The sequence below is a fragment of the Haliotis cracherodii genome, unplaced genomic scaffold, assembly GCF_022045235.1.
Source record: "Haliotis cracherodii isolate W230 unplaced genomic scaffold, xgHalCrac1.p SCAF_14, whole genome shotgun sequence".
Lineage (NCBI taxonomy): Eukaryota > Metazoa > Mollusca > Gastropoda > Lepetellida > Haliotidae > Haliotis > Haliotis cracherodii.
The window spans coordinates 21,068,260-21,140,348 of NW_027266269.1; the positions used below are offsets into that span (position 1 = coordinate 21,068,260).

General features: G+C 39.9%; 1 protein-coding gene across 2 annotated transcripts; it reads left to right on the forward strand.

Annotated features, from left to right (window-relative positions):
• The first annotated feature begins 224 nt into the window (after positions 1-224).
• Positions 225-38,503, forward strand: LOC139461079 (uncharacterized). Of its 2 annotated transcripts, XM_071242595.1 has the most exons (18): positions 225-371; positions 12,213-12,394; positions 12,970-13,105; positions 14,789-14,949; positions 16,437-16,590; positions 18,223-18,320; positions 19,266-19,388; positions 21,100-21,211; positions 22,508-22,668; positions 27,932-28,012; positions 28,814-29,167; positions 30,188-30,317; positions 31,706-31,815; positions 33,710-33,782; positions 34,518-34,630; positions 36,208-36,292; positions 37,276-37,374; positions 38,326-38,503. In XM_071242595.1, the coding sequence occupies exons 2-18, from the start codon at positions 12,224-12,226 to the stop codon at positions 38,439-38,441; spliced, it is 2,277 nt and encodes a 758-aa protein (XP_071098696.1). In that variant the 5' UTR covers positions 225-371; positions 12,213-12,223; the 3' UTR covers positions 38,442-38,503. The 2 variants fall into 2 exon arrangements, with proteins under 2 accessions (XP_071098696.1, XP_071098697.1); XM_071242596.1 differs by lacking the exon at positions 37,276-37,374.
• The last annotated feature ends 33,586 nt before the right edge of the window (positions 38,504-72,089 follow it).

Below are 72,089 nucleotides of genomic sequence, written 5' to 3' on the forward strand. Positions count from 1 at the left end.
TCAGTACAACCAGTCATTATGTAATCACTTTCTTTCAATTGTCATCACCCTAGTTACTTTAAAAATCTTCACAAATGTATAATTCCATGTTCAATAGCTTTCCTGTGTGTAGAAACAGTTCCTGTCAGGTTTGTAATACAGGGCCCGTCAATCACAAAGTCAGCCAAGCATGCACCTCATATGTCTCGAGCCCCGCCATGTCTTCAGCGACACGCTCCACTGACCTGACACAATAATACGCTAGGTAAGAGGACCCATTTGCTCGCACCCATTTACGACTACAGGTGTCGACTACAGGTGACGCTGGCGTGGAATCTACCAGAGCAGCTACCCTTTACACAGCAACCATCATCTTTGTGGGAGAAGACGAGGTACGTAGATATTAGGAAATGGTGTCACTCAACAAATATCTAACTAGTCATTCAGTGAGGCCGGTGTTGTGGCATGGTGTTGTAGCTTCTGAGTATGTGGGCAATCAGGACGTTGACTGTTGTTCAAGTGTTGTTTACTGTTGTTCAAGTGTTGTTGACTGTTGTTCAAGTGTTGTTGACTGTTGTTCAAGTGTTGTTGACTGTTGTTCAAGTGTTGTTGACCGTGGTGTTCATCTGTTGTTCCTATGCCAAGGCTGTTGTGCCTTCAAGGATATTTCTGATCAGTTTGTGTTTTCTTTGTCTAGATTGTGTTTTAAGCTTGTGTTAGTTCAGATTTATACTGAAAGGTGTAGGGGATTCATTTTGAAATTAAGTATGTCGATCACAGGATGTCTGACTTCAGTGTTTCATGTTCTTAGTTTCTGGGTGGGGTGGGGGGCCTTGTTTCAACTAGACCAGTATGGGGGATTGGGTACTGAGGACTCTACCTTTATGCTGGTTATTTCAATGTACATGTGTATTTCAAAAACACAAAGGTTATATACTTTTGTTCCTATCCCTCTGATCCTCTTTGAAAGGGGATTCCATGAAGACGCCACCGCACTCTGCATCCACAGACACGACTGTTTAGAAATCAGTTTTATTCATGCACCATGCTCAGGTCATCTTACTCTGTGTGCCTAGATCAGAAGCTATAAACGGAATATTTGTGTCATTCTTTTCAAACACTTGGTGTGTAACAACTCTAGTCTTGCATGGTGTATAGCTAATGGTAACATCAGTCACTACTATGAACAGATTAATGTAGCTTTTGTTTTCCACAGGAGGTGCTTCCCTCCCACTGCTTTCCACCCTTTGAAGCTTAAAGTCAGGTTATATGCTGAACAAAACAATTAGGGATCTTGAATATTTTGGGGGATATTATTTTTGTTGTGAACTCTGCGCCTCCCCAAATGTTTATGAATCCAGACTTGTTTGGTCATGTTGTTCAGTATGTAAACAACATAACTGAATCATTTGGTGATGTGTGTCACCAAAAATAACAAATATTTGAGTTCTAGTATATGTTTCATTGCTCAAACCATTTCAAGAAGCAGTGCACACCCCCACACCCTTAACACACACACACACACACACACACACACACACACACACACACCTCAAAACAACATCCATTCTACTGCTCGAGAATTGGAAATGGGTTTCATTTACTGGACCTATGTGGAGTATCGAAGCGACCCCCCAATCCTTGGATAATAATTCAATATATTGGAGTTCTAGCATATTCTAGTGCCTCAAATAATTTCAAGAAGCTGTCCACCCCACCCCCCTGTCTCTCTCATTCATAAAACTTGTATCAATGACCAGAAGCGCATATATTTATATGAACAGCATTGACTATCCAATGCCAATATGGACGTATCAAGTGCGAATATACACGTATCCAGTGCCAATATGGACGTATCCAGTGCCAATATACACGTATCCAGTGCCAATATACACGTATCCAGTGCCATTATACACGTATCCAGTGCCAATATACACGTATCCAGTGCCAATATACACGTATCCAGTGCCAATATGGACGTATCCAGTGCCAATATACACGTATCCAGTGCCAATATACACGTATCCAGTGCCAATATGGACGTATCCAGTGCCAATATACACGTATCCAGTGCCAATATACACGTATCCAGTGCCAATATACACGTATCCAGTGTCAATATGGACGTATCCAGTGCCAATATACACGTATCCAGTGCCAATATACACATATCCAGTGCCAATATACACGTATCCAGTGCCAATATACACGTATCCAGTGCCAATATACACATATCCAGTGCCAATATACACGTATCCAGTGCCAATATGGACATGTGTGATGTAGGCAAGTGGCACAAGTGTACACCATGGTTGTGCACACATCAAACATAATTGCCACGCTCAAGGCATTATTTTTTATAAACCGTATATGACCGCAGATAAGCCGACCCGGTAGATAAGCCGAGGTGTTAACTTGACCATTGAAATACGAAAGATATGACCCGCAGATAAGTTGAACTAGGAAGTGAAAGGAAAAAAACACTACGAAGTCGGAGTGCAAGACATGTGTTGGTACTCGCAGATATTCAAAAATATAAGATGAAAAACGTTGTAATTATATTGAAAAAGTCATAATTATTTCTAATAACGATTTAAGAAACCAGTCATCCACTTTCAAAATGTAGGAAGCTGTTTCTCTTGTTTTTTTGTAATCTCATAATGATCGTTATATGTTGCCATCAACAACGAAGCGCCATTTTGTAAATCGGTGTATATAGAATTATTCACCCGTAGCGTGAGATGATCAGGGTCTAAAAAGCCAGAAATTCAACTACCCCTGAGGATAACTTTAAACAATTTCTTCACAGAGCTGGAATTGGAGTTGAGAATTTGCATGAATGTAATCTCGTTTCAACATCTTTCACCCCACCTACAGACACAGGATATAATTGGTCTGAAGCAACCCATGCTTGTCGTAAGAGGCGACCAACAGAATGAGATGATCAGGCTTGGTGACTTGGTTGAGGCATATCATTATGTCCCAATTGTGTAGATTGATGCTCATGATATCACCTGACTCGATTATTTATAGACCTCTGTCATATACCTGGAATATTGCTATAGTTCACTGTGAAACAACAAAGTCGCAAGTTAGAAATTAACCAGAAATGTTTATTGGCCTAAATAGTGATAACGTATCACACCCTTTAAATGCTACCAACTTTTTTTTAAAGGCCAGAAGTTCTACCCCATCAAGAATTTTACTATCCCTAAGGTTTGTCAAATTGACATTGGCTAGCAACATGGTGCAGAGTACTATGTTTGTTAGCAGTGCTGAGAAATCAAATTCCTCTGTGTGCCCACAAGGTTTTCATTTACCTTTAATCATGGATCCCCTACAATCCCCATGGGGATTCCTGGTTAGAATGGGTCCCCAGCAACCTATGCTGATCAATACAAGGTGACTGAATAGATCGGGTCCGCAAACTTGGTTGGTTAGTAGCAAGCACTGGATTGTCTGGTCCAGACTCGCTTACTTACAGACCGCTGTCATATAGCTGGAATATTGCTTAGCGGGCTGTTAAACAACAAACAACAAGCAGCAAACAAACAACATGGTGTGGGAATAGGCAGTATCTTCAGCTGGCCCTGGCGTCTTCGCCAGCAATGCTGTCACTACTAGAGCAGCTTATGTCTCCCACAGAAAGCCCAGGGTCTCATAAACAACAAACACACAATAAAACTTGGTGTTTAACTGAATATTTGACAAAATTTCAGATTTGTGAACTTGTCATGCCTGCATGGGCAGTTTGATGATGGAACAGGTGTCTTGACGAGGCAGGTGGCAGGTGAAGCAATCGTACCTGTGTTATTAGTTATAATAATTACCCAATTAATCATCTTAATCATCCATGATGAAATGCTGACAGACGTCTGAATGCTCAGTGGATTTGAAATATTTACCTAATAGAATATTACATTTTGTAAATTATTTTTTGGCTATCACGGATGTATACTAAGAATTATTTAGTTATTAAACTAAAGGCCCAAAACATTAGTATAATGTTTCTGGGTCCTGTTCCACAAAGTGATCATAGTGCTACAATGGTCTAAGTCTTCGTTGGGGGCACGGGTGGCCCAGTCGTCTAAGGCGCCGCGATTCGGCCAAAAAGGATGATATGATGAAGGTTTTTTGGCTGTTTTTTTGTGCATTTTTTTTTTTAAGACAAGTTCATTTGCACGACATTAAGAAACTTCATATTCTGAAGGAAAGGCAGTGTTGTCTCAGTTATTAAAATTCCCTATTCGCAACAATTCATAACCGCTCAGTCGAGTGATGTCCAAACTGCACTCAAGAAACCCCAAAGGCCTTATCATCCTCCACACACACACAGAACCTGCAGACATGAGAGAAGTTGTACATCATGTACAGTTTGTAGGTTCGTTATGGGGAAAGCAGGTTAGTGTTAATTAACTGCCCTTGCTAAAAAGTCTGCGTGTGGAGTCCAGAACCATAATACTTTTTTTTCCCTCAGTAATGTTACACCCCTCTCCACTCCTCTCCACTCAAATCCACTCCACTCAAATCCACTCCACTCAAATCCACTCCACTCCACTCCACTCCACTCCACTCCACTCCACTCCACCCGCTCCACTCCACTCCACTCCACTCCACTCCACTCCACTCCTGTCAGGCTCCCAGTGTGACGGTTACAGGTTCATCGTCCCAGACTCTGATATGACCCTGTGTCAAGAACTGGAACATGAGACATTCAAAAGATCTTGAGTCACAGCTGCTGACCTCCAAGACAATGAAATCTTCATGATGTAAGTTTATACACAGGTGCAAAATCTGGAATGTGTGTTGGAATTAGCTCCCTATAAGTTACAAGATCAGGTATCTTAGCTTTTTAATTATATTTGAACTTCAGTTTTTGTGTTTTGTTTGATTGTTTTTAAAACAAGTCATGGATGATGTATTAAATGTTCTGCTCCTCTGTGCACGTATAGTGAGAGATAAAAAAAGAATGTCAGGTCGGTATCCCTGGATCGTAAATGGGAGGCAGTGTTAGGAAGAAGGGCCATACTTTGACATCTCATATATTTGCAATGTTCCCAGTCTGGAAAGAACTTCGGGCTTTCTGTCCACATTAAGCAGACATGCCGTAATATACCGTATTCGACGTCATAAGCGCCCGGGGCGCTCTCAAAATTAGAAATATGGGGCTCTTATTAGAATATTATTTTGGTGGAAAAAAACATAGTTGAAAGATAAATTTCTTGTTTATGCTGACAGCCTGAAATGTTTATGTACGACAGATATGTTTTTCCAGATTTTAATTGCCCATAAATAAGGGTGCATATAACACATGTGTGTGTATTATACCGAATAAATAAGTCTTGTGTACATTGATCAATCGGAAGGGATGCAAATTGGGCTTGTTCACTAGCAAATATATCAGCAAATATTGCCGTGGGCGCATATTACGTCGAATACGGTAACCGGAATACTGTTAAAAACGGCATTAAACCCAACTCACTCACTCATTTTAGAAAGAGCTATTAATGTACCGGGTATTGGTTTAAATCGATGATCACTAGATGAGTAAGTGAGTGAGTTGGGTTTAACGTCACTTTTAACAGTATTCCAGTTATATCAAGGCATGTCAGCTTAATGTGGGAGGAAAGCCCAAAGTGATGCAGGTCTCAGACGTTTACCACTTCAGTGAAACCCACGAGCACGGTATGGTGCTGACAAACCTAGAAACATAATCGGGGCAAACCGGAATTCGAACCCACAATCATAGTTTTCTGGTGTGCCCAAGGGACGCAACACTGCACAGCGAATCGTGGCACCTTAGACGACTGGGCCACCCGTGCACCCCGTGCCCCCTGTTCACTACGTGATACCACTCAACATTGGATAGGGATACTGGGATATGAGAGGACAACAACTTGTTGAATTGTGTTTTATTAACTTGCAATAAAGATAACTTGGCCCCAAGCAACCTATGCTGGTCGTAAGAGGCGACCAAATGTATCGGGTGGGTGGTCAGACTCGGTGACTTGGTTGATTGAGTGTCATTGTAGCCCGACGTGGATTGTTGCTTTCAATATCAATCACTGGATTGTCCAGTCCAGATTCATTTATATCAGGCCATGGGCATGTAGCTGGAATATTGAGTGTGTCTCAATTAACAGCAAACAAACATTACAATCCTCACATAGACATTGGGAATATCCCTGTCAAAAGTTGAACAGTATATTGCAACACTGGCAATGCCCCATTTTAGGTGAGACATTATCACGAGACATTATCACGAGGCATTTAAACATCCCCCCAGGTGGGTATTTGGTAATTCTATGAGCTCAGCCGGTTATTTGGACTGTCCCTATTCAGTCAGGGGTTGAGCAGGTGACATGGGAGAATGGGTAGAGTTTCACATCTCTTTCTGACTCAACAAAAATTCACAAAGGGATCAACAATTTCATTGTCTGTGGGGAGCCTGGAATATTTCTTATAGACAGTATTATTTACAATCCTGGCTTCATATCCATGATTACCCAGTGTATTAGATCACCATACTATTATGAGAAATACCTGGCTTCACTACCACAGCTACATTTCTGTAGTACCGTTGCCACCCACTCTCCCCCCCCCCCAGAGTTCCTTGCGATCAGCCTGGTACCTCTGCCACAGGCCAGAGAGATTTGATGATTGTGATTTAAGTAATCAAGTAATTTTCAAATTCATGGTCAAATCAATTTTTGATAGGAATAATCAGACATGTCATTCTATTTAAATATTCACTTGACAAAGACCCCACTTTAGTACATCCTTTGTATCTCCAGGTGAACCTCTGTATCCATTTCTGTGATTCTAGTCATCTCATTAAAATCAGATCTTTGTTCTCGCTTCCGCTAAACAAAGATCTGAGGACATCCCATTATGGCTCACATCAGGCGGACATTGCGCGAACTTTGACCGACCAATGGAATGACCAATCAGAAGGCAGCTTCCTCACGCTTTTCAAATTGGCGGCTTCGCTTCGAAACATATTTTGACAAATTCTCAATTACAAATTTGAAACGTGAACAAAAAAACATTCTGGAATGGTCTAGATTGTAAGGATTCAGTCGTTAAACCCGTAACTATCGTTTGGAATACACCATGTTAAAGTTTTCGAGATTGCATGACTAGAAATTACATTCCGACTGTCACTTTCAAAATCTGGTAAGCGACGCACTGATTGGTTGGATGAAAGGTCATTCTGACGTGACCCCTAATGGGATGTCTTCAGATCTTTGTTTAGCGGTAGCGAGAACTAAGGTCTGATTTTAATGAGATTGGTGATTCTAGCAATCTCAAATTACCTGCCCTTGATTTCCATTAGCCAATTTGATTTGCTACATTGCTCAGATTAACGGACCAATCAGAATGCGAGTTACAAACCAGTCTCAATATCAACAACATGGCAGCCAATCCCATTGATTACGATGGAGATTGCAAGAAATTCAACAATGAAAAACTGACTGACACACTAAAGGGAGCCCTTCGAAAACCTTTTTGATAGAAATGATGTCTTCATGTCCATTTAATCTCGCAGTGGCTTTGGTCTCCAGGCAATAGGAGTTACCTCCCTTACCCATTTCGTTTTTCCTCATCTCCACGTTTGGTAGGTTAGTAAAATGTTAATGGAAGTCATGGGAATGGATCCAGTAGTAAGTGTAGGTTTACCGCCCTGTTTGTTGTTTTACGCCGCACTCAGCAATATTCCAGCTATATGACGGCAATCTGTCAATAATCGACTCTCACCAGACAATCCAGTGATTGATGTCATGAGCATTGATCCACGCAATTGGGATCGATGACAAGCATCAATCAAGTCAGCAAGCTTGACCACCCGATCCTGTTAGTTGCCTCTTACGACAAGCATAGTCGCCTCTTATGACAAGCATAGTCTCCTCTTACGACAAGCATATTCGCCCTTTTACGACAAGCATAGTCGCCGTACCGAAATGTAACCCCAGAAGTTTGAGAAGATGCTTTTGATTGTGATATTCCTATCTCTCTGTGATACATCAAACTGATTCTCATAATATGTCCAGTGTATATTTGTATAGAATGACATTTCAATTTATCCCTATCAAAGTTGAGGAATATATTATGTCAAGTGTATATTTGTATAGAATGACATTTCCATTTATCCCTATCAAAAGTTGAGGAGTATATTATGAGAATCTTTTTTGAATGTCATGGAGAAATAAATACCCTATCAATAGTGGATTAAAGTACTCATGGAAATGAAAAAAAAAATGTTTTGCTGGATTTAATAATCGACACAAAGCATTACGTAGATGTAAATACGAAATAACAAAACAACTAGAAAAATACTAGTCTGGATTTGCTAGTTTTATCTCAGTGCTCAATACAAAATGTACTTTACAGGAGGTAATTTGTATGCACTTTTCAACATTCAAAAATAAAACTAAGTCCAAATTGACATGACAGAAACAGGCTATAGGCATTATGCAAATTAGCCCGGAAAAAAAGTTATCCTAACAACAATAAAAATAACAGCTATGTTTATGTACATAATAATAATGACATGTAAGTTGTTGTTTGAGAAGGGAATGTGTTACTTTTATGTTCTGATATTTTGACGATGATTCACTATCCCACAATGCCACTCACAAATCACTAACCACTGACAAATCACATGCACGTGGGTTTCAAGCACCTGTTTTCACCTGTCTTCAAGGTGTCATAGTCATGGACATTCACCTTGATCTACTAACACCTGGTTATGCTCAGTTTCACAATAGTCTGTTTTGTTCATATTTTTACACACTTTTACGTGTAAAAAGACAAAAAAAACTTTGATACACTGTATTTGTGCCAAGGCCCTATTAGTACTAATTGAATTGTTTGAATATTTATATATTTTGTATATTAACTGCATTTATTTAAAATCTGAGCTCGAAAAAAACAGTTTTTTTTCATTTCCGTGAGTACTTTAGTATAATTATTCATGGCTAATTTGTCAAATGAATTAAGTATAACTAAAAGCAGATGTATAATTCTATTATATCACATTTGAAACAGGATATATTGAATGTTGAAATAGGCTTTAGTTATATATTGATCATGGTATTATATTTCTACTTACTGCACGATATTAAATTATTAATGCAATATCTAATACAAACAATGAGGGTTGCTTGACGATAAAGTCAATTTCAGTTGAAGCAGGTACATAATTCTATTATATTCCATTGGTAGCAAGTATTGATATACTGTCATATCCACTGGCTGTGAATATTGAAATAGACTTTTGTAATAAATACCAATGGGTTGTAAAGGATTATAAATACTATCAAGTCCGTTGCATACTCTCTTTTGTGTGGCTCTACTTGTTCTGCTTTGCTTTGACACTAAAGCCAACAATGTGTTGGGGGTTCAAACACTGGCTCTGAAAGCTGCAACAATTGTTACACAGTGTGTTGTCCACATTGACTTCAGCAATGTTCTACATTTACATCAGGTGTTGTTAAACTAGACAGGCTCTATTCACAGACCTAAATTGTGACTTGCTGGTTGAGATATTACCATATTATACAAGGTGTTATATCACGGTGACCAGTTTTGTCGAATTGGACTTTTTTATGAAGAGGTGAGATGTGGTGTACATCTATTGACGTGGAACAGGGTTCGTACAGTTGAGATTTAGATGACAATTTATAGAAAATTAATAGAAAATTTATTTTTATACGGCCCAGTATTTAATTTTGGGTGATACTGTTATCAGCTGGTATTTCCACTGACTGTTATTATTTCAATTTAGGATTATAACTCCATATGTTAAATATTTTTCTCAAACCATATACAGGAATTTATAAATAGGATACCAAACTAATGATTTTGATTTTCAGGGAAAGCGTTTGGGACTGGATGTTTGTTAAGTTGCATTTTGGGGCCCCATATATCCATAAATCGTGTCACTTTTTTTGCCATTTACATTAAATTTGTATACAGACTAATGTCAGAAATGAGATACCTCCAAAAAATATATTGATGTTTCAATGGGAAACTTTCATGAACTATTTTCATGAAGTGATGTTTCTTTTGTGGTTCAGTAAATAACCCATTCGTAATGTAGTCTTTGTCTGCAGTTCAGTATATAACCTATTGGTAATGTGGCCTTTGTCTGCAGTTCAGTATATAACCTATTGGTAATGTAGTCTTTGTCTACAGTTCAGTATATGACCTATTGGTAATGTGGCCTTTGTCTGCAGTTCAGTATATAACCTATTGGTAATGTAGTCTTTGTCTACAGTTCAGTATATGACCTATTGGTAATGTGGCCTTTGTCTGCAGTTCAGTATATAACCTATTGGTAATGTAGTCTTTGTCTACAGTTCAGTATATGACCTATTGGTAATGTGGCCTTTGTCTGCAGTTCAGTATATAACCTATTGGTAATGTAGTCTTTGTCTGCAGTTCAGTATATAACCTATTGGTAATGTGGCCTTAGTCTGCAGTTCAATATATAACCTATTTTTAATGTTGCCTATGTGTCACCATGGAAACAAGTTTAATTTGCTTGGACTTATGGTGGGATATATTCCAAGAAGCAGGGGAATATTTCATTATTTGCTCACATATCGATGTAGTGTTGAAGTGATGCTGACATGTTTACTTTTGTTCGTTGCCATGGAAACAAATTGGACATGGAATCATTTGAAGATGGAATCTGTTTCACAAGGCCCTCAATTATCTCCATCCTTACATGGTGTATACCCTGGACTCTCATGAAAATCTAACTGTGGTTAGAGGCCTTATCCTTACACTCTTCACTCTTCTGTCCAAATCAGACCCGTGAAGATTCCGGGGTAGAATAGGTCTTCAGCAACCCATGCTTGCCGTAACAGGTAACTATGCTTGTCGTAAATGGCGACAAACGGGATCAGGTGGTCAGGCTCACTGACTTGGTTGATACATGCCATCGATCCCAATTGTGTGGGTCGATGCTCATGATGTCAATCACTGGATTGTCTGGTCCAGACTTGATTATTTTACAGACCGCCGTCATATACCTGGAATATTGCTGAGTGCTGCGTTAAACAATAGACAAACAAACAAACTGTCCAAGTCAGTCTCTGTCAAATTCTGATTTCGGTGAACATCGAACTTTTTCTCCGGTCCCCTCTGTTCCCCTACTAAATTGTCATTTCTCAAACTGACCTACAACTCTCTAATTCGGACTTTTTACACTTCAGACTTCCTGACAACCAATTTACTATGAAAAGAAGCTGTCCGAATCAGACTGGACCAGAATGAATGTTCTGTTACTTTGAAATAAGCTCAGTCATTGTCGGCTAAAACAACAGTGCTAATCCTGCATGTAAGCCTATTGATCTTAACACAGTTTCAAATTGCAGGTTCAGAATTTGACTTGATTATGACCATTGGTTTGTCCTCATAATGTATTCCGCTTGTCTATGACTTGGATCACTTCCTCCCACACTAAGCTGACAGACCGATGTGACTGATGTATTGTTCACTCACTCCCTCACTCTGTGTGGCAAAGTACTTGATCCACTTGACCAGTCGCTCACTCACTCACTCTGTGTGGCAAAGTACTTGATCCACTTGACCAGTCACTCACTCACTCACTCTGTGTGGCAAAGTACTTGATCCACTTGACCAGTCACTCACGCACTCACTCTGTGTGGCGAGGTACTTGATCCACTTGACCAGTCACTCACTCACTCACTCTGTGTGGCAAAGTACTTGATCCACTTGACCAGTCGCTCACTCACTCACTCTGTGTGGCAAAGTACTTGATCCACTTGACCAGTCGCTCACTCACTCACTCTGTGTGGCAAAGTACTTGATCCACTTGACCAGTCGCTCACTCACTCACCGTGGCGAAGAACTTGATCCACTTGACCAGTCGCTCACTCACTCATCGTGGCGAAGAACTTTATCCACTTGACCAGTCACTCACTCACTTACTCTGTGTGGCGAAGAACTTGATCTACTTGACCAGTCACTCACTCACTCATTGTGGCGAAGAACTTGATCTACTTGACCAGTCGCTCACTCACTCATCGTGGCGAAGAACTTGATCCACTTGATCAGTCGCTCACTCACTCTGTGTGGCGAAGAACTTGATCCACTTGACCAGTCACTCACTCACTCACTCACTCACTCTGTGTGGTGAAGAACTTGATCTACTTGACCACTCACTCACTCACTCACTCACTCACTCACTCATATCATTGCAGGATCTCATGGGATGATGACTTCATCGCTAAAGATGCTACGAATGGTGGTGGTGCTCTCCCTTGTTGCCATGGCAACTGGCGAGTTTACCTTCACCTGCAACCAATCCCGATCAGCGATTGGTCCCAATATGCCCGAACTGCCCCAGCAATATGAAATGAGAGTGGAGGCCAACATTATACAGGTGAGACATAAATAGTGGTTAGGGAAGATGTTTCACTAATTCTTATAAAGTCATGTAAAAATTAAGGACAAATAATTGGTAAGTAATGTTTTTCTGGTGATATATCAGCAACAGTAAAATAAAGTTAACTGCCTTTTAGTGTGTCATTCTGAGTTGACACTGCCTAAGGTTAGTTATTTTGTTATGATTGATCCTTACTGAAATGACATCCTGGAAGACTAAGGGGGCATTGGTGGCCCAGTCGTCTAAGGCGCCACGATTCGCTGTGCAGAGTTGCGTCCCTTGGGCACACCAGAAACCTATGATTGTGGGTTCGAATCCCAGTTCGCCCAAATTATGTTTCTAGGTTTGTCAGCACCATACCCGTGCTTGTTGGTTTCACCGAAGTGGTAAACGTCTTAGATCTGCATCACTTCGGGATTTCCTCCCACATTAAGCAGACACGCCGTGATATAACTGAAATAATGTTAAAAGCGGTGTTAAATCAACTCACTCACTCACTCACTCACTCAACTACACATAAGTAGTTGTACCCGTTATAGCACAAAGTAGCTTATATTGTTTTGATATTTCAGTCTCAGGAAACGATTGAGGTCTTGGAGAGTTATGACTTCCCTGGAAAAGAGGTTGCACTGACAATGATTAGAAATGGCCAGATCACCAAAAGTATTCACAACTTCAAAACACAGGAGCGATATGACATTCTAGCAAGTAAGTGTTTGTTTGTTATTGTTTAACACTGCACTCAGCAATATTCCAGCTATATGACGGCGGTCTGTAAATAATCAAGCCATTTTGTAAGATAAGCGAAAACTATGCAGGTAAGATAAATTTGTCAAATCATGAAGAAGGCCAATTTTAGATTTTCCTCTGTGCATGGTGTTGGTTTGTTGCTTAACGCCACACTCAGCAATATTCCAGCTTTGTGACGGTGATCTGTAAAAAATTCAGTCTGGACCTGACAATCCAGTGATTGATAGTATCAGCAACAGTCCACATTGCTGTGCTAATATAACATACAATATACCCAGCTACCGAGTCTGACCACCCTATTATCAATTAAGTCACCTCTTAGAACCAGCTTAGGTGGCTGGGGACGACATTCTTACCCATATTCCCCACATGGCCTACATGTGGATGTACGTTCTTCTGCATTAGAAGTTCTCTTAGAGTTAAGATTCGTAATAAGCAGACCCGTGAAGATCCGGGGTAGAATAGGTCTTCAGCAACCCATGCTTGCCATTAGTGGTGACTTTGCTCATTGTAAGAGGCGACTAACGGGATCGGGTGGTCAGACTAGCTGACTTGGTTGATGCATGTCATCGTATCCCAAGTGTGTAAGTCGATGGTTATGATGTGAATTGAAGGACTGCCTGGTCCAGACTCGATTACAGATCGCTGTCATATAGCTGGGACGGGTACTCAGGTCGAGTGGGTCCAGAGTAGGACCCAGGTACCAACAGGACTACCCGGACCTGTTGTTAGTCTCATGATATAATGTTTAATGACAAAAATTATCTAAAACTCTATGGTTACACTACAAGTCACTAATGTTCCCATTTCCTTTTGACAACGCACCCTTTCCTTCTGATTGTATATGTTTGAATAAAGATAAAACTTCATGCAGTAAACTTCAGTGTATGCATGACCGGATTGTTTTACACGTGTATCTAAATACATTTTGGAATAATGTTAAAAGCGGTGTTAAACCAAACTCACTCACTCACTCACTCACTCACTCACTCACTCACTCACTCACTCACTCACTCACTCACTCACTCACTCACTCACTCACTCACTCCTGGAAGGCTGGCCTAATACCCTGGACAAGACCTGGAAAAGTCTTGAAAGTTGTCAGGCTAATAGTAGATGAATCCTCTGTGGGTACAAGTCTGTGTGACACACATTTTAATATCGCCTGCCATGATATTGTGTGACCCGTGAAGATTCCGGGGTAGAATAGGTCTTCAGCAACCCATACTTGCTGTAAAAGGCGACTATGCTTGTCGTAAAAGGCGACTAACGGGATCGGGTGGTCAGGCTCGCTGACTTGGTTGATACATGTCATCAATCCCAATTGCATGGATCGATGTTCATCACTGGATTGTCTGGTCCAGACTCGATTATTTACAGATCACCGTCATATAGCTGGAATATTGCTGAGTGCGGCGTTAAACAACAAACAAACAAAACAAATACATTTTACCTGGGCTACAGTCAAACTTTTCCAAATCGGACAGTTTGTACCTATCTCTAAATATCTACAACGTGTACCCGGGTAGGGTCGGGTAGTAGGGTGGTGGGTTGCTAAAGACTAGTTATAACCCTGATCTTCACAGGTCGACGAGTCTCTAAGACTCAGACATGAATCCTTATCTTTATTTTGTGTTAAAGACGAGACATGCAACACAACCAGCATCAACAGCGACAGCGACAACTACAACATCTTTGGCTTCACAGCACAAGGGACAGATGGAAAGATTCAAATGGCTTCAGTGTCGGATGTTTTCAAGTTTGCGAAAAAATACAATGTGTCGTATGTCGGTGAAACTATGGTGAGTTGAGAAGAACTGGGTCTGCATGGATGGTTCGTGTACAGTTACTTCCAGTCTTGCCATTTTCACTACTAGGCTAAAAATATAATAGTTTTGGTCCTCAGGCACCGCCCGCATCATCATAAAGTTCACCACACGATTCTTTGTATTTCTATATATTTTTTTAAAATAAATAAATCCTTAAACATTCCAAGTCCAACAGTAGTCAGATGCTGTTTTCCAGTATTCTACTCATCAAGGAATACATTTATGTAGGGAGGCCCTTTCACTATTGTTTATTTGGTTACATACTAGTTTGAACAACCCCACCCCCCCCCCCCCCAAAAAAAAAAAGAAATGACACCACACTATATTTTCAAAAAACATTGCCTGAGAACCAATTCTTCAGTTCTTTTAAGCCCTATGTGAGGGCACAAGTTGCTTAGTTGTCTAACAATTTGCTGAGCAGAGTTCTGTCCCTTAGGTATGACAGGAACCTATGATCAAGGGCTCTGATTATGTTTCTAGGTTTGACAACATCATACCCATGTTCGTGGGTTTCACCAAAGTGGTAAACATCAAAGACTTGAATCACTTCAGGATTTCTTCCCACATCCAGCTGACATGCCATGATATAACTGGAATACTGTTCAAAGGGGCGTTAAACCCAACTCACTCAATGCAATGCTCATCATGGTGACTGTCAATACTGAAATAGGACCTCATGAGGGGTGGTAGTGTAGCCTAGTGGTTCAAGCGTTAGCTCCTCATGTGAGAGACCCAGGTTCGATCCCCGGCATGGAGGTGATGTGTGAAATCTCATCTAAATCAAATCTTTGTTCTCACTACCGGCACAGGGCAGTAGGGTAGCCTTGTGGTTAAAGCGTTTGCTTGTCACGCTGAAGTCCCGGGTTCGATTCCCGACATGGGTGCAATGTGTGAAGCCCATTTCTGGTGTCCCCCGCCGTGATATTGCTGGAATATTGCTAAAAGTGGCGTAAAACCATACTCACTCACTCACTCACTACCGCTACTCAAAGACTTGAGGACATGTCTGTCTGTCTCATGTACAGTTAATATGGAGTAAAGAAACATGTTTATTGGCCATGAGAAGTTGTTGCTCATCTGCCTGAGGTGGTACCTTGGTATGAAACTTGGCCACAAGATACACATGCACCTACCCCACACACTAAGCCCTAAATGAATAAGAGGTGGAAATTTGAAAAAAGGCACACAAAAACTGGTCATACAGTAAGTGAAAGACCACGAGTCTGGTTCATGAGCATAATGCCTCCTGGGGGTGGAGCAGAAGGGAGGGGGCATTGAAAGGGGGTGTGGAGCGGAGGGGAGGGGACATTGAGAGGGTCAGGTACTTCTTCTGGTATAAAACCTGTGACAGAGTTTAGTTTTTGCCAGTCATGTCTGATTTTTGTTGAAAACAATTTCCGGCCAGCCTTATATGTATGAGGAACATTTTAGTAAGGATGAACTTGTGGGTTTTGTTTCAGATCCGAGGCATCCCTGTCAATCAGTGGACTTCCTGTCAAGTATCGGCTGAGCTTCACGCCTCCTTTAAACTCGACTACTACTTCAGCAGACCGGGCTATAAGAGTGCCACCAGCAGTGAGAACATCCCCATCCGATTTGTCATCAGTGGACAAGGTAGATAAATGAACCAACCATGGCCATGTCTTTACAAAGAACCAGGTGTGGGTGGATAATGATCCTTTCAGTGGGGAGTTCCTGGAAGAATAGGGTTATGGTACCCATCTTTGTCTCTTGTACCCCATGCTTGCCTCCCTGTGGTGATTCCCCAGCAGAACAGGTCTCTTGTACCCCATGCTTGCCTCCCTGTGGTGATTTCCCAGCAGAACAGGTCTCTTGTACCTCATGCTTGCCTCCCTGTGGTGATTTCCCAGCAGAACAGGTCTCTTGTACCTCATGCTTGCCTCCCTGTAGGGATTCCCGGCAGAACAGGTCTCTTGTACCTCATGCTTGCCTCCCTGTGGGGATTCCCCAGCAGAACAGGTCTCTTGTACCCCATGCTTGCCTCCCTGTGGGGATTCCCCAGCAGAAAAGGTCTCTTGTACCTCATGCTTGCCTCCCTGTGGGGATTCCCCAGCAGAACAGGTCTCTTGTACCTCATGCTAGCCTCCCTGTGGGGATTCCCCGGCAGAACAGGTCTCTTGTACATCATGCTTGCCTCCCTGTGGGGATTCCCCGGCAGAACAGGTCTCGTACCCCATGCTTGCCTCCCTGTGGGGATTCCCCAGCAGAACAGGTCTCTTGTACCTCATGCTTGCCTCCCTGTGGGGATTCCCCGGCAGAACAGGTCTCTTGTACCTCATGCTTGCCTCCCTGTGGTGATTCCCCAGCAGAAAAGGTCTCTTGTACCTCATGCTTGCCTCCCTGTGGGGTTTCCCCGGCAGAACTGGTCTCTTGTACCTCATGCTTGCCTCCCTGTGGGGATTCCCCAGCAGAAAAGGTCTCTTGTACCTCATGCTTGCCTCCCTGTGGGGATTCCCCAGCAGAAAAGGTCTCTTGTACCTCATGCTTGCCTCCCTGTGGGGATTCCCCGGCAGAACAGGTCTCTTGTACCTCATGCTAGCCTCCCTGTGGGGATTCCCCAGCAGAACAGGTCTCTTGTACCTCATGCTAGCCTCCCTGTGGGGATTCCCCGGCAGAACAGGTCTCTTGTACCTCATGCTAGCCTCCCTGTGGGGATTCCCCGGCAGAACAGGTCTCTTGTACCTCATGCTTGCCTCCCTGTGGGGATTCCCCGGCAGAACAGGTCTCTTGTACCTCATGCTAGCCTCCCTGTGGAGATTCCCCGGCAGAACAGGTCTCTTGTACCTCATGCTAGCCTCCCTGTGGGGATTCCCCAGCAGAACAGGTCTCTTGTACCTCATGCTAGCCTCCCTGTGGGGATTCCCCGGCAGAACAGGTCTCTTGTACCTCATGCTTGCCTCCCTGTGGGGATTCCCCAGCAGAAAAGGTCTCTTGTACCTCATGCTAGCCTCCCTGTGGGGATTCCCCGGCAGAACAGGTCTCTTGTACCTCATGCTAGCCTCCCTGTGGGGATTCCCCAGCAGAACAGGTCTCTTGTACCTCATGCTAGCCTCCCTGTGGGGATTCCCCGGCAGAACAGGTCTCTTGTACCTCATGCACAGTGTACTGGGGACCTATACTGCCAGGAAATCCCCTCTGCACATTTCCGTTGCCATGTTTGTGTAATGTTTGTGTAATGTTTGTGGTCAGGTTGAGGAAACATCACTGTTTCTCCTTCTATTTCAGCTAACAATGTGGAGACATCAGGTATACACAACTTCTCCCATGTATACGAATTCTCCGTCTTCAAACCAGGCCCAATCAAGGACAGAAGTGTATTTGAGGTAAGGTCTCACAATTTTTTTTTGCTTGAAATAAGGATGTCTGACCTTTAGATTTGAAAATGTATATATAAAAAAAAATCAAAATGACAAGGTATTTTTTATAAAAGATCACTTTAACAATAAAAAAATATCCATGGGAATTTTATTTGAATTTGTTTAAATGATTCTTTTTATCACCTTACCAATCCAAATCAAACTTTTAAGAAGATTAAATGAGTCTTGTACAATGCTTTTGATGTTATTATTTCTTAAGACCTACCTACCAAATGTTTCACAATCAAAGTCCGTAAAACCAAAACAAAGAAATTTGGATAACATGGCTTGTTTTATGAATATGTGAACACCAACTTACGTCGAACACCAACACCAGCTTTGTTGTTGGACTGAACAAGGGCAGTAACTCCTTCTGTCCAACATGTTTGATTCAGACTCAGATTAGAATAGATCTTCAGCAACCCATGCTTGCTGTAAAAGGCGACTTTGCATGTCGTAAGGGGTGACTAACGAGATTGGGTGGTCAGGCTCGCTGACGTGGTTGATGCATGTCATTGTATCCCAATTATGTGGATCAGTGCTCATTAAAACAATCACTGGATTGTCTTATCTAGACTTGATTATTTACAGACCGCCATCATAAAGCTGGAATATTGCTGAGTGACAAATGTAGAGATTCCAGGTTAGGATTAGTGCCCAAAATATAAAAAGCGACTAAATGGATCGGGTGGTCTCGTTCAGTGACGTGTTTGTGTGTCGTCATTCTCTGTGGGGTGGGACATTGCTCATTATATCAATCACTGGATTTACAAGTTGTTGTCATCAATTACGAAGTGTGCCATTAAGCAATAAACAAACAAAACTAAATTTCCAATAGTGGTGACAAATTCTGTAAGTTTGTGCTAAGGCCAATGACTTCCATCATGAAGGGTTTGTCTCTTGAATCCTCAGACACCGAGAGGAGTTGTATGCACTGGCCGGAACAATTCTGTCCCTTTGCCGAAACTTGTCGACCAGTTTACTGCTGACATAGAGATAGATTCAGGGAAACAGCAGCCTCCACATAATATGAAGGTAAACAAATCAAGCAAAACAATTGTTAAATACTTTGACTCAATGTGACACTTTGTTCAGATGTACTTTGACTCAATGTGACACTTTGTTCCAGATGTACTTTGACTCTATGTGACACTTTGATCCAGATGTACTTTGACTCTATGTGACACTTTGTTCCAGATGTACTTTGACTCTATGTGACACTGTGTTTGTTCCAGATGTACTTTGACTCTATGTGACACTGCGTTTGTTCCAGATGTACTTTGACTCAATGTGACACTTTGTTCCAGATGTACTTTGACTCAATGTGACACTTTGTTCAGATGTACTTTGACTCAATGTGATACTTTGTTCCAGATGTACTTTGACTCTATGTGACACTTTGTTCAGATGTACTTTGACTCAATGTGACACTTTGTTCCAGATGTACTTTGACTCTATGTGACACTTTGTTCCAGATGTACTTTGACTCTATGTGACACTTTGTTCCAGATGTACTTTGACTCTATGTGACACTGTGTTTGTTCCAGATGTACTTTGACTCTATGTGACACTGTGTTTGTTCCAGATGTACTTTGACTCAATGTGACACTTTGTTCCAGATGTATTTTGACTCTATGTGACACTTTGATCCAGATGTACTTTGACTCTATGTGACACTTTGTTCCAGATGTACTTTGACTCAATGTGACACTGTTTGTTCCAGATGTACTTTGACTCAATGTGACACTTTGTTTGTTCCAGATCTACTTTGACTCAATGTGACACTTTGTTTGTTCCAGATCTACTTTGACTCAATGTGACACTGTGTTTGATCCAGATGTACTTTGACTCAATGTGACACTTTGTTTGTTCCAGATGTACTTTGACTCAATGTGACACTGTGTTTGTTCCAGATCTACTTTGACTCAATGTGACACTTTGTTTGTTCCAGATCTACTTTGACTCAATGTGACACTGTGTTTGATCCAGATGTACTTTGACTCAATGTGCACACTTTGTTTGTTCCAGATGTACTTTGACTCAGTGTGACACTGTGTTTGTTCCAGATGTACTTTGACTCAATGTGACACTTTGTTCCAGGTGTACTTTGACTCGGTGTGACACTTTGTTCCAGATGTACTTTGACTCAATGTGACACTTTGTTCCAGATGTACTTTGACTCAGTGTGACACTTTGTTTCAGATGTACTTTGACTGAATGTGACACTTTGTTCCTGATATATTTTGACACAATGTGACACTTTGTTCCAGATATACTTTGACTCAATGTGACACTTTGTTCCAGATGTACTTTGACTCAATGTGACACTTTGTTTCAGATGTACTTTGACTCAGTGTGACACTTTGTTCCAGATGTACTTTGACTCAATGTGACACTTTGTTCCAGATGTACTTTGACTCAGTGTGACACTTTGTTCCAGATGTACTTTGACTCTATGTGACACTTTGTTCCAGATGTACTTTGACTCTATGTGACACTTTGTTCCAGATGTACTTTGACTCTATGTGACACTTTGTTCCAGATGTACTTTGACTTAATGTGACACTTTGTTCCAGATGTACTTTGACTCAATGTGACACTTTGTTCCAGATGTACTTTGACTCAATGTGACACTTTGTTCCAGATGTACTTTGACTCAATGTGACACTTTGTTCCAGATGTACTTTGACTCAATGTGACACTTTGTTCCAGATGTACTTTGACTGAATGTCACACTTTGTTCCAGGTGTACTTTGACTACAATTTCAAGCTGATAAGGAATGACAGGTTTTACAGCAAGGATGAGCGGCACCAGTACGGAGCTGGTTTCATCACCAAGATTGAGGACTACACAACAGGTACACATTTGCGAGCATTCAGATTGTATGTATACTAGATATTCCACAGAAGTGGTAAATGTACTTCCACATCGTTCCTACATTGGGAATGATTCATTGTGTTGGTGTTAAACCTGTCTCACTCACTGACATGTGGTATAAATGAAATACTGTTCAAAGCTGTGTTAAACCCGTCTCACTCACTGACATGTGATATAACTGAAATACTGTTCAAAGCTGTGTTAAGCCCATCTCACTCACTGACATGTGATATAACTGAAATACTGTTCAAAGCTGTGTTAAACCCATCTCACTCACTGACATGTGATATAACTGAAATACTGTTAAAAGCTGTGTTAAGCCCATTTCACTCACTGACATGTGATATAACTGAAATACTGTTAAAAGCACTGTTAAACCCATCTCACTCATTAACATGCAGTGATATAACTGAAATACTGTTCAAAACTGTGTTAAACCCATCTCACTCACTGACATGTGATATAACTGAAATACTGTTAAAAGCTGTGTTAAGCCCATTTCACTCACTGACATGTGATATAACTGAAATACTGTTAAAAGCACTGTTAAACCCATCTCACTCATTAACATGCAGTGATATAACTGAAATACTGTTCAAAACTGTGTTAAACCCATCTCACTCACTGACATGTCATATAACTGAAATACTGTTAAAAGCACTGTTAAACCCATCTCACTCATTAACATGCAGTGATATAACTGAAATACTGTTCAAAGCTGTGTTAAGCCCATTTCACTCACTGACATGTGATATAACTGAAATACTGTTAAAATACTGTTCAAAGCAGTGTTAAACCCATCTCACTCACTGACATGTCATATAACTGAAATACTGTTAAAATACTGTTCAAAGCAGTGTTAAACCCATCTCACTCACTGACATGTGATATAACTGAAATACTGTTAAAATACTGTTCAAAGCAGTGTTAAACCCATCTCACTCACTGACATGTCATATAACTGAAATACTGTTAAAATACTGTTCAAAGCAGTGTTAAACCCATCTCACTCACTGACATGTCATATAACTGAAATACTGTTAAAATACTGTTCAAAGCAGTGTTAAACCCATCTCACTCACTGACATGTCATATAACTGAAATACTGTTAAAATACTGTTCAAAGCAGTGTTAAACCCATCTCACTCACTGACATGCAGTGATATAACTGAAATACTGTTCAAAGCAGTGTTAAACCCATCTCACTCACTGACATGTGATATAACTGAAATACTGTTCAAAGCAGTGTTAAACCTGTTTTCCTCACTCACTCTAGGTCTGGAGTATGTGATTGACCGGGCAGAGGGCAACTGCACCATGCACAAGATACCCGAAATGACCTGGAGAAGTGTCGCCACAGACCCACACAACATCACCATGCAACATGCTCAGGAACTGTTGAAGATCCAGAACAGGAATTTTGTCTACCAAGGAGAGGTAACTTGTGAATTCTGAGAATGAAATTGACAAGGTTCTGAATCATTTTAGACTAACATCTAGTCTCTGAAATGAAAATATTTGACAAGAAGAATTAAATTATCTTGAAAAAATATAGACTTGCAAAGGCTGTATTGGACATATTTGTTGCAGGGTCTGTATGACAGTAATCTAGACTTGCCAACTATTATAGACTTGCATGGGCTGTATTGGATATATTTGTTTCAGGGTCTGTATGACAGACTGTAATTGTTCCGTCACCAGACTTTGATTGACCATCTGTGTAATCTGTTTGGAAGATGTTTTGTTGAAACATCTGATGATGAACAGATTACCCCTTTCCTGTATTAACAAGTCCACACCATCGTCAACATTTAAAGGGGCACTAATCTCTGGCTTCTTCCCTCTGCCGTGAGTCGATTTGCTCGCTAACGCAACTAAGTGTGACAAGAGACTAGGCTACCATCTGCAAGGACAGCTGAATAAACCTGGAGGCAATATTTGTTTTACACATTTTTGAACACTGATAGGTTACCCGTGATTTCTTCAGCCCAAACAAACAGACAAAAAGAATGCTGGAAGCTCATCAGATGTTGTTATTTGGAAATACTTCTGATGGTTATAGTTTAAAAATAAAAAAATAGTATACCTGCAGTGAAAGCATTTTCAGATTTAGGATTGTGTGGATAACACGATTACTACTCCCTTGTCATCCATGTTTTCTGGTATAACCCTACACATGTGTATTTGTCGTCATTCACTTGATGCTCAGTTAATGAATTTATTACAGGTATAATTAGTGGTAGCACCACCCAGATTACCTGATAAAGGTTCCCATTTGGCATTTCTTGTGTCTGGGGTAATTATTCGATCTAAATCCGGGTTTGAAGTGAGGTGAAATGTGTGTTATGTAATATGCACATGGCAGTCCAGCAAGAGATGAAGGATCAGTTGATTTACTCTTCTGTTAATCAATGGATCATTCCTAGCCATCAAAGGATCAACAGAAAATATGTTGATTGATTAATCACTGTTGTCTTGTGCTGATGTAAAAACAACATACTTTGTTCATAGGGTTAACTGATAATACGTTGATTGATTGCTCATTGTTATCTAACTAAATGGATTTTTTTAAAGAATCGTGGACATTATGAAAATAGTTGTCATGGGGGCTTTCTCAGCTGACCTTTGAGACTTGACACCTTTGTGAAACAACTGACACAAACTAAGTGATCAGTGCATGGAGAAAGGAACATGGGTTATACTATCCTGAAACGCTATATATATTTTAAAATAATTGATCGTTACAGAGACATGTGAAACAGAATAAATTTCCTTGTACAGCTTTGTTCCTTTATGTGGATATTCACGGATACATTCCTCGAACAGCTGCCTAAAATTTGATATATAACTTTGGTAGATTGTAATTATGATATTTGCGTTTCGTTTTCATTCATTTGCTGTAGCATTGAACAGAATCATTCTTGTTCCTCTACATCTTGGCCGAGAAGTTCTTCAATGCGAGACAGACGTTGTTTTCATAGGTCTTTTCCTTTGTAAGCTTGTATAAATGTGTAAAATATGATTCACTTAGGCAATTTATATATTGTCTAAATATTTCAGTCATTTTACAAATTGACTGAAACATCTGTCCATTTATTTAACAGATTGACAAAAAATGATTAAGACATTCAAAATGGCTTAAAAACATCACAATAGATAATAATGCCTAACAATATAGAAATGTACTTTTAATCCTAATAATTTCAGTCACTTGGTGATGATATGAAACATAAAAATGTTTGGAATTCGTTATCATAATAATACAGATGGACACATTTTTCAGTCAATTTGTAAAATAATTGAATATTTAGACGTTTAACAACTTCCTGAGTGAAAATTTTACTCATTTTTACTGTAAAAATAAAATGAGCAATGTTCAGGTGAAATATTTATTTTGCGTTACAAGTCAAAATAGTGTAATCAAAAATCGCACAATTACAAAGCAAATGACTTATCAAAACTTCGTCACCATTACCAGTGCTAAGCACAAAGATACCTACATTTCCTTATTATTTCCAAAACTGTATTTCATTTTTTGATCAATGTGATCATACGCCCTGATACTATCAATAAAAGTGATTTCTGCTGTATCATCTGGGTACTCACAGGGAAAAAGCAATAACATAGGCAACAACCAGTCCCGGGGAAAAAAACAATAACATAGGCAACAACCAGTCCCGGGGAATTGCTGTAGATCAGTGCCCCTTTAAGTCCCTTTCAGCACCACAATTAATACAATCGGCAATATCATCATCAACATTAAATAGTAAACATCAATGCCAGAGAAACAAGTCTTGATTATCAACAAAACAAAATTCAACTGGGCTTGAAGGGCAAAATAGGGGTGAAAAATATTTGAATGGATCACTGAAAGCCAGAGCCGTAAGAATATCCTGCCACAATGGTAGCACCTGCTGCTCACACAATAGGAACAAAAACATAATAAGCATCAACATCAACATAAGCATGGCCATTAACATCAACATCACACATTAAAAAACACCTCACCATCAACATCACACATTAAAAAACACCTCACCATCAACATCACACATTAAAAACACCTCACCATCAACATCACACATTAAAAAACACCTCACCATCAACATCACACATTAAAAACAGCTCACCATCAACATCACACATTAAAAACACCTCACCATCAACATCACACATTAAAAACACCTCACCATAACATCACACATTAAAAACACCTCACCATATCATCACACATTAAAAACACCTCACCATCAACATCACATTAAAAACACCTCACCATAACATCACATTAAAACCACCTCACCATCAACATCACATTAAAAACACCTCACCATCAACATCACATTAAAAACACCTCACCATAACATCACACATTAAAAACACCTCACCATCAACATCACGTTAAACCACCTCACCATCAACATCACATTAAAAACACCTCACCATCAACATCACACATTAAAAACACCTCACCATCAACATCACACATTAAAAACACCTCACCATCAACATCACACATTAAAAACACCTCACCATAACATCACACATTAAAAACACCTCACCATAACATCACACATTAAAAACACCTCACCATCAACATCACATTAAAAACACCTCACCATAACATCACACATTGAAACCACCTCACCATCAACATCACATTAAAAACACCTCACCATCAACATCACATTAAAAACACCTCACCATAACATCACACATTAAAAACACCTCACCATCAACATCACGTTAAACCACCTCACCATCAACATCACATTAAAAACACCTCACCATCAACATCGCACATTAAAAACCACCTCACCATCAACATCACATTAAAAACACCTCACCATCAACATCGCACATTAAAAACCACCTCACCATCAACATCACACATTAAAAACACCTCACCATCAACATCACACACTAAAAACACCTCACCATCAACATCACACAAAAAAAACACCTCACCATCAACATCACACATTAAAAAACACCTCACCATCAACATCACATTAAAAACACCTCACCATCAACATCACACATTAAAAACACCTCACCATCAACATCACACATTAAAAAACACCTCACCATCAACATCACACATTAAAAACACCTCACCATAACATAACACATTAAAAACACCTCACCATCAACATCACACATTAAAAACATCTCACCATCAACATCACACATTAAAAACACCTCACCATCAACATAACATTAAAACCACCGCACCATCAACATAACACATTAAAAACACCTCACAATCAAAATAACATTAAAAACACCTCACCATAACATCACACATTAAAAACACCTCACCATCAACATCACGTTAAACCACCTCACCATCAACATCACATGAAAAACACCTCACCATCAACATCACACATTAAAAACCACCTCACCATCAACATCACACATTAAAAACACCTCACCATCAACATCACACACTAAAAACACCTCACCATCAACATCACACATTAAAAACACCTCACCATCAACATCACACATTAAAAACACCTCACCATCAACATCACACACCAAAAAACACCTCACCATCAACATCACATTAAAAACACCTCACCATCAACATCACACATTAAAAACACCTCACCATCAATATAACACATTAAAACCACCTCACCACCAACATAACACATTAAAAACACCTCACCATCAACATCACACATTAAAAAACACCTCACCATCAACATCACACATTAAAAACACCTCACCATCAACATCACACATTAAAAAACACCTCACCATCAAAATCACATATTAAAAACACCTCACCATCAACATCACACATTAAAAAACACCTCACCATCAACATCACACATTAAAAACACCTCACCATCAACATCACCCATGATTAAAAACACCTCACCATCAACATCACACATTTGTATCACAATATAGAGAATCTCACCCTCATGTCTTTTTATGTCAAATATATCAACACAAGTTGACAAAAATAGAAAAACTCCGAGGCTGGCCAAGGAGTTTTTCCACTTTTGTCAACAAGTGTTGATATATTTTATATCAAAAGACACGAGGTGAGATTTTATTCATCATCCATTATCATTCTTCCGTCTTTTTCAGTTTGTAGACAGTAATATGCACTGTCTCAAGCTTCAGCTAACAGCTTCAGTAGCAGAGCCATTAGTGATGTCATTTGATTATCACATTGTAACCAATGATGTCACAATGTAGATATCACTTGATCTCACCCAAGCGATATCATCATCAACAGAAGCATATGTCATATATATCAACACAAGTTGGCAAAAATGGAAAAACTCCAAGGCTGGCCAAGTGGTGATATATTTGATATCAAAAGACACGAGGGTGAGATTTCACCTGTGGAAGCCAGTTTTGGATGATAAATGTTTTAGTTTCAGCTTCACCATCAACACAAGCATATGTCAAATATATCAACACAAGATGGCAAAAATGGAAAAACTCCGAGGCTGGCAGCTTCACCATCAACAGAAGCATAACTGAATCACTATCAGCATCCCCATTAATCCTATATTTCCTACAGCAGGGAATCAAAACAGGCCAAGTTCCTTCATGAAAGAAATATTTTCAGTAAACTGGCTTCCTTGAGATATTGCTGGTGAGTCCTGAAGTATTAACTCACCCACCTGTATGTGTTGTCAAAGTTTACTCAGAATGACCTCCCTTGTTTCAGCGTGTGTTGCGTGGGATGCCAGTGGATGTTTGGGCCAGTGTCTCCCCGAATAACATGGTACAGGAGATCTACTTCCTCAAGGTAACCAGTTCTACTCCAGTCAGGGTTCCGCTGCACCAGACCATTATTTGTTCCCTCTTCAAGTTTAGGACCCTCTTATCTAATTACCGTTCAATGTTTTTCAATAAAACTTGGAATGTGCTTTGCTCATCTGCTCAACTGGTGTCTTTTGATATTTTGATTTTTAAAAATTAATTTGGTTATGTTTCTGTGGAAACAATTTCGACTAAGCCTCAAATGAGGGAAGGGTTTGTTTGATAACCTTTCAACACTTTTCAATGTTTTTCAGTGAAACTTGAAATTTGTATTGCTCATCAGCTTAACTGATACCTTTTCATTTGAAATTTTTCTTAATTATATTTTGTTTCATTTCCAAGGAAACAATTTGAGCTTAGTTTCAAAGAACTCTAGGCTTCATTTCCAAGCCATAACTCTCAATATTTTTTGGATGAAATTTATTTATTCTGTTATGATTCCATGCTTAGGGATAGATAGCTCCTATACCATTGTCAAGCAAGAGTCACTGGCAGAAGGATGGACACGAAACATCACATCATAATAGAATAAGCAAGTTGCTGTCCATTAAATATCTTACCTTTACTGTTATTTACCAACTTCTAAAATTGCCAATCAAACAGTTCCCATCAAGCACCTGTTTGTGTACATTGTTTTCTTTCATCTTCCCATCAAGCACCAGTTTGTGTACATTGTTTTCTTTTGTCTTTCCATCAACATGATCAAGCACCTGTTTGGATACATTGTTTTCTGTTCTCAATGTCCAGCACCTGTTTGTGTACATGGAGTTCTTTTTTGACTTTGCAGCAGGCACCTGTATCGGGCAAACCCACACCCCCATCTGTCATTTTAGGAATGTACTTCAAAAACATCACAGCTTATAATCTCATGAAAACAATGAGTCAAGGTCAACCACAGCCAGGTCAAGGTCAACCTACACCAGGACAAGGCCAACCACAGCCAGGTCAAGGTCAACCTACACCAGGACAAGGCCAACCACAGCCAGGTCAAGGTCAACCTACACCAGGTCAAGGTCAACCTACACCAGGACAAGGCCAACCACAGCCAGGTCAAGGTCAACCTACACCAGGACAAAGCCAACCAAGTTCAGGTCCGCCACAAGGAGGTCCAGGATCAGGAAACAGCAAAGGCTTACAAAGGGTGAGAATTGTTAAGTAACTACAATGACAATATACAGTGCAACCCTATAACTCCGGACCAGTCAGTCCCTAAGCCAGGCCTCCATGCAATTACTGAATTGCTACACAACATTAATTTTTGGTACAATTTGCATCAATTTTTGTTCTCAAAATGGTGAGGCAGTAGACTCTATATTTAATAAAAATAATTTAAACTGTCCAAATCATCTGTGTATCCTCCCGTGAGTTTAACTGTTGTATGATGTGATTCAGAGGCCACTTGAATGTTGGTAGGAAGTAAAGGGACGGTCATGTAGTCTAGTGGTTAAAGCATTCGTTCGTCACGCCGAAGACCCGGGTTCGATTCCCGACATGGGTACAATGTGTGAAGCCCATTTCTGGTGTCCCCAGCTGTGATATTGCTGGAATATTGCTAAAAGCGGCGTAAAACCATACTCACTGGTAGGAAGTAAGGAAATAACGGTACTATACACTAAGGGTGTGCCGTATTACAGATATATAGGTAAATGGAAGTTCATTCTTTCCATGATATAGACCCGTGAAGATATTGGTAGGGAATAGGTCTTCAGCAACCCATGCTTGCCGTAAAAGGCGACTATGGTTGTTGTAAGAGGTAACTAACGGGATCGGTTGGTCAGGCTCGCTGACTTGGTTGATGCATGTCATTGTATCCCAATTGCATGGATCGATGCTCATGATGTCAATCACTGGATTGTCTGGTCCAGACTCGATTATTTACAGTCAAAGCAATCTTAGCGCTCACTGTCAGAGTAAAAGGCTGTTACCTGATATTGAAGCAAGACAGTTAGTTTTTCCATTATTATTTTGCAAGAATGACTTAGTTTTCAGGGGTTGGTCCACAAAGCAATCTTAGCGCTATGACTGTCTTAAATCTATGTTTAAGTATGGGAGTGATCATCTTAGTGTTACAATCGCTTTGTGGAACAGGTCCCTGGTAAAATGTAGTTTAGAGGCGTTTGATGATGTTACAGTGATTGCATTCGGTCTTTTCTTTCACAAGAACCCCCCGGAGAAGTTTGTGAGCATGTTCAACTTCCACGTGGGCCACCCTGATGTGGACGTGTTCGACATCCGCCCCTGTTACCAGGAGACAGCACAGAGGAGTCTGTATATGACCTTCAAAATCTCAGGTAACACACCTCACTGATGGCGGATCCTTAGGGGATGGAGCTGCTCACTCCTCAAGATGCCGACCTAGCTTGTGTTTGGATCACTTTGTTACTTAGGGTAGGGTGTGCAGAATAGATCTCCTGGCACTCAGGGGATTGTGGGTCAGAATAGATCTCCTGGCACTCAGGGGATTGTGGGTCAGAATAGATCTCCTGGCACTCAGGGGATTGTGGGTCAGAATAGATCTCCTTGCATTCAGGGGATTGTGGGTCAGAATAGATCTCCTTGCACTCAGGGGATTGTGGGTCAGAATAGATCTCCTGGCACTCAGGGGATTGTGGGTCAGAATAGATCTCCTGGCACTCAGGGGATTGTGGGTCAGAATAGATCTCCTTGCATTCAGGGGATTGTGGGTCAGAATAGATCTCCTTGCACTCAGGGGATTGTGGGTCAGAATAGATCTCCTGGCACTCAGGGGATTGTGGGTCAGAATAGATCTCCTGGCACTCAGGGGATTGTGGGTCAGAATAGATCTCCTTGCATTCAGGGGATTGTGGGTCAGAATAGATCTCCTGGCACTCAGGGGATTGTGGGTCAGAATAGATCTCCTTGCACTCAGGGGATTGTGGGTCAGAATAGATCTCCTGGCACTCAGGGGATTGTGGGTCAGAATAGATCTCCTTGCATTCAGGGGATTGTGGGTCAGAATAGATCTCCTTGCACTCAGGGGATTGTGGGTCAGAATGGGTCTCCTGGCACTCAGGGGATTGTGGGTCAGAATAGATCTCCTTGCATTCAGGGGATTGTGGGTCAGAATAGATCTCCTTGCACTCAGGGGATTGTGGGTCAGAATGGGTCTCCCAATACTCGAGGGATTGTGGGTCAGAATAGGTCCCCAGTACCCCATGCTTGTCTCTCCTTCAGTTGTGACGGACCCCCTCTGTAGTCTAGTGACAGAGTGTTTGCTTGGAGTGGTAAAGGTCGGTGGCATCATCATACCAAAGACATTAAAAGATGGTACTTTTTGTTACCCTGCCTGACGATCAGCAACAAGGACTGATCGGCTTGAAGTCAGTACACTGTGTCTGAGTGGGGTATTCATGTTAAACTGCAGCATGGTATCTCAGTTGGCTAGCACAAAAAAATGGTTTTGATCCAGACACGCATGCACATCGATGTCTGTTTAACGGTCTTGAATGATATGTTTAACCCTATTTCACTTACCTCACCTCACCCAACATAACAATTTTTAGAATTTTGGGGGTAATACAAAGTATTTATTGAAATCTTTTTCCACCAAAAACATAAAGCCAAGAGATTATGGCCTTTACATTGGCTGCCTTAGTGACAAAATGTCATACACACAAGTTCCAAGTGTTTTTAAAAGAGGATATATGTCTGTTGTCAGGAAGCTACTCTCAGGATGTGTACGGACACAAGTCCATCTTCTTCCCTCCTCTCAGGACCAAGCTGGCACTCAGTGCAAACGTCTCCCTCATCAGGATCGCCGACATCAAGGTGAGAATAATGTCACAGTAAGGCCACACCTTTTTTCACTAACTTTACAGATAGGTGGGTAATAATTTCAATTCAAATTTAGTTTTTAGTTTTTAGTTTTCTCCTCCACTTCAGGTCGGCTGGTATAAAAAAATAAAAATGGTTTGTTGGAGGGGAGCCTGCGACACAGCCGTTGCTTTGAGCAGTTCAAACCTGGATCAAGCCAAACTACTGTTTTATCCTATCAATTTCAAGAAAGACAAACTTCATTTTGACTCCAATATTTCATTTATGTCATCGTCAGTGGGTCGCTTTATAAGTGCAATAATCTTGGACGCGACGTTAAACTTAATTTCACCTCACCTCTTCAGTGGGTATTTTCTTAGAAAATATTTTTTGGTGCAATGTGCTATTAGCTTATTGGCAGGATTAAAAAAGAAGCAGGATTAAAAAAGAAGCAGATTCAGGAAAGAAATATTCCATTTCAACCAAAAATATAATCGGCGGATCCTTTAAGCAAGTAAAAGCAAGTATGGTCTTAGTACACAGATAAAATTTGGGGGCACATTTCACCCAGTGGTCTGAGGCACTTGCTGTCAAGAATTGTCTCCCTTAGGCATGTCAGGAGCCTATGGTCATGAGTTGAGTCTCAAATTGGGTTTGTCTGGACTACACATGTCAGGACTTGATTTAAGAAACTTGTTTTAACTTGCACCAGGTGTATGTTGACATAATAGACTACCTGCGCCAGACAAAACCAGGTTGCACCCTGGTCTCATAGGTTTATCAAAGTTGAAACAAGGATGCATAAACTCATCTAAATAAATACAATCTCTGATCTCTGATGAATGTGTCATGTGTCATGGATTACACATAAAACAGGGATTAGTGATGGTAAATAAAACTAATAAAATAAAAAAAAATTAAAAAAAAAAAATCGATGTTGTTAGTACATGTAAGAGTTAGTCAGACAAAAATTTGAAATTCTTTAAATGTACTTGGTCCATGTAGACTTAAGTATTCGGTTGCATTTTTCAATTATAGGTTGCACTGGTGCATGTTTTATATAGCTAAATCAAGCCCTGCTTGAACTCACTGGTTTCACACTATCGTTGCACACAATATTGATCACTGGATTGTCTGGTCCAGACTGAATTGTTCACAGGCTGTCGTCATATAGCTGGAATATTATGCAACAACCATACATGGTTAGATATGGACAACAGCTAACTGTGGATGAGGATCCTTGTGATTGCATATTCCCGGGCAAGGGAGTTAACTGACATTAAAAGTCCAGTTTCCACCCTTGCTGAACTAAGCTGGAATTCCTGGGCTCAACAGTGGCTATTACGAGTTATGTCCCTTCTATGCCTCTCCTATGGACCAATAAGATTCCACATCTCGTATCACTTGCATTTGTTCAAACGAAATGGTGGCACCCAGTCAAGACGATCTGACTATCGATAATCAAGATCTATAGTGTGATAAAACAGGTCTTACATCGCAAAGTCTTGTGAGCACCTTGAGAAAAACTGGTGGCGCTACGATCAGGCCTAGAAATTCCAGCCTAGTTTGGCAAGGGTGGAAACTGGACTTTTACAGTCAGTTAACTCACATGCCTTGGGGTGATGTTTTGATTGAAGCATTGCTACGCCAAAACCTAAGGTTCCATTCTCTACAGTGGTAGTATGTGTGGAGGCCATTCCTTGGGTCCCCACTGTGGTACTACTGGAATGTTTACGTACTGAACATAAAAGGTTAGGGATCATGAATAATTTTGGGATATTTTTATGAAATTGTGTGCGACAAAAAAAATATCCCAAAAATTATTCATGAAACCATGAATATGTTGCTGAAGACCTGCAACGCATGTGCTGCTGATGTTTAAGAGAGCTAACTCTGCTGTGTGTTGCAGGTGAGACAAGATGATGACAGTGACAAGAAGCTGATTGTGTCATTCACCCTGTTGGACAAGGCCCCAATCGGAGGTACAGTTAACATTTGGACTTCAAGGCTAAAATAACTAAAAGATGTTGTTAATCCATGTGCATCGTATGACGTGACTCACTTGAGTATTGGGGGGCACGGGTGGCCCAGTCGTCTAAGGCGGCACTATTCATTAAAGTGATGCATGTGTGATCGATAAAGAGTTGCCTGTCATTCTTAGGTTAGATAGGCGGCACGGCTGGCTCAGTCATCTAAGGCGCCGCGATTCGCTGTGCAGAGTTGCGTCACTTGGGCATGCCAGAAACCTATGATTGTGGGTTCGAATCTCGATTCGCCCCGATTATGTTTCTAGGTTTGTCAGCACCATACCCGTGCTCGTGGGTTTCACCCAAGTGATAAATGTCTGAGACCTGCATCACTTTGGGCTTTCCTCCCATATTAAGCTGACACGCCGTGATATAACTGGAATACTGATAAAAGCGGTGTTAAACCCAACTCACTCACTCACTCTTAGGTTAGATGAGTGAGTGTAGATGCTTCTGTCAACAAACATGACTCCAACTCTTTTGTCATAAATATTTGTGTGTCATATTTGTAATAAATGTTTGTCAGACATTTGTGATAACTGTGTATCAGGAGTTTGTAATCAATGTTTCTGTGGCGAATGTTTGTTATCAATGTTTGTCAGATATTTGTGATGACTGTGTGTCTGATGTTTGTAATACTAGTTTGTGTATCGGATGTTTGTAACAAATGTTTGTGTTTCTGCCGACCAGGAAGTGTGGCCGATCCACCCAAGGAGACTTCTCTGGAATACGCCCACCACCTCATCATGCTGTCCGCTGCAAACGGCATCGTCTTCGCCGTCAACTACCCCATACACTCCAAGGTCGGTATACCTCTTGAGGATTCCGGGTTAGATTAGTCCAACAACCTAGCAGACTCGGTGATATTAAGAAAGGAATCTAATATAGAATCCAGAATGATATGGCAAGTGCTGAAATTAAGTATTGTTCTGGGCTCCATTTGGATTTGATTACTGTAAATCGTGAAATTAATGCGTCTCCAAAAGAATGCAACCACTGGACCCTAGCCAAAAATGCCACTCAAATAAATACGACACCCCCTCCACTCAAGCATCAGTGGATTTCTATCTAAAGATTTCAGGTTTAGAATCCTCACCTTAATCCAACCTTACATTAATCCAATCACACACCAAATAGCACCGCTTATTAGCGCTGAGTAGAGCAAAAACAATACATGCGCACTGGCTCGTGTTGGCCTTTGACGCAGTCGCAAAGAACGAAGGGTGGCGTCTGTCTGGACTTGCAGGTGTGTTCAGTGATGACATAAGTGAGTAGAATGCTTGTCTTGACCTCAGCCGTGACAATTCACAGGATGTAATTAGTGTTTGAATGACATTGTTTATATACAAGTGCTGCTCAATAAACAGTGGTGTGGAATACATCAGCGTATGTCTAAGTTGGTATTTTTGCTATCCAAAATGTCTTATTGTTGATATAAATGCGATGTTTAAAAATGCGAGCAAAGACCATTCGCATTTAATGCACGCTTTAATTCAAGATTTACAGTATATATTTTGAAGATGCTTGTTGTTAGAGGCAACTATGCTTGTCGTAAGATATGCCTATGCTTGTCTTAAGAGACGACTAGCAGTATCTGTTCCAGACTTTATTATTTACAGTCCGCCGTCATATAGCTGGGTTGTTTCTGAGTGTGGCGTTTAACAACAAACAAACAAATATTGTAAGAGGGACTTGTAAGTCACATATCAGTTACTTTTTATGTAATTATCTTTATCTTTGGTCAGGGTGGCATTAAACGACAAACAAACAATTAGCATGCCGACTTTCTCTACATGTTTAAGTAAAGTGCCGGGCAAGTTGGAAATATAGAAGCTGTTCACCCAACATTGAGTGGGTATCCCGTAGGATGAGATGGTAATGTGAGTGCTAACTTTCTGGCTCCTCACAGGCAGCTTGGGTTGTATACTCCCCAGGGAGCTGAGAATGAAAATCAGGTACACGCTGATCCATTAACAAGGGTTATAATAATGTAAAGCTATCCACTTGGTGAATGGAATTTGGTGCAGAATAAATGGACTTGTTATTATCAACATGATTATAATAACATGAATTGGGCATTTTTTAATTCCAATTTAGGGGTGGTCGGGTAGCCTAGTGGTTAAAGCATTCGCTAGTCATGCCGAAGACCTGGGTTGAATTCCCAACATGGGTACAATGTGTGAAGCCCATTTCTGGAGTCCCCTGCCGGGATATTGCTGGAATATTGCTTAAAGCAGCGTAAAACCATACTCACTCACTCACTTAATTCCAAAATTTAGGACTCTTAATGCCATTTCCTGAATCTTGGGGCCTGAACATCTGCCTGGGAAGGTGCCTTGGTAAACCCCTGTTAAAGTATTGTCTCTTTCTGTCATTGCAGATATTTGTTGTGCACACATACTCCATGACATCAAACGCCTCCCCACCGGTGTCGACGGCTGAGTCCGGCCTCCACTACAGCACAGGTAAAGTCCGTAAGATAATACTCCAAGCATTTATCTTGGAACCTGAAGTAAAATTGGATCAGAAAACATTATTTTGATCAAAATTGGGCTTTTCTATATGTCATTATTTAACATTGGATTCAGCGTAATAATGTAAAGATTTAGCTTAAATGCCTTTTGTCTTTTTTGGTGAAAAGTTAGGTCTACAAATCCATTACTATCTGTGAGACCCGTGAAGATCTGGGGTAGAATAGGTCTTCAGCAACCCAAGCTTGTCGTAAAAGGCGACTATGCTTGTCGTAAAAGGTGACTAATGGGATCGGGTGGTCAGACTCGCTGACTTGGTTGATGTATGTCATCGTATCCCAATTGCATGGATCGATGCTCATGATGTCAATCACTGGATTGTCTGGTCCAGACTCGATTATTTACAGACTGCCGTAATACAGCTGGAATATTGCTGAGTGTGGCGTTAAACAACAAACCAAACCAAAACAACCCGTGAAAATCCAGGTAAGAGTTGGTCTCTAGCAACCCATTGATTGTTGTCAGAGGCAACTAATGGGATTGGGTGGTAAGGCTCACTGACTTGGTTGATGCATGTCATTGTATCCCAATTACATGGATCGATGTTCATGATGTCAATCACTGGATTGTCTGGTCCAGACTCAATTATTTACAGACCACCGTCGGGCAAGTCAGTGGTCAATGTGTTGGTTCATCACAATGAAGATTTGGTTCTATTTTCCCTATAGGGCTACAGTGTGTGAAGCCATTCCCTCAACCATCATATCACTGAAGTATTACTAAGTGTACAACTCATGTTTCTCACTTACATACACACTGAATCCACTCCACTGAATTCATGTTCCGCCACCCTGTTCAGTGCCACCCTACCCCCATCCCTCTACGATACATATCTTAATAGTTAGCATTACTCCCATCTCCACAGCATAGAATCCTAATAAACTCAAAACTTCTAAATATGTTTTATCTATGAGTAGTGGTGAGGTCGGGTAGCCTAATGGTTAGAGCTCTTATCACGCCGAAGAACGGTTCGAACCCACCACCGGAATCTACTATGTACCCTGGGTACAAAGGAGGTAGGTGTACTGCTTTGGTGATTTAGTTCCACGTGTAGCACCACATCCTTGCTCCTGCAGGGGGCAGTTATTAGTGGACGTTATCTTCTTAGCTACATTTTTCGCAGATTCGCCTGCCGAAATTTCACAATGTTAGGAGTAAAAAGTCTAACTGGTGGAGCGGTCGGGTAGCCTAGTGGTTAAAGCGTTTGCTCATCACACCGACGACCCAGGTTTGATTCCCGATTCCCGACATGGGTACAATGTGTGAAGCCCATTTCTGGTGTCCCCCGCCGTGAAATTGCTGGAATATTACTAAAAGCGGCGTAAAACCATACTCACTCATTCACTCTATGAGTAGTGGTGGGTATTGGTCTGACCTTCATGTTACAGATTATTGCCACAATGAGTCCTGTTTTGTCATCTGTACCACAACATATTGCATGTGCTTTTCATTTAATTTGTCATGAACTGGAATGAAAATGGACGCATACACCAAACTTCCCCTGCACATTTCCCCAACTCTGCAGTCTTCCACCATTTTTTGGATGTTGCTATGGTAACAACGCATGTGTAATTGATACCACTCACTTAAAAACCACTGACTTACTCAACATGTTAAAAAAAACGCACACACGCATGCAGGCACACTATCACTCACTCTCACTCATACTCACTCACATTCACTCACTCACATTCACACACTCACATTCACACACTCACATTCACACACTCATTTATTCACTCTCACTCACACTCACTCACTAATATTCACACACTCACCCACTCACACTCACTCACATTCACACTCTCACTCAAACTCACTCACACACTCACTCAAACTCACTCACACACTCACTAAACATGATGTAAACTTTCTCAAACCCTACTTACCCCAAGGTTCTGGAGCTCACCTAAATTTCGGGGAGTATTATCCAAGGGTTAAACCATGTGGCCTGCTCCTTGTTCCAGGGTCTATGGCGGGGCTCGGGATCGGCATGATCATCTTCGGCACCATCATCGGGCTCCTAATCGCCTTCATCGTCTACCGCCGCATCCACACTGAAGTGCCCTACGAGAGGAACTAGACAACATTGTCAGGATATCTGCAAAATTATTATTTTACCGTCATTTTACAATAATGTTAGGATCCATATCTATTTACGAGTCTATTGATTTCCAGGATAATCAGAAGCCTTATTAGCCTTATTCGAAAAAAAAAGCCAGCTATTGACGCTCTGAACTTTTGTGTAGTAATTCAAACAGTCACACTATTTTGTCTGCTCCAGGACTTGGTGGAAATTATTTGCATCCATTCTGAATTTGTATGTGTTAGAGATGCAGTATTTTGCAACTGGTAAAACCCTGTACCAGCCCATTGCTGTGATGTGTGGGGCTGTAACGATCACTTTGTCATGATATCTTTATAGTAAGGACGTGATACGACTCATAACTCAATACCAAGGTCATGATACGAAAGAAACAAAAACAAATACATTTTCCTCAGGTTTTACCAGAGGAGAAATATATCGGTAGAGTTGGTCCCCCTATTCCTGTCACTGGAGCCAAGTAAAAATAGGTCTTCAGCAGCCCATGCTTGCTGTAAAGACGACTATGCTTGTCGTAAGAGGTGACTAATTGGATCGGGTGGTCAGGCTCGCTGACTTAGTTGATGCATGTCATTGTATCCCATTTGTGTGGATCTATGCTCATGATATCAATCACTGGATTGTCTGGTCCGGACTTGAATATTTACAGACCGCCGTCTAATAGCTGGAATATTGCTGAATGCGGCGTTAAACAACAAACAAACAAACAAGTGCCATGTAAGGGATCAATCAGACTACTGGCGCTTCACATTGAAAAATTTGTCACAAGGAAAAATTTGTCACAACTGACATGCGACTTCTAAGTGTGCCTTAAAGGCACTGGGACATTATTTTAACCATGCCATTATGATTTTTTCTGTACCATTGACACTGTATCATTTACAGAAGGAACACTGAAACAGGTTGTACCCCATGATATCTTCAAAGCACTTGATGTACAAGGCATCCCACACAAAAACTATTGTTCGTATTGGTTGTATTTACATTTGATAACAATACTATATAAACAAATTTAAGTTTTTTAGCCATCTCACTGCGAAAATAATGCTGAGGTGATGTTAAATTTTAACAGACAATTGAATCTTGTTTCTACTCTCTTGAAGAGTTCCTGCTTAAAGAAGGGGAGATAATTCCACGTTACCCGAGTTGTGTGAATGAAAATTGTACGAATGAAGCTGTGCTTCTATTTATACATCTGAAAATAGCTAAACACCTCTTGCAATATATTTCAATATAAAATAGTACTTTTTTTAAATTGTATACTGTATTTATTTTCTATGATGCCTTGTAATTGTTCCATGGCAATAGTATTTGACTGCCTCTCATCAGCAGCCTCTGGTTTTGGCATCGTGAGATGTGACTCACAACTTGACTTGGGACCCAGTCTTCTAAGGTGCCACAAATGGCATTTCCGATTAGACAGAACCATATGATCATGGGTTCAAAATCCTGGTTCACCCTCATTATATTGTTTGTATATAACAATTACCCTTACCCGTGCTTGTGGGTTTTACCAAAGTGGTAAACGTCTGAGACCTGCTTCCCTTTCATCTTGTTCATATTACTGGGATACTTATCAAAACAGAGTTAAAACCCACTCACTCACTCTCTCACTCTTTGCATAATATAATATGACTCAGTACTTGACACAATCTGGAACATGTCAGCAGGCATTGGAAATTCCTCATTTTCAAAATGAAATAAATCTTGTGTACATTTTTCCATATGCATGGAAGTTAAAATGAAAGTGGATTGATGCTTATGATGTCAATCAATGGATTGTCTGTTCCAGACACGATTGTTTACAGACCACCATCATATAGCTGGAATATTACTGAGTGTGGCCTTAAACAACAAACAAACAATTAATATGAAAGTATTGGAGTGGTGCTTGACATTCCTCCAGGTGTATATACAAATGTGACCCCCCAGGAGAAAGGGACCTAGGATACTATTGTACTGTATAATCATAAAGACGTTTGACGTCGACTTATTGAAGCTTATGAATTGTATTTTTGTGGCACTGAGATAATGTAGTTTTAAAATGTAAGTATAATGTAATATATAATGTAATATATAATGTGAATTTTCACCCATAAGGTCCCTTATCTCATGGTGGGTCACAAATATTATCCATTTGACCCATGTCAATAACTGGTGTACATATTTTCCCTCATTTTATATTCTTCTACACCAATAACATGTTCACATTTTGATATTAAAATGTAATTGGAATAGCAAAAAAAATCAAAATAAAACTGAAGAATGATATTGTGAAGTTTTTTCTAGTATCTTGACAATGATGATGCTATTGTCCTAGTGCTAATATGATGTCAGTATTCTGACAATTTATACAACTCAAAAGAAGTTCAGTACAGATTAAAGAAATATGAAAGAATTTGGTGTTCTCTAAGTTCCAGTTACATTTGTAGTAGTAGTTGCAGTGTATAATGTGGAGATTCACAATCTCATTAAAATTAAATTTTTTACTCCTATATTCAACCTCTCTGCGTTAATATCTGACGACCAGTTCAAAGGTCACACAGAGCTCCAGATAAGCTTTTGGTGTTGTGGGTATTTTACCCATGCATTTTAAAATCATTGTTTTTACACATGGGGGTATTTAAGTTAAATATTTAAAAACACTATTCATCTAGTCCCTGCAAACTGGTGTCGTGTTGGTTCGAGAGCTTTACAGGACTCAAAAATACCACGATACTCCCACAAGAAAGTGTGATGGCAAATGATCATAATGTAACTGTCATCGTGCAGTTTGGCAAGGTTGACGGAAAGCCTGTTCATAATTTCAAAATAAGTTGCTGATTTGCTAATCGAATACTCAGGGTAAATTCACAATATTTTGATGATACGCACAAGTTTTATTTTTGTAGCTTATCTGTAATGTTCGTTGCGTATTTGATACGCTAGGATTTTATTTTACTGCATATTTCTGCATTTCTGATGCGTATTTTACGCAGATACGCAGCTAATCTGGAGCTCTGTCACACCAGGTGAACTTTGACCCCCAACCTCAATGAAGTATGCATGGGTTATGAAGCCAATCAGCTGTCAGCTTTTTATACAATTAGGCTCTGTTTATTTACCATCTCGATTCATATCTTAACAAAGGAAAACCCCAGAACACAAATATTCCTCTGATAGTATTCCCTTTTGGATATAGAAACTGTGGTGCTCAGAAACGACAGGGTGTTTAAAAATCCACAATGTAGTAACATGGCCTTTATTATTGTGCATTTGGAACTGCCCATTTATGTTTATTTTTGAGAAACAGAAATCAGTTCTGCTGCTCTAAAAGTTTACCTGGTAGCCTCCTATGGAGATCTTCTTCCAGGCAAGTGTCACGTCAGAGTTAAACCTGGTGTAACAGAAATACTCTTTTAAGCAGTGTTTAACCATTGACATCTTTTCCAACATTTTTATTTTTTATAATTTTATTCTTCATCTCAAACAACATGTCACATGATGACAGAGGTGACAACCATGAGGTGAAATGTTTAAAATGTATGCTGAATATTTGCAGATGCTAATAACATGACCATCAAGTAGGTGTTTGATGATACATTTTGTATACAGCATTTAGCAATCCGTGTCAGCAAGGGAATATCAGTGTCAGTATCAGCTGAACAAGTGTACCCGGTAAGCAGTCAGTCTCTGTGCTTACAACAATTTCAGCTCAACTAATTTTAATTTTTATAAATTAAATTATGTTAGGCAAGACACTTTTGTTTTGTTTACAGGGTTTTATTCCCCAAATTTAGTTTGATAGGTTCTGAAAAATTATTTTTCATTTATTCCAATTTCAAATATTTTTGTTGATTTCCTTAAAATGTGAAGTAGCAATGAAAAGAAAAACGTGGAATTTTTTTTTTAATATGTTTCAACGGGTTTTAATTATGTTATTATAGATAATTTCTTTATGTTAATATTGACAGTATATTAGTTAGGTTTTTTTAACATTTTGCTTATTTCTGGTCGGAGTAGAAAAAAACTAATTTTTGCTTTCTTTCACATTTCAGTTTTTTGGAGTTAGTCTTCCATAAGTTTCATTTAATTAAGCAGTCTTTGGATATTTTACTTTCCAATATTATTCAGAATATCTTGCTAGTACAAATAACAAACAAGCAGTTTGATATTAGTACTTAGGTCATAAAACGGAATTACTTGCTCTACAGATGATAAAACTTACAAAAGATCCTTGTGAACTTAGCGTTTTGGTCAGTTGTGCTTCTGGGGCAACGGAAGAATTTCCACTGAACAGGGAGTTCACCTAGAGTTCATGCTCAAGGTGCATTATGGCGCCACCTTGACCCAGTCACTCCTGAGCCAACCTTCCACCTCTGCTCTTGTAATGGACTGCTCGGATTATGCATATATCTGCGAGTTCAGTTGATGGGTGATTTTTCTTAAGTTTGTGTAGTAGTAGATAATTATTTCCAGAGAAACTGTTAGATGTGGGCTTTTTGGATCATTTAACTTCTACAGTTTTTATCAAATCGGAGGATCAAATGTGGTATCGTTAATAATAATAATAATAACAATAAGCTTAAAACAGTCATTGTGTAAAGCCACAACTCCACATCAATGTAATCAGGAAGTGGTACATTACTATTACCCACGTCAATGGATCAGTGTATGCTTGAGTTTCATTCTCAGCTCCATGGGGAGTATATTTAGTAAGTGTTCAGATTGGACATTGGTAAGTTAGTGCCGAGGACTGGCTTGATTGTTTTTTGTTTCATTCATCAACGTGTATGTGCACAAGTTCACGTTCCATTAATTATTCTCAAACCACAATGTGAAAATATTTCTTGAATTTTTACAATTGATTTCGGAGAATATTAACTTGTGATGATCAACTATAACAAATTCATCAATATATGATGGAATTATTGTTTCGGATGATTTTTTCTGAAATACAAGGTTATATATTGAACAAAACTGATGTGAGTTGACACATTCCATTTGTTAACTGAATGATAAAAAAATGTGTTTTGTACAAGTTTATGTTTTGGTGTTGTTTTATGAAGAATTACATTTTTCAGAATAAAAGGAAATAGATTTGAAATATTTGTTTGTAATTGATTCCATTCATGAAATTCCGTATAAAATTTTGGTTCACCATTCATTGAGGACATCTGTGATATAACTGAAACGAAGTCCAAATTACGCTCGTCGTATTTTCAGAATGAAATATTCGCCCTTGAACGCTCAATATCGCCCTCAAATCTCAAAACAGATGGGGCTCGTCGCCCATTCGAACTAATCGAAGGGAGGTAACTCCGTGTGGACTGTTCTGGTGGCCGCAGATGTGGTCGAATACTTCCAAAGCTTCTCGTGTGTAACAGCCTCGTATTTCTGACGGGGCATACCACTAAACAATTATGTATAGTCTTCGACCCACCTCAACGTGGATATAGTGAGACAAAATTATTACTGATTTATCGCAATTTCCTGCAAAGTTGCAAAGATCACAAATGAACAGACAAATTGTTGATCTCAAAGCTAACCCAAGCGTTTGTGATGAAAAAACCCACATCTCATGGAAAGGCTTTCTCCAGCATTTACCGTGCGAATGGAAGATCTTGTGTCCAGTTACCAATGCAAGTTGTCTCAAATGTGCATCGAGTGGTCACAATGTGTGACCTGAGGTCACAGAAGTAACTTGAGATACGCAGTGACGTCTGTTTCGTTTCTCAGCAATATACCAGCTATGTAACGACAGTCTGTAAATACTGAGTCAAGACCAGACAAACCTGTGATTGGTATAAGCAACGTCACACGGTGTCAGGAAACGATGACACGAAGTCAGCCATCCAATCCCTTTAATCGAGACTGACCAATGAATCTTCGCTTCCAACTTTTTAACAGAAAACGCGGGCGAGTAAAGTTTAAATCCCTGTATAAGGTAGCTGGTAGTAAATTCTCTGAATATGTTTAAAATTTGAACATTAAAAAATGCTAAAATATTTCTCAAAGCGTCGTAAAACCTTATAATTAACCCAAAGATATATCACGCCGTTGCCTGCAAACTAAAATAATTGATAAATTACTGGATTGTCTGGTCCAGACTCGATTATTTACAGACCGCCGTCAGTTTGCATGAATATTGCTGAGTTGCGTTAAACAACCAACAAAACTAAATTAAATCATTTTTTAAAAATTCACTTTTCGATACGTGACAGTGTGCAAAATACTAAAGAGTACACACGAAACGCTGAATATTCATTTAAAAAAACCAGAATAAATGTCGGTCAACGAGCGTCATGAGCGACCATGCGTGAGGATACGAACAACTGAAGCCAATGCGTTGACCTCTCAACGACGATAACTGTGCACGCACCGCGACGTTTTAATGATGCACGTTCTTCATGTAGTGCACGTGCAAATCGTGGACTGAAAACACAAACTTCTCACGATCTTCGCATCGAACGGCAAGGAGAACGATCATTTTGTTTGTATTTCAGAGAAGTATGAGATGAAATGTGTTAAAGTAAGTGCAGCTAATTCTAAGTACTTAGAACCCATTACACGGCACAAGTAAACTTTGATTTTATTTCATGATTTATTTGGGGTAAGCTAAAACAAGAAGGACTAAATATGGCTATTTTGGTCCTCAGATGTTGTGTTGTATTATTCTCTGTTTGTTTGTTGTTTAACGCCGCACACAGCAATGTTCCAGCTACTAGACGGCGGTCTGTAAATAATCGAGTCTGAACCAGGCAATGCAGTGATTTACATCATGTGAATCCATCCACGCAATTGGGGCACGATGACATGCATCAACCAAGTCAGTGAGCCTGACCACCCGATCCCGTTAGTCGCCTCATACGACAAGCATTGTCACCTTTTACGGCAAGCATGGGTTGGTGAAGACCTGTTCCAGCGTTAGGAACTGGCACTAGTCCTGTAGTCCTTACAAAACTGCTCAATTGTTAAGGTATCATAAGGACTTGTAGAAATTTGCCATTTTTAAGGGTTTTGTTATATGTTACCATTTATAAGGACTAGTAGACTAAAACAGTTTCTGTCACTGTATTCTAACCCGGATCTTCACGGGTCGGTCTATGAAAGGATCTCAAATCAACAGAAATTTGGAAAATTACAGTTCTCTTATCAATTGCTATTTTTCTTGGGGTGTTTATGCTTTTACTCCATTATGAAAATATTTTTCACATAATTGTGCTCAAAATGCTGTTTGTGGCGATTTATGATTTGCACCTATTCGTATTCTACCCCAAATGTGTCACATGTCACATAAATTCACAACAGCGATGAGTATCGAAATTACAATTAGCACGCCCCGGCGTATTTGTGCGTTATACACTGCAGTAGAGTTCATATATGTATACGCGATGACTGCATACACGTCTAGAAATCGCGGCACGGAAGGTTTTGTTTGTTTGTTTGTTTGTTGTTTAACGCCGCACTCCATTGTATTCCAGCTGTATGAAGGCGGTCTGTAAATAACCGAGTCTGGACCAGACAATCCAGTGATTGACATGAGCATCGATCTACGCTCAACACGTGCAGAAATGCATCAACCAAGTCAGCGAGCCTGACCACCCCATCCCGTTTGTCCCCCCCCCCCCCCCCCCCCCCCCCAACGACGAGACCAATTCTTAAACGGATCTTCACGGGTGCGTCCTGGACGCTAAACGGCTACATTCGTTAATTATGCAAAGTTAATATACTAATGTGGGGGTTTATTTTCAAATCATGCGCATGTCTTGTAGACGCAAGCAACTCAAAATTAATTGGGAATCGTAAATGTTCCTGCGTATTTAGACATACACGCAGCTTATTTGGAGCTATGGGCTAAGATAATCACATTAAAGGATGTTTTTTTCACAGAAACGTATTTTAGTCGAATTCGGCGTTGTGGTCAATTCAATTCAAATTCAAATACACATACTTAGTCATTTTCTAATTTTTGCCAAGAATATCGATGAAACGAGAAGAAAAAGATATACACTATTTAAAGAAGCGGTGGTAAAATCTCCACGGAGGCTGAAGCATCACGGATATAATATACGTTCCTATTGATATCTATACCTTTGTAAGATGGGGTCGGACATTGGATTGAGAAGATTGAGGGTTTAGGGACTTTGGGTGAAGTATGCATGCCAAAATAAAGAATCACGTTTCATATATAAATACAATGTTTCTTTTCCGTGTTTATATATTGAATATGTAGGTATATTGAATATTGATATTAAAACGAGATCAATTTGCAGATTTCCGTTGAAACGAAATACCTATATATACTGATTAAAAAATTTGGGGATCATGATTATTTTGGAGGATTTATTTTAATGAAATTGTGTGTTAAGCCTTCACAATAACAAAAATCCCCCAAAATATTTACGAAGTATAGCAGTGAACAGTTATTGGTTACCAACTAATTGTACTGATGGACAAGTTTGTTGTTTGATATTTACTTAGCATCCATGAAAATTAAACGAAAAGAAAATATACTTCGGTAAAGTCAATCTAAGTATTTTGTTTTCTTGTTCGCAAAACATTCCTTGCAAATGATCCCGAACATGGCACGAACTGCCAACAGCGCCACCGTTGTCATGGCAACTGTAGTTGAGATCAACCGGCCATTGCAAAACACAAGAGATTCATTTCCTTAATTGCGTAAACGTAATTCTTTAACCCAATATATTTTAAAAACAATTATCAACGATGTAAGTCAGATATCCCGAGGGTTTTAATGCACACACGAGTGTCTCATGCTTTACCAGGGATTTTAAGAACCCAATTTCAAAAGGGACTAAATGAGTAACCATGGTAACCAACATTTTTTTTAATTTGTCATTTGAGGTATGTTTCTACATAATTGGAAAGCGATAAACGCATGCTGATGATACAAGCAGCTAAGTGTTTTTAATGCATTTGATGCATTTTCCAGAAAACACAAATTCGTCCTTCGTTTCCACAACTAAATGTTCTAGCAATTCCTTTGTAAATTCTGTTTGAACGAAATGGTGAAAAAAATGTAAAATGAAGCTCGATAAATTGAGCTCACACCACATGGTCTAAAGTGAAATCAGCTGCACGTCGGGTTTTCTTGTGTGTTTTTTTTATCAGTATATATTACAAATTGGTTTATTTTTACGAAATATCAGATTATTTCGCTTCATGTATTTATATTTCGTATCTGTTTGTACCTGGCATTATTTATCCACACATAAAATACGACACGTCTCGGTTTTGAAATCGAAGTTATAATTGTACTAGACAATTAAGTCTAGTAGAAATACCCTTATTCTCGTAAATGGTCGTTGATAGTATATTTATTTCTACTGGCGAAATTTATAAATTCCTTGAAAACTCAATATATTTTTATAAGTATGCACTTCTTTGTAATAATATTTTGGTTCTGAAAATATGTTACAGTTCTTTCTTTTTTCCCAATATCAAGCCTGAAAATGTTAATAATTTGTTTAAATATTAAGTTAATTTTATACCGCCGTCATATAGCTGGAATATTTTTTATTGCGGCGTTAAACAACAAACAAACAAGTTAATTTCATAAAATATCATTCCGCAAAAGTGTTTGTGTAGTAATTGCTATATGTATTTGAAACATTTATCATAAAAGTTATATGTCTATCGATAGTAATTGATCTATTTGCCCGTGACCATATAGACGTTTCTTAGTCTACATAAGGTCAAAAATATATGCTATGCTAAATAAATATCCATCCAGATTAAAGGTTCATGTGTAAAAAGAGGACATATATTTATTTCTCAGCACACACGCCCGGATCATCGAATTAAGTTGGAGATTCGTTCTTGCGACCGGAGGTACACCATCAATACGTTCACGTGCGGGTCTGGTGTTTGTAGTCGGGAATAAATACTTTTTAGTAGTGTTTTTGACCGTATATCATGAACGTAGTGAAAGAAATTCGAGACAGGATTGTTGTGCTTCCGAACATTCCACAGTGGTAATATCATATGCTTCTTCAATAACCGAACCAGACTCGTCAGGGAATGTGAAAAAAACCAACTAAATTGAAGTGGGTCTGATGAAACTTTATATTTACTTTGTGTGATCCATTTCACCCAGCTGTAATGACAATGGGGTTTTTTCAAATTTGATATTTAGAAGAAAAGAAATAAACAAGAAAATTATTCATACGCAGTGAAAAGTCCAAATGATTTCGGTGAATCCAATTTACAACGTTTGTCAACCAATCAGATTGCAACACACTCCCATTCATGTCACAATTTTTGTTTTCTTTCTTACCTGTGAAGATCCGGGATAGAACAGGGGTTCAGCAACCCATGCTTGCCGTAAAAGGCAACTAACAGGATCGGGTGGTCAGGCTCGCTGCCTTGGTTGATGCACGTCATCGTATCCCAATTGCGTGGATTGATGTTCATGCTGGACTATTGCTGAGTGTGGCGTAAAACAAACAAACAAACAAACAAACAAAAGTTTTCTTACTTAAAATAAGAATGGCCCGTGGTCCCCAGCCACCTGCGCTGGTCGTAAAAGGCGACCAATGGATCTGGGTCCACTCGCACAAAGCTACCTTCGACCTACAGCAATCGTAACCCCCATGTGTGTAGACTTAAGATAGTCGAAGCATTTAGATCACTTTGTGGGAGTTGTTAAACGCAATACTCGTGTGTTCCCCTGTAGAATGATTTTTATTGAGCCTTATGTATATTTTATTTCAGGGATTACATGTATATGTTTGTTTGTTTGGTGGTTGGTTGTGGAACGCCACACTCAGCAATATTCCAGCTATATGACGGCGGTCTGTAAATAATCGAGTCTGGACCAGACAATCCAGTGATTGATATCATGAGCATTGATCCACGTAATTGGGATACGATGACATGCATCGACCAAGTCAGTGAGCCTGACCACCTGATATCGTTTGTCGCCTCTTACGACAACCACAGTCACCTTTTACGACAAGCATGGGTTGCTGAAGTCCTGTTCTCTACCTGGATCCTCACGGGTCGTCCCGGACAGGTAGTGATCACTGATACACCCCCCGTCCCCGAAATAAACCTGCCAGATCACTGATGTGTGACGGGGAAGGGGTATAAGACTTTTTCTTCAATACCGAGTCCGCTATCAAAAAACATTTAGAACATAAAAAAACGACGAACTTGATAGCAGCTGATATGGTAAAGAAGCTAATTTCGTTCACTTGATATTTAATTAAATTCACCTAGCAACACGATTCTTTCTTTATATTTCATATTCCTATCCCCATTCTCCCTACCATTCGTTCGCCTTAAAAATCTATTTTTTCCTATTTCATTTTGATTTCAAATTGACTGCCGACCCCGTGATTTTTAAGAACCACCCATAAACCATAGACGACACAAAAGGCCGAGGCAGCATGAAATTTCAGTTTATTGAACCCATGCAGTGCGTGAAGTTCGTGCAATTCATGTGTTTTCTGCACCCTTTCACCCGAAAACGACCGAGATGAAAACATCAACGGTGAATTGTACTTTAATCTTGGGTGGGATGTACTAATAGAAAAATATTTTGTTTGGGAAAATTACGGACAAGACGAATTTTGCCTCAGATTTGACACAAACAAATAAATGTTAGCTCACAAACTTGTTCGTCACAATTTTTAAAGTATGCTACTCATCATTAGCTACGGACGACACCTTTGACTTAAGCTGACCATTGTGGTCCTTAGCAAAGGTTGAGGAGTATAGGTAGGGTTCGGTCCTGCGACTGAGCGGAGGTCGAACTCTGCGCAGATATATATTCAAATATGGCTGTGATGAACCCGCGTATCTCCCCAGTTCTGCACCCATCTGTCAACGGGTGGCAGACAAATAATGTGTGTTATTTGTTGTTTATTTCGTGAAAATGTAGGCCATCGACCTAAATCCACAGCATCCCACAGTTGGTCCACGTGAGCACAGTATTGTACAGCACACATTTAAGAACTACACAACACAGTTTGGTTACATCCTTAGATTATTGGCGTGATAAATGACAGCACAATTTTGAATCACTTTTGCATTAGAAGACATTAACGAATATAATTATACCCCCTATAATTATATATTATAGAGGTCGGGGTTTATAGTTTTACCAAGGTTCCTTCCGTCCGTCTGTCCGTCCGAAAACTTTTTCCGCGCGATTTTCAGTGGATTCATTTCAAACTTAGTACATATAATCTGCGTCATATTGAGGGGTGCATTCAAAAGAAAAAAAATGTTTTTATAAATTTTCCATTTTTTTATTAATTTTTCAAACCCTAACCCTAACCCTATGCATTATTTAATTTGATACTATTTTATTTGACACACTAGGCGGTTCGGGGGTATTAGTGAGCCACGCTCACTTTTGCCCTTGTTTATACTGTGTTGGATGAGTAACAAATTGGCTTGGTACGCATCCTTCCCGTAACACTGTATTTAAAACTAATCAATATAAAATATATATAAAAGACAATCAAAGGATTCTTCCCATACAGCGATCCTCAAATGTTCATCCAGTACGCAAAAAAATATAGAATGGACGCTTAAAAAGTTTATACATATTGCGTCCCAAGAGACCCGCAATACTATTTATCATACCAAATTTTTAACATGAAATTTAAAATTCCTGTAATTAAAGTAATTATACACTACAGTACACCATTTCATTACTTTTTACTTTCATTACCTCATATTTCCTATGACGACTCTTGAAATAGGTGGGGCGGTCGGGTAGTCTAGTGGTTAAAGCGTTCGCTCGTCACGCCGAAGACCCGGGTTCGATTCCCGACATGGGTACAATGTGTGAAGCCCATTTCTGGTGTCCCCTGTCGTGATATCGCTGGAATATTGCTAAAAGCGGCGTAAAATCATACTCACTTACTCACTTGAAATAGGTATTGGGGGATCCCGAGTTTTGAAGGTCAAGGTAAAACCCTGCGCGAGCCTGTTACAGTATGGGAGTTACATCATCTTAGTGCCAAGATGCTTTGTGGAACAGGACCCTGATTGTTAAACGGGTTCGGGGGATGGGTTGTTCCGATGGTGCCTTCCCATTGTGACAACTTTTCACTATGGACCCGTGAAGATCTGGGTTAGAATTGGTCTTTAGTGGGGCAAATACAGTCTTTGTTGCATTTCCCGCTAACATTTTTATTGCAATTGTGAATATCCTATAAACTTGTTTCTCGGTTAGTTAGCGTCTGTGATTGTTGTGAAAATATGAAAGTAAGAACAAATAATGCATAAAATATATTATATCCCCTCAGACATTGTTCGTGTATTTGGCGACTGGAGCAGTCCACTATTCTCTAAGTAGGCTCATTTTACCCGCTTCTTTTATTCGTAGTCATAATGGAGTGGACCGTTCCGAGTTTCCGGTTCCGGTGCGCATGCGGCCATTTGGTAAGCCGTGACGTTAATTTACTCCTTAACCCCAAATATAAGGCGCATATAGAGTAAACTATATTGCGCAGCCGATAGGCAGGTGTTGCCTCTGTGCCCTTCCCACAGACAGGCTCCCGGTAATGTGCAGCCTCGATTATCCAGTGTATTATATGTTACTTTAATGATTGATACTCGCTAACGAAACTTTATGGTGGCGGCGTCAGTTCCGGGGCAATGCTCTGGTGGCGATGGTTCAAGGTATTTATCATACTTAATAAATTTGTACACTGGATAATCGAGGATGTACGGAAGCCTTTTAGGGCCATTTGTTTTTTTAATTTTTATTCGATAGTATCTTGAAATTTCAACTTAGTATCTTGAAATTTTAACTTAGTATCTTGAAATTTCAACTTAATATTTTGAAATTTCAAGATAGTTTCTTGAAATTTCAACTTAGTTTCTTGAAATTTCAAGATAGTATCGAAAGAAAATAAAAAACAAATGGCCCTAAAAGGCTTCCGTAAGGATAGGTAATGTATTACTACTACAGCTTTATGATATGCGCATAGAGAAAAAATGTTCGAGGCCTATTCCAATTAATCTACAGTCGAACCCCATTGTATCGAACTCGGATTTATCGAAGCCCCGGTTGTGTCGAACTGATTTCTGTTGTCTGATGGCTACATCACACCGTAATGATGTCAAGTCGTGTAAGTCGAACTGTCTCTCAGGTCACCAGGAGTTCGACACAACGGGGTTCCACTGGTATTGAAGCGGGGAAACAAGTACTAAGGTACTGTCGGAAATGCTAGTAAACTGCTTTTTGCCTGTTAAAAAGGATATAATTTTTCACAGACTGTTGTTATTGAAATATCGAGTAACTACCGATCGCCCTGTGGTTTGAAGTATTTCTGTCACAAGGAGTCCTATCGACAAGTTTACAGGAGACAAATTCGAACGAAAACAGGAAGTTCACATTTATTCTTAGTCCAATGAAGACAGTCTGAAACGGACTATAGAAATATGCGCACGTGACTTTGTTGTAATGATAATAATAATGTAGTCGTCATAAAACATCTAATCCACACACAAAAATCATTTTGAGAAAATTCTAGATGTGCATCTTCCAAAATGACAAATGGACGCTGCGGGGTTTTTTTTTGGTGTGTGTTTTTTTTGTTTACATTGCTCCCATGATGCATGTTACATTACACTTGCATAGCCATAACCATGGTACACGATATGGAGTCTGTACTGGGAATTGTACATAAGTTCTTTACGCTTTAGCGAGATAGCGGGAAACCATTGATTAATTTAGATAGTGTGAATTACCGAACTGCCCAGGCTATGGGGTTTTCAATTCATACCATCACGTCTACGGTGTGATAAGAAAGCAAAACAGGTATCGGAGTGGTTTCAAAAACAAAACTGGGAAGTGAAAGGATATCAGACAGTTTTGATACAGGGTGATTAGGCGTATAGTGTACAAGCTTTATGAGCAGAAGGTAACCCTGACTTGTAGTAGAATTTGGGAGGAATTAAAGATACGGTTAATGTTTCCCGGACTGCACTAACTATTGCTCTCCAGGAGATGGGATTTCGATACACTGCGCGTGGCGATGACCGAACACTTTTCAGGGGAAAATATTCCATCCTGTTTATCCGGTCACATCATCTCCGACCCATTCATACCTATCACAGTCAGGGCGTCCAGATAATTTACCTTGGTGAATCATTCCACTGACTACATGCAGCTATCGGCAGATAGACAAAAAGCACCCATGGTCCCATCAGGTAAAGGTAATCGTGTCATTGTTTTGCACGTTGTAGCGCATGATATGGGATGTGTGCTTGTTTTCGAGGCGAACAGGAAAACTGGTTATTTTCATTAGGAAATTATAGGAGGTGATGTGTTCATGGCTGGGTGGAACTTCAGCTATTGTCCGTTTTAAACAACGCCAGTGCTATTGTCATGGTTAACGCCAGTTAATATAACGCCCGGGAATCAGACACTGTCGCCCAAACCACGAAAGTTCAACTCATGAAGAAAATTCGGCTGAATATGAAACCATTTAAGGACAAGACATATGTGCTAGCGGCACAACACTGTTACGTTGTCTTACGTACGCCAGTCAGACATTGTGTGCTCAACCCTGTTGTGCCGATCTTGGCTAAGTGTAACGGGTTCATAGCAAGATATAACACAACATTCAAAAGTAGAGATTCATATACGTCATCAGCGGAGATAAATGCTACCTCAAGAAACCATCTGTAGAACAACAAATACTTTTTGATTCCAAAACCGCAAACTTCCAATACTCATCCCGTTCCATAGCTCTTAACTAGTCCATGTTTCCAAGCAAATATAATGCAGTACATATCCTAAACTGCTACCCCATCAACGCATGTCAATTAAGTACAATAACAGCAATATTTTGACACCACCCCCAACTCGGTGACATTTGCACCTGGGAGAATGCACGGGACGGTGTGAGGTCATCACCTCGGGACAGGTGTTAGGTAATTACCTCAGGTTATAGGCCATTTCATACATGCATGACAACACACGAATATCTTCTATGCTTATCATCATTTACCTGTAAAAGTACATTTTAAGGGTAATCACAATGTCAATTAGGACAGACTAGATTAGGTCAATTCGCGTTATTTTGATATATGCTCTTGTTTATAGTCCTATGACTCGTATTTATTACATGAAGGCAGTAAAGCAGCTTTCTAGCATTTCCGACATTACTTTAGAATCTGTTCATCACAAAGAAAGTGTTATCCCAAATATAAAATTCGTTACATTTGACCACTTTCCAAATGATATTGTGTGTTCACGGGTTTCGGCCATGGGAGCCGCGCCAGTTTAAACTTGTCAGAGGGGTACACAAAGTACGTGATCTAGACTAACAGTTGTCGGACTTTCATTCTTGTGGAAGCCTCTGTGACTGAGTGGGTCAGATCGCTGACTTGGTGTGCTGGCTGTGCTGGCTGTGCTCTGGCAGTATGGGTTCGAATCCCGGATGGGACTCAACCCAAAAAAGTTCAAGAATCTGTATTTACTGAGACAGTGTTACCCAAATATAGAATTCGTTACATTTGTGTTCATACATTAAAGGAGGAGACTATGCTTGCCCTAAGAGGCGACTAACGGGATCGGGTGGTCAGGCTCGCTGACTTGGTTGATGCATGTCATCGATCCCGATTGCGTGGATCGATGCTCATGATGTCAATCACTGGATTGTCTGGTCCAGACTCGATTATTTACAAACCGCCGTCATATAGATGGAATATTGCTGAGTGCGGCGTTAAATAACAAACAAACAAACATTAAATGAAATCCATTTTGAAACACAAGATATCTAAAAATACATATAAAATCTTGATATTTGTTTCAACGCCAGGCATAGCTCAGATGTAATTTGATAACGTGATGACCTACATCGTTCACTATTATACAATACTGAAGCACATTTCGCCATCTTCACATTATTTGTGTAATGAGTTGTCTTACTGTGAAGATTTTCAAATATTTGAACGGCAAAACGTTGATCTTTATTTGAGGTAACCAGCAACCTTTTAGAATCTTAATTCACCCGACCAATGGACACATATGGTGTGCGGCTGTTCGCTCATGCGGTAATGGTGGAGACGTCATGTATGAAGGTCAAGGTCACTACACACGGGGTAACCCACATTTCATCAATTCGTATTTGAACATTGTTTGTTTTATTTTCTCGCGACTGAGTTTTTGCAAACAAAATAGAAAGGAAGACCTTTTAAAAGCTCGGACTTAAGCCGTTTAAGGGAAAAAAATAAACTGGAGCGACGTATGATCTGGCCCGCAACACACACTTGCCACAAACTGGTTTCTGTTTAATTTCCGACGGACGCGTTTAAAAACAAAATATTTCTTACGGCAAGCACGATGTATTAGAGGCCTATTCAGTGTGGATATATGTTGCTTTTCACCACACTCAGCAGTATTCCAGCAGCATATATATATAACGTCTGCCAGTGATTGATATTATGAGCAACGTTCCACGCCACAGCGGCCATCTTGCATTTTTCTACCATCAGGGGGCGCTGCTTACTATGTGTGAATTATTAAAAAACATCTTTGCAATTAATTCCTAATGCATTACTATGAATATATTTTTGAATTAACCAGATAAGTATGATATATTGCGTTTATATTTTCTTTGATAGGCATTTAGAAGTTGGAGTACTAAGTAAGGATAGGAATTTATGGATGAACAACTTCTTTATTACAATTAAGAGCGACGTTTCGGTGTTTCACTTGCTTGATAACGATGTTAGAACCTACACCGAAACGTCGCTCTTAATTGTAATAAAGAAGTTGTTCATCCATAAATTCTTATCCTTACTGCGTTTATATTGATATCGATAGAACTTCAGCCATCTTTGATTTTCTACCACCAAGGGGCTCTGCCGAGGTCATAATATTTTCGGAAGGGTTCAATGAACAAGTGTGCCAGGTTTGGTGCTTTTAACGTAAAGTGCACAATTTTCACCTTTACCGTCCCACTAAACGGGTCTATTTGACTCAATCAAAATGAGCAAACGTGCTAACAACCTATAAGCTACTGATGTAACGATATCAATTCGGATTATCCGAAGTTCGTTATTGACATGTATAAACATCGACGTTGATCACAACTTGCTTCCGGTGTGTGGGACAGCATAGCACGCTCGCGAATGCCTGGGTTCGATTCCCACAAGGTCAAATCATGTGAAGTCCGTTTCTGGTAACCAACCAGCCTTCCAACCGGGCGATTGTGGTGAAATATTCCTACAGGTAGCGTAAAATCCTCACTCACTCGCCGGCTTCCTCCGCCGAACTTTAATAAGGTTAGCCCCATCCGGGTATTCCTGTATATCAGTAGTTTATTAGTCGATTTAATAAAAACCCACCTCAATCATGGGGAGCAAAGAAAATACAATTCTAAAATACAAAACATGATTTTGTTGTAATAACATTTGGCGACCCGTGAAGATTCTGGTTGGAATAGGTCTTCAGCAACCCATGCTTACAGTGAGAGGCGAAAAACGGGATTGGGTGGTCAGGCTCACTGGCTTTGTTGACGCATGTCATCGTATCCTAATTGTGTGGATAAATTCTCATTAGTGAGTAAATATGGTTTTACGCCGCGTTTAGCAATTTCCCAGCAATATCACGGCGGGGACACCAGAAATTGGCTTCACACAGTGTACCCATATTGGGAATCGAACATGTTCCTGTGGCGTTACGAGCAAACGCTTTTATCAAAAGGCTAGGCTACCCTACAGCATTCCTAAGTTACGAAGAGGTTAGGTGGGGTACGGGGGGTGGGGGGTCATCATATCCCAATCACGTGGATCGATGGCCATGTTTAAAATCATAATTTGGATTATTTAACGCAGTTTCGTGGGTTCTGAAGTGTCAGAGGATATGTTTGTTAAGGACGGACGGACAAGGCGACATTGAATCAGGTGCGCTAAAAAGTATATTTTGTCAAAAGGCTGAAACAGTTTGTGTGATCACCAAAGGGTAACTAAAGGAGGACTCCATCCAACAGGGAACAGTTCACGCTTTGGCGAGTTGCTAACTGAAAATGGTGGACGTCTAGAAAATAAAGGTCGCTGCAAATGGCGCGCGTCCTCGTTGTGAAATGATCAGGAAAACAGATCGCTTGAATCGCCGTGAAGTGTAAGCCCGGCTGAAGAAAACCACTCCTTGTACCCGGTGCAAGTGGTCATTACCGAAGACGTCAAATATGGATACTGATTCGCGTGTAGTTACTTCCCTTTGGTAGATATTATTGAGCGTTTAGACCAGCATGTTAGAAGCATGTTGTCCGAGTTTTGCGTAATTTATTTTCTTCCGCACCAGTTGTCTCCCTTGTTTTGAAGGGTTACGCGTCTGTTTAGCATTTTCGCATCTGGTGCTTTTCAAGCCTCATAGTTCGCCCATTTTCTGTCAGAACTTAATCTTTGTGATCTGTCAAATTTGACAAGCTTCGGGGTGGAAAGTCAAACTTTCTCTCTCATTTTCACGAATGAAATGGATCGAAGTGATTGTTCCAGTGGAATGTGAACTGTCGTTTTACAGAGTCAACGACCTGTACAGAATGGACGCATCGCTGATTCAAATAATTCGAAAGCTGCGCTCACAAAAACCTCCGTCACATTCAAAACATACAAGTTTGTAACAAAAGACCCTTTCTTCCAACTTTGAATGCTGACATCTAACGTCAATTGGTTAAGGTTTTATTTTTATTTTGAAAAAATCACATGCATTTTAAAAGAAAATAACACTCACAAAAAAGTCGTTGATGCAACCTAATAAGACGAATAGCTCCTTCGATATTCAAATAATTATATTTTTCACGGATAATATTTAGGCAGGAATATCTGGCGGCTTCCTTGTTACTGGGATTTAAAAGTACTGCCTCCAAATATAATGTGAGACGAAGCTTGAATCACGTTTTGCATGTAATGCACGTGCAGGACAACCGTTTCACTGCATGCGTTCAATTTCAAAACCCATTTCGACCCAGCCCCAGATGAACCGTATTGACCAAGGTATTACCCCAGTTGACATTGGCTGACCACTGTGAACACGTGTCAACTGATTTACCCCATAATTAAGTAGACCTAAGTTGCCAATACCATGGGCGGATACAGCTTTTTTTAAAAGGGGGAGTGCACAATTAAGATCTATTTATTGTCTTTGGTGGTAATTTATATAGAAATAAAGGTTTTTTTTCGAAATATAGTTGGTGTGTGTGAATAAAAACATTTTAATAAATATAACTAACTTGTATTAATAGTATATATGTATTCTGATAAATTTAACTTTATTATTAATTTATATAAATACTTAAGAATCAATCATGTAACTTTGATGATTTTACTTCGCGTTATTTTCAACCTTCTTGTCGTTTTACATGTTTTAAATAAATAAGGTACGATGATAGCTTTGTTAAGAAATGTCATACTTGTTATCCCCTCACAGTGGTGTGTTAGAATGCACATGGCTGTTGTCATTCTCCTGTTCCTGGTCGCCATTTTGTATTTTAGCCGAGGTTGCATTTTATGCGTTTTATTTCGGATACTGCCTCAGGCCATGCGTGGTTTACTCGGGTTAACGCAGGTTGAATCTAGTCAACACTGGTTACCAGATGGGGGTAACATCGGTTGACTCGGGTAACTCGAATTTAAATAAATGAATTCACGTACTGTCTGTGGTGTGTGTGTTGAGATGTAAATGACGATCTCTCAATGGACAAAAGCACCCAACTGTGCTTAAATTGGTGGTCCTGTTGGGCGGGATAAAATGAAAATATATAATTCTTTTCTCATAAATCAGATAATATAGAGATTAATAAAAGGCAGCTACGTGATAACTCACAAAGAACAATGAAGAACGAAGCGTGGTTTATTTCACGATTAAACGTTGTTCTATCATGACGTCATTTCCGGAGATTCGACTATGCGCTCGCAACTTGATGACGTCATATATTGGACGACATTTTTTTGAGAGGGAAGTCTACATTCGTCACAACTCGCCCATTTCCGTAACCTGCAAGTAGACTCGTCCCCCTATCGATGAATGGTATGTGCGAAAATACGACAAACCAATCAGAATGCGCGTATGATTTCAAGTTCTTCGTCAAAGAATCCCTCAGAAATAGTTTGTCATTTTATATATGCCTTGCATCTTAAAATATACCCAAGGCACAGTTATATGTGTTCAATCATACTGTATAATTCCGCATGTCCAGATGTGCTTTACATTGCATCTGAAATATATATAATATATGGGGAAATATATGTGAACCATCACGCAAAGAGTTGACAATTGTTTTAGGTATGCCCGTTTGCGCTAAGACGGAACTCGGTCGAAAAAATGGCCATGTGAGGGGCACGAGTCGCTATTCGGCTTGTCCCGGAATAACACGAGTTGGTCACGAATGGGAAGTGTCTAGTGAGTTGTTCCCCATAGATGTAGCTGGGATACGCAGATAAACGCAGTGACCAAACGATCCCATCCAAAAGTGGAAGAGATATGACAATCGGTGTTCGGAGAAAAGGTACAGATAATCGACGTGAGGATTGTGGCAATATGCGGGAAATACCAAACTTAACCCATCTTTTCGTAAAATGGACTTCCGAGGTTGTATTCTATTCAGGGAGTCCTCATTTTAAAAATTTGGTTAAATATTTTTAAAGCTTGTACATTTTATGAACATCCTTAAAGAAGCTGTACATAATATTGATATCTCATGTAAGAAATAAACGACTCATGGTCGATGTGTTACGTACAATAAAACACTGCAGGAAGAATAAACCACTGCGCCCCTCATGGTTTATTCTCCCTGCAGTGTTTTATTGTACAATAAATAATTCCCATTCAACGGTTAATTCTTAGATATATAGAGAATCTCACCCGAGTGTCTTTATATCAAATATATTAACATGAGTCACATAACATAGTCTGTGACGTCATGAGCAATAGATGACGTCATGTTCAATTATTTGCGACAAGGCGCTTTAAAAATTGTCACGTTGCTCTTGACTTTTCCCCCAAACGATGGCAACATAGGACCAGTTGCTACAAACTAGCCAATAAGCATGAAGCACAATTAAAGTGAGAATTACTGAAAATAATTTCCCCTATATATCGGTGAAACTATGCTCAGGCTAGGGATGTGTGCTGGCATGATTTCGATTGTGATTTTGTGTTCACTTCGCAACTGACGAGTATCGCGAGTCCTTTAACGATACATTTCAAGTCAATCTATCGCTCTATATATGGAGCAACGAAGCCGAGAATTACGATCTAAAAGTCAAATATACTGCCTCACATAACATACGAAAAGTAAATTAGGTAAGATTTAACGTCAGATATCTTACTGTTTTCCCCCAAACCGAATGGAAGCAGCGCCGCTACGTTCTTTAAATTATTACGTCAATTATTGTGACGTCAGAGCAATGTGTGACGTCATCTGTCAAATACATTGAGGGAAATAAGTATTATACATTTACTCCATGTATGAAGTATAATAAAGTCTTCAAGAAGAAGGTAGGCCCTCAGCCAATATTCACAATGGTGGTCTATGTATTACATGTGTGAAACATTGATATACTGTGGTTGACTAAGTACACCATCTCCTGACAGTTAACTTGGAATTTAACAAAAACTAAAAAGGTTGGCAGTGTATTCCAAACATGGATAAGTGTTTGATGGTGTTTACATATGATGTTGATAAGAAAATATTAAAAGTATGAAGAGAGCGTTGCACTGTATACTTTTTAGGAATATGTTTCTTAGGGAGAAAAGCATATTTTTCACATTCTAATAAAATATGATATATGTCTTCCACATAATTATTACTTTGAATTGATACACCACCCTGCTTCCCAAGGTATATTGTAATAACGACCAGTCTCATTTTTTAGATTATGTGAACTGCAACGAAATCTTTCTTGTGCAAGTCAGAATTTAGAAAACGCTATACATTTTAAATAGAGCTCAACACCAAATGAAATTTTGAAATAGGTATTGTTTTGTTTTTGATTTGCTAAACAACGTTCTCAAATTCTGAGTAAAAGCATTTATATTAATAATACGTTGCGTTTCCCACACATAACCGAAAGCAACACGAAAAAGTTTCTATAATACTATAATACTATATTTTGTATGCCCAGTTTGCCCAGCAAAAGCATATTTTAGCATTTTAAATGTTGTTTCCAGCATACACAAGAATTAAAACCAATATTTAATACAACGTTTTTTTCACTCAAACAGTTCACACTAACTTACAGAAATTATTTTGTTTTCCTTCAGCAGTAGACTTCATCAATATAAGGTTAAAATATTTTAAAAGTTTAATTCTATTAATTATATTTTTATGCCAATCTATTCCCAGAATGTTTTCAGGCCGCTTTCAGCAATATCACGGCGGGGGACACCGACATGGGCTTCATATATTGTACCCATGTTTAGAATCGAATCCGGGTTTTCGACCTTTACCAGCGAGCCCATTTATCACTTGGCCACACCGCCGTCACATGTTGATTAAGCAAATTAATGAAGAAACGGGTCAAGGTGATCACCAGGTTTAAATTATGCCCTTTGGAGATGCAGAGTAAACGAGCGTTAAGCATTTAAGTTAAGAATCAAGTAACTATATTTGTTGATTTGTTTTGATATGATGGTTTTTTTTAATATGCAACAAAAAGGAGAGTCTCTTTATTTCAGAAGCTGAAAGAGGAGCACGGAAGTTTAAAAAATAAAGACTCATTTGTTTCCTAGAATACTGTGAAAAAAATCAATTTACAGAAAAAAACCAGTTGTTTGCTGAACATGACAGAGGTCCCCACAAATTGTTGCAAATAAAGTGTTCGTCTTCTTTCAGAGAAAATAAATGACATCCCCCACCCACACACAACACGACCCCACCCCTCACACCCCTACCCCCAGGAAAATGTCGGTGCCTAATGTGATGTATCAAACGACGTTTCTTTATAAAATTAAGATCTTTGTCAGGCCGCCGTCATATAGCTGGAATATTGCCGTGTGTGGCGTTAAACAACAAACAAACAAAACTTGTTAAGTGCTGGGAATATGCACTTCAGCTTATCCCTAAAACAATAACATTTATCTAGTATATAACACGATGCCATCCATTCATATACACTTCCTGTGTTCATTCGTTCTTCTTTCTTTCTCTTTATTTGTCCTTCTACCCATCCATTCCGACGTCAGTCTTTGTTCGCCTATCCTATTACTGGAACGTGTTGCTCTGGCGGCGAGGCATGAAACTCGAGCAAGAAGCTACAAAAAAAGTCCCTTTCGCACCAAACCGCCTCTTGAAATTCTCCTTCCCTACTGCAATGAGCGCTACCCCAGAGCCCCGGAGAGTAACTGGCACAGTTTTGTTGAGAAGGAAAACAAACAAGCATATTTGCTGATCGGGGACCAAACAGTCTACCAGGGTGCAAAAAAACTATCTGTATCAAATTCTTCGAAGTAGCCTCGATCTGATCTTATCGCTATGGCAACGACAGATTTCCCGCCCGGGGGACAAACTTAGAGGACCACCCTAACGGAGGTCGGGAACTGTACGGTGTATCCCTGGAGTGCTCCAGTGATTATTGTTTATACTAATACGTGCGTATATACGTATTGAGAAATATTTGACAATTATCATAAGCTTAAATATGAGAGATTTTTTTATGTGAAAACATGTATGTCTATTAACGAACATTTAAGTATTATGAATTCATGAAATTATATCAAGTTCTGAAAGTTGAATACAGTTATTTCAAGATATAATTGAATTGGTTTTCCTTTTTCTTTGTTGTTGGGGTGCTTTTGTCAGATACGGTAATTGGACTACAGCGTTACAATGTCAAATTACACTTCGGGGAGGTTCTGTTAGGTTAACGCTGAGTCTCTGAAAATTTATAATATCGATAGAAACAAATAACTACATTTAAATTGAAAAGGAGCCCCAGCGTCATGGGAGATTCAGAACCTGAAGGAAATCTAGACTTGCTTCATTTAGAGTTTTTGCATTACAAAAAGGGCTGGGCGGAAGGGAAAATAATATGGTTCAGGGATTGTGAGACAGACTTAGGCGCTGTGATAATTTGGTCGCCGTCAATATGAATAAAACAAAATTTGTTGAAAATGGAGAAAAAATATCGAAATTTTGAGAAATGCATATGTAATGGTAGATAACGCATTAACTGTTGAAATAACTGTTTTCACAGTAAAGAAAGAATTGGTATGATAATACATTTCCATTAAAATTATATTTACTTCTCAAAAGAACACCTGATTGTTTCGTATGCCATGACAGAACAAGCAGACATACGTACATGCACGTCGCTACGTAAGTGTAGCAATCTTGAGCGCGACCTCAAACCCCATTTCACTGACACTGGCGTATCTATATAAACTGTAAATTTTGTTTATTTTGTTTGTTCAGAAAAGTCCAGCTAAATAAGCACAGCACAATGTATTACAGTACGATACAGTTCAGTAGTCTAGTGCAGTACAGCATGGTGCCGTTGTGTAAAGTCAAGTACAGCGTGCACATTACAGTTGAGTACAGACGTATCTCCCCCTCCCGGGTGTCGAGCGTTAACAACTCCGCTCTAATGAGACAGTGACTAATTACATTCCTCGCATGTAAAGGTTAAATATTCCAACTCCAGCGTCTTTTTGCAGTTTCCCCATATTTCGTTGTCGTTATTAGAACCAGAACGAAGACCCTAAAAGAGCTTGCGCTCCCTTCTACGTGGTGGACATCACACTAGTGCCGTGATGTCAAAATTATGCCTAACACCCTCTTAGACAATTTGGACCAAATTGACAAAAACCGGTACACCGTTATCAAGGAGAGCAATAATAGTAGCGAGAGGGTTGTCTAATAATGCGGGAGAAATCAAATTACAGTCTTCCCTCGTGAACATTGGCGAACGTTCCGAGCAGGGTTTTTAACCCAACCACGAGAATTCCACGCGATCGGTGCGAGACTTACACTTCGGACTGTACGGTTGGCACCTGCGAGACTTTACGCTGTCTCGCGAGACTTGAAGAAGCTCTTGTTCTAATCTGACGTATCGTGTTCGAAGGCTGTTATATAATTATACAGTCTTTTTTGTTTCCTCAAATGACGATTCTCGTGGTCGGTTTTTGGAGTGAAAATTGTACTGGTCGGTTTTTACCGATGGAACAATGTTGAACGAGAGAATTACATGATGTTTGATCTTGTGATTCCGAATTGATCTCTCTCGAGGAGGATTGACTAGAAAGGCTTTCTTTAAGAATATAATTAAGCCCGTGAAAAAACTAGATGCCCAAAAACATGGGGCCAGAACGTTAAAGGCCTTCCATCTATATACTCACTTGACGCCATCCCCCACCTATATACTCACTTGACGCCATCCCCCACCCCTCTCTCTCTCTCTCTCTCTCTCTCTCTCTCTCTCTCTCTCTCTCTCTCTCTCTCTCTCTCTCTCTCTCTCTCGTGTATAGCTACCATATATGCCTGCTAACGTCCAAATCTAACATTGATAGACAAATAAGGGATAAGTAATCAAATTAAACTTTAAAATGTAACTTTTGCTCCAACACGATACCTCTCTATCAACACGAAGTATGCGTGGGTTCCTGATGCAATCGCTCGTCAGCTCTCTTAAGACATAGACAACCATCAACAGAATACAATTATACCATCGATGCACCCTTTTGGAAGTAAATGCCATGGCGCTCAGAAACGACTGGATTTAATAAATATCAAAAATACTATTATAGCACGTCTTTGTCATTTTTTATTCGGATTTCCGCGATTATATTCGTTTTCGGGATACAAAAATGCATTTGTGAACCCTTCGCTCACAATAGAGACTTAAGAAGCGTTCACGCTGATTGGTTGATTTTAAAGCCCACCTGACGCCACCACATATGGAGATCTTCGCGCAGATAGGAAGAAGGAGAAGACTAGTTTATTATAGAGTCACGTGCTTCATACATGTAAATCAATGGTCATTCTGGGTTTGACATGACGCAGAGTACGCACAGATGTATAGAATGGACGCATAAAAAAATATACATTGCGTCCAAAGGGACCCTCAAAACTATGCATCCATCATACCAAATATATTCAATATATGGACTAATGTATTTCATGTGTGCATTTTGTACCTTCTTGTTTCGCACTATCTTGTAACCAGCTGTTGTTAAGTTATTACCTGGAGAGGTATTTATATAAGGAAGTTCTGACTGTTTACCGATCCAGATTTCTTTTGAAATAAAAATATGTTTAAACCAAAATCAATATTTACATCTATACTCTCTCCCACACACACGTACCCACACACACCAACATAAACACCCACACCATAGACAAACATACTGCCATACCGACTACATACAACCGATATAATGCGATTGTTTTAATATATATTGAATATGATAAATATAATATAATACACCCCAAAAGTACACGATGTTCATCTAATAAAAATATCATAGTTTTAAAAATATTGTATTTTAAACACATTGCTATAATACAGGTAAAATATATGTTTAAAATGAAGTTGAAATAGTGAGTGAGTGAGTGAGTTGGGTTTAACGCCGCTTTTAACAGTATTCCAGTTATATCACGGCGTGTCAGCTTAATGTGGTAGGAAAGCCCGAAGTGATGCAGGTCTCAGACGTTTACCACCTCGGTGAAACCAACGAGCACGGGTATGGTGCTGACAAACCTAGAAACATAATCGGGGCGAACCCACAATCATAGGTTTCTGGCGTGCCCAAGAGTGGATAGTTGAGTGTGTGAGTGAGTGAGTTTAACGCCACTTTCAACAATACATTATATACCGGCATGTTAGCTTAATATGGGAGGAAAGCCTGAGGCGATGCAACACTTAGACTTATACCACCTTGATGAAACCCACGAGCAAGGGTATGGTACAGACAAACCCAGAAACAAACTCATACTTATTTCAGTCATTTTGCCAATCATGGCTTCCGGAACAACGAACTCCGCATAGCGCTTTGTCACGCTGGCTCCCCAAGGGGAAAGGAGAAATGGGTGGATTTGTTTCCTCAAAGAACACAATGGAATGAACTTTATCAGATTTGAGAACTCATCAAAGACCATGAAAGACTAGTTGGACTGCATTCTCTTAACGCCCGACCTGTTAAGCCGTTTAGTCAGCCCAGCATTATGCGTAGGCTAAAAGAATCTCAACAAATGCATTGTTTAAGGCAAGTCGGATGCACCTCGTGATCAAAAAGACACTGTTTGGAGCTTTCAGTAAATAACTGTCTGATGCTACTTGATGTACAACAACTCTCAAGCAAATCAGAGGAGCGTCTCCGGTCATAAAACGGCACGACGAGAAGGGGGGTTTGTCTCAAGGGGCCATAAATTTTGAAGAGGTAATCTGATAGTTGAGAGTACAATCACATGCACAGCCATAAACGTGTGGAGAATGGTGAGCAAATAATCACTAAATCTCGGTTTCATTACGAATAGAGAAAGTTCATAGTATCAGAAAAATCTTTTTAGCTTGACGAAATGTTCTGGTTTCGAATCGATACAGCGGTACAGTAAACAACTCCCGTTGTGACAGAGTGTAGCTGTATCAACAGTGAGTTGCATTCAAGTTGTATGAAACATGTATCCATTTCTTCAAATAAAGATGGATTATCTTCTCCTGAAAGCCCTGCCGATATGTTGCTGGAATATTGGTTACAAACGGCTTAAATATATACTCATTCAATCACTCTCCCAAAACACCCTTCCAATTTTCACGACGCACCAGAGTGAGTGAGTGAGTTTGGTTTAACGCAACTTTCTATTTCAGTCATATAAGTGTACAAAATTCCCCCAAATTTCAGTCAGACACTCGGAATGGCAACACTGTAAAGATACCAGACCAGATAATGTGTTTCCTGTCCAGAATATTCAAGACTAACGAACAAGAGTAACAAAAGGGTAACACAAGAATAGTACTGTTTCATTTTAGTTCTCAGAAAATAACAATAATCCAGTGGATTGTCGACTTAGTATCTTTAACTCGCGACAATCAGGCGTGCAAGTTTTCGAAACTGACCGTCCGTCAGCAACATCGGACTCGGACTGTCGGGCAGGCGGGTATTTTACACACTGGTTATTGCACGGCGTGTCAGCTTGATGTGGAAGGGAAGTCTGAAGTGATGCAGGTCTTAGATCTTTACCACTTTGGTGAAGCCCACGTGCACGGGTATGGAGCTGACAAACCTAGAAACATAATCGGGGCGAATCTGGAAGTCGAACCCGCAACCGTACGCCTTAGGAATCACAGACAACACACGTCCCTGGGTCATAACAGGTACCATTTAAAGCTGTATTACCGTAAAAGTATAAATATATACAGGAAATCTAAATGTTGTGTTTAAACGTTGAAAGTACCAAATGCGATTATATTTGGGTTCCGAGTCCCGAACCCTCGATCATAGGTTTCTCCACACAGGGAATTGCGGCACCGAAATGCATCGCCATAATTACTTGTCAGAGCTTGTCATTATTACCAATGTCTTCGTTCCTTTTGGTAAATCCGGGGTTTTTTCACTCGTATTTGATGGGCACCGTTCCACAAAGTGATCTTAGCGCTAAATCGATCGTAACTCCCATTCTTTAACACTGACTTACGATAATCGTAGCGCTAAGATCGCTTTGTGAAACCGGGCCCTGGCGTAGAACTCGCGACCAATATTTGAAATCTTGAGAGTATATACCTTGTATTGTAGTGATGTACATGCAGTGTGACAGTATACGGGTTCTGAGTTTCGGTAACAAGAAGACAATTTGCCATCAATATCCTCCGCCATTTCAACCGCCACACTGCACGATGTTCTCGTTCTTCATACAATACTTACCGATATGTAGCCAATAGAAGATGCAGGACTCAGGTAAAGTTTTCAATAACGGGACAATCCGCATCACCGTTTCTGTCTCACGGTCTATATTCTTCTCTGAGACCCGCGAAGATCCGGGGTAGTATAGGTCTTCAGCAACCCATGCTTGCAGCAAGACGCGACTGTGCTTGTAAGAGGCGACTAAAGGGATCAGGTGGCAAGGCTCGCTGACTTGGTTGATGCATGTCATCCTATCCCAATTGCATAGATCGATGCTCATGATGTCAAACACTGGATTGGCTGGTCCGGACTCGATTATTTACAGGCTGCCGTCATGTAGCTGGAATATTGCTGAGTGTGGCGTCAAACACAAACAAACAATATTCTACTCTAAGAATTATGTATATATTTTCCATTAGCTCAATAGTACATTATTTGCAATTTTATATCATTTCTTCTTCTGTCCCTGGCCATATTGTTTTCCCTCCAGCCCAGCCCTTTCTGTAAAACTATAGCTTAATTGAAGAAAGTCTAGATGTTCTTCAGGGTCTCCCATCACACGGGGGCTCCTTTTCAATTTAAATGTCAGCAAAATTACATATGTTCAGCGACCAAATGTCAGTCTATGTAGCCCCAGTGGAGACACATAGACGGATATTTGACGATGAAGTTGACGAGGGAACACGCAGCAACTGGCATCCCCTTCCCAGTCACATGCCTACATTACACCAGTGACATTTTTAAAGGCCGAATAAGATAAAATACAATTTACGTGAGTAATAAATAATTACTACACACGTGCCCGTTAGATAATGTCAACGTTACAACTCGTATATTTCAAAACGTGTCTAACTCACTTTCGCTCGTAAGATAAGTTTTTGAAATACCTTCTTACAAAAAACGGTAAATACACTGCCTAGCAAAATAAGTATACACTTGAAAATTGGATTGTTCCATAGCATTACAGTGAGTGAGTGAGTTTGGTTTAACGCCGCTTTTAACAGTATTCCAGTTATATCGCGGCGTGTCAGCTTAATGTGGGAGGAAAGCCCGAAGTGAAGTAGGTCTCGGACGTTTACCACTTCGGTGAAACCCACGAGCACGGGTATGGTGCTGACAAACCTAGAAACATAATCGGTGCGAACCAGGATTCGAACCAACCATAGGTTTCTGGAGTGCTCAAGGGACGCAACTCTGCACATCGAATCGTGGCGACTAAGACGACTGGGCCACCCGTGCCTCTCCTCCACTGCAGACCTTAGGTCCAAATCATGATACCCGTATCAAATTATGAGTGGGTTAAAATTTTACATCGCATCAGCAATATTGCAGTCATATCGCGATAATAGCCATTATTTCTTGTTTGTTTCATTTTTAGTTTCAGGAAAACATGGATGTATACTTTCTTTTGCCTGGCAGCTTATATCAGGTACTTGTTGAGAAATCAATATGTATTTTAGATAAAACAGATAGTCAAGGAAAGTGAATTTCTGCTGTTGTTTTGATGGGGAAACATTAATTCGTCCCAGGTGTTTTAAAAAGTAAAAATTGTTCGCTGGAATCGGTGAGATGTCTTCAAAACAAATACATGTATTCGGCTTCTGCTTTCAGAGCCGATCCTTTTGTTTGTTTCTTTGTTTCTCAATAAAAATTCTGGAGGGGCCCCGAATAGTTTGTTTGTTTGTTTGTTTGTTGTTTAACGCCACACTCAGCAATATTCAGCTGTACGAGGGCGGTCTGTAAGTAATCGAGTCTGGACCAGACAATCCAGTGATTGACATCATGAGCATCGACATGCTTCAACCAAGTCAGCGAGTCTGACCACCCGATCCCGTTAGTCGCCTCTTACGATTTGCATAAAGCATAGTACACTACACCGTTGGTTCCTTTGTGTAACGGGGGCACGGGTGGCCCAGTCGTCTCAGGCGCCGCGATTCGCTGTGCAGAGTTGCGTCCCTTGGGCACGCCAGAAACCTATGATTGTTGGTTCGAATCCCGGTTCGCCCCGATTATGTTTCTAGGTTTGTCAGCACCATACCCGTGCTCGTGGGTTTCACCGAAGTGGTAAATGTCTGAGACCTGCATCACTTCGGGCTTTCCTCCCACATTAAGCTGACACGCCGCGATATAACTGGAATACTGTTAAAAAGCGGCGTTAAACCCAACTCACTCACTCACTCACTCCTTTGTGTAATATTACCACTAGGGGCACGGATATAGGTGAAAGTGTTTTCACTGAGCATTCAGATATTTGCTTCATGCTTATTGGCTAGTCCATATTCCAATTGTTTCAATATTTCCATCGTTTGCGAAGAGGCCGACAGCCAATCTCACGTTCGGCTATTTCCGCCAAGCCTGGGAAAAAAGCACCGACAGCCCTCTGAGGATCGGCCTATAGCTCCGTGATGCAAGCACTTTCGCAAAAAAAAAATGAAGATGACGTAATCCATTGTTTATGACGTCACATGCTATTCAAAGTGACGTCATTCCAACATTAATATAAACGACTCGTGGTCGTTATTTATCGTTTAATAAAACATGAGGGGCGCAGCCCCGGGTGGTTTATTCCGCCTGCAGTGTTTTATTGCACGGTAGACAACGACCACGAGTCGGTTTTATTTCTTATAAGAGATATCAACATGATGTACAGCTTCTTTAGGATGTTGATAATATGTACACACTTTTATATACCCAAATTTTAATAATGATGACTCCCTGAATAGGACCCGACCACGAAAATGTCGGACAAGTCCATTTTACGAAAAGGCGGGGTAAGTTTGGTATTTCCCGCATATTCTCACAACCCTCTGTACATTTTCCCCAAATACCAATTGCCATATCGCTCCCACTTTTCGTTCGGCCGCTGTGTTTATCTGCGTACCCCAGCTACATCAATGGGTAACAACATACTAGACACTTCCCTCTAAAAAATAATGTCGTCCAATGTATGACGTCATCAAGTTGCCGGCGCATATTCGAATCTCCAGAAATGACGTCATGATAGAACGTCATTGTTCTTTGCGATTTATCGCGCAGCTATCTGATATGAGATAAAGGAAGCTTAGAATATATGTGACCAACCATGAGATAAAGGACCTCATGGGTGAAAAATCACAGTTTGATTTCTAATATATTTAAAAACTTAGGACCACAAAATTCCAATTCATAAGCTTCAATTCATATTTATTACAGACAGGCATGGCATCAATCATTTTAGATATTACGTTTTATGTAATGGTTGCAGGTTTTAGATATGTCTGCTTATTATGAAAGTAGACATGTATGATGAAATTTGGTAAATGTTTTTATTACATTACGAACTAACGAGAGAAAAATAAGATATTTTTGTACAGTCCGCACACATGGCAATTTCTAAGGAATAAAATTGACGTCAAACGTCTTTCTTTAGGACGTCACAGCACAAGTGTAACCTACCATCCATAAGGTCCCTGGTGGATCACATATAAGGGCAGTGCTATAGGTAAAATTAGTTTCAGTAGTTCTCACTGAGATTTATAACATTGTTGTATTGTTTTCGTTGTTTACCACTGGCAACCTGACGTCATAAGAACGCATTGTCCTCCATTGTATATGACGTCAGGACAATTTTATGTGACGTCGCTCCAGATCTCCATTTCGGATCATGAACAGTTTGTTCACGCTTTCTCAGACAACAGGTGACTCGAAACTGAATTCACTCGGGACAGAGATTGCGTGATCATTCGTTCCTCGTTGGTTCTTCTATACTTTATTTTACATTTTCTCAGAAAAGAAGACTATAGGTTCAGTATCAAGTACAACGTAAAGATGTT

Excerpts from the sequence above, each read along its gene's own strand:
- LOC139461079 (XM_071242595.1), top strand. The coding sequence starts at position 12,224 with ATGATGACTTCATCGCTAAAGATGCTACGAATGGTGGTGGTGCTCTCC. Across the intron at positions 19,389-21,099 it reads AGCCTCCACATAATATGAAG|GTGTACTTTGACTACAATTT; the intron begins GTAAACAAATCA and ends ACTTTGTTCCAG. Across the intron at positions 36,293-37,275 it reads CGGCCTCCACTACAGCACAG|TGGTGAGGTCGGGTAGCCTA; the intron begins GTAAAGTCCGTA and ends ATCTATGAGTAG.